General features: G+C 31.1%; 5 protein-coding genes across 7 annotated transcripts in view; 3 read left to right on the top strand and 2 right to left on the bottom strand.

Annotated features, from left to right (window-relative positions):
- The window catches only part of LOC123209422 (nuclear envelope-associated protein 2-like), a 6406-nt gene extending 5466 nt beyond the window's left edge, over positions 1 to 940 (top strand). The window contains exon 6 of the mRNA XM_044627484.1: positions 432 to 940. Coding sequence (XP_044483419.1) covers positions 432 to 596 — 165 coding nt within the window. The 3' untranslated portion in view covers positions 597 to 940. The remainder of the gene's footprint in view (positions 1 to 431) is intronic.
- Positions 941 to 4389: 3449 nt separating this feature from the next.
- On the bottom strand, positions 4390 to 7111 carry LOC123197380 (ESX-1 secretion-associated protein EspK). Its single transcript, XM_044611651.1, has 4 exons — positions 6844 to 7111; positions 5423 to 6766; positions 5158 to 5326; positions 4390 to 5035 (listed from the first exon to the last, which is right to left on the bottom strand). The coding sequence occupies exons 1-4, from the start codon at positions 6926 to 6928 to the stop codon at positions 4861 to 4863; spliced, it is 1773 nt and encodes a 590-aa protein (XP_044467586.1). The 5' UTR covers positions 6929 to 7111; the 3' UTR covers positions 4390 to 4860.
- A 7297-nt stretch (positions 7112 to 14408) lies between these two features.
- Positions 14409 to 19459, bottom strand: LOC123209434 (serine/threonine-protein kinase haspin homolog). The gene is made up of 15 exons (XM_044627497.1): positions 19335 to 19459; positions 19125 to 19245; positions 18822 to 18917; positions 17996 to 18086; positions 17209 to 17798; positions 16817 to 16940; positions 16361 to 16470; positions 15882 to 15993; positions 15686 to 15778; positions 15546 to 15607; positions 15334 to 15464; positions 15167 to 15237; positions 15020 to 15072; positions 14848 to 14914; positions 14409 to 14705 (listed from the first exon to the last, which is right to left on the bottom strand). Exons 1-15 carry the CDS (start codon positions 19348 to 19350, stop codon positions 14568 to 14570), a joined length of 1875 nt encoding a protein of 624 aa, XP_044483432.1. The 5' UTR covers positions 19351 to 19459; the 3' UTR covers positions 14409 to 14567.
- A 20061-nt stretch (positions 19460 to 39520) lies between these two features.
- Positions 39521 to 44533, top strand: LOC123197249 (probable receptor-like protein kinase At5g18500). The gene is made up of 8 exons (XM_044611454.1): positions 39521 to 40124; positions 40436 to 41125; positions 41215 to 41319; positions 41531 to 41653; positions 41722 to 41892; positions 42011 to 42140; positions 43597 to 43809; positions 44122 to 44533. The coding sequence occupies exons 2-8, from the start codon at positions 40467 to 40469 to the stop codon at positions 44236 to 44238; spliced, it is 1518 nt and encodes a 505-aa protein (XP_044467389.1). The 5' UTR covers positions 39521 to 40124; positions 40436 to 40466; the 3' UTR covers positions 44239 to 44533.
- Positions 44534 to 53995: 9462 nt separating this feature from the next.
- Positions 53996 to 61654, top strand: LOC123209368 (pleiotropic drug resistance protein 3-like). Of its 3 annotated transcripts, XM_044627375.1 has the most exons (24): positions 53996 to 54357; positions 55094 to 55217; positions 55297 to 55382; positions 55482 to 55566; positions 55747 to 55906; positions 55999 to 56075; positions 56159 to 56212; positions 56295 to 56385; positions 56482 to 56783; positions 56874 to 57155; positions 57246 to 57559; positions 57678 to 57838; positions 57921 to 58024; positions 58161 to 58314; positions 58404 to 58532; positions 58616 to 58689; positions 58789 to 59121; positions 59202 to 59492; positions 59570 to 59653; positions 59735 to 59868; positions 59942 to 60169; positions 60278 to 60449; positions 61009 to 61263; positions 61388 to 61654. In XM_044627375.1, the coding sequence occupies exons 1-24, from the start codon at positions 53996 to 53998 to the stop codon at positions 61652 to 61654; spliced, it is 4323 nt and encodes a 1440-aa protein (XP_044483310.1). The 3 variants fall into 3 exon arrangements, with proteins under 3 accessions (XP_044483310.1, XP_044483311.1, XP_044483312.1); XM_044627376.1 differs by lacking the exons at positions 53996 to 54357; positions 55094 to 55217; positions 55297 to 55382; positions 55482 to 55566 and having other exon boundaries at positions 55762 to 55906; positions 58404 to 58440; positions 58569 to 58689; XM_044627377.1 differs by lacking the exons at positions 53996 to 54357; positions 55094 to 55217; positions 55297 to 55382; ... (2 more) ...; positions 58404 to 58532; positions 58616 to 58689 and having other exon boundaries at positions 55762 to 55906; positions 58161 to 58318; positions 58857 to 59121.
- The last annotated feature ends 10435 nt before the right edge of the window (positions 61655 to 72089 follow it).

The following is a 72089-nucleotide window of genomic DNA, read 5'->3' as shown; positions in this document are numbered from 1 at the left end:
TGTCTATCTCTTTATCTTTTTCTATCCAAAACAGGATGGAACAATAGGTCCAGCAATATGATCGAATTTCTTGCTTTGGTTGATGCACTCAGTCTACTCACTAGAAGTGAGGGTGTAACTTAAATTTGTAATTTAAAATCACTCAAGCATATAATAACACATTATTTGAATACCTAATTGAGTATTTAAAAATAGTTGAGCTGCACTATCGACTGCAAATAGTTTTTCTTTATTCTACTAAGCCTATAAGCTGTCATCCTTTAATCGACTGAATGATCATATCAAGACATGGTTTCATGCTCTCAAAACTTGCATTACCTATGAAGATCTACGCCACGCTTTCATCCTTCAACCCTTTTATTGTCTGTACTGTGACTATATTTAACAGCTATTACATGTGTATCTTACATATATTTCATTCATTGCAACAGGTGGGTGAGCATAGGGACAAAGCATTGAAAGAACTAAGAGAGCAGTTAGCAACAAAACAAGGTGCGCCAGTGGGTATTGAAAAACAGAATTTCTGGGAGACTTCTTGTTTCAAGGTAGTAGTTTCAATGTCAATGTTGATCTTGGTGGTCTTCTCAAAGCGATGAAACATTGCATAATGTAGTTATCGATGTGCATATGGCATGATGTAGCACCTTAAGTCTACTTTGTGAAGAATTTAGGAAAAAGTAGTAGAGCAAGAAGCTGTAAGAACCATTTTTCTTGTAGAAATGCTGCTTGATTGTAGAGAGCAGAGCCATCTTTCTTGCTTAATGTCAATGGAGAACATTTTTATTATATTTTTTTTTAATTCTCAGGACTAGAAACATTTACACTTTCTCTGGTATGCTTATCATATGCATGGCAATGGAGTCTTTACTACCAGAGTCCAGAGCTGGAAGATTGTAATGGCACAATTTTGTAATGTGAAAGGTTACACTTGTAATTTAGGGTAGCTCAAGTTTTAGATAAGTCTGATGTGTAAAATCATTTTTATGTCTCTCATCCATTAAATTGTCTTATATATGTTTATATCAAAATTAATATGGTAGTTAAATGGAGAAAAAAGAAAATAAATGTGTACAAGAAGAAACTTGACTGACCATTTTCTTGGATTCTTTCCGGGTTATACTACAGAATGTATAAATATTGTCTGTTTTGGACATACCTATGGTTTTGCTTTTAAGAAGTTAGCCAATTTTTGAGATATTGTTTGTTTTGGACAGACTATTAAGATTTTGCATTTGGGTTTTGTAACCTAAACGTATTTTAACAATTTGGGAGTTTTATATATTTTTCTCATATTTTATTGATATATGGATTGTTAAAGATGGTAATTTGCCTTCTTTATAGGGCATGTCTAGCATTTTTGAAACTTTATTGATGTAAGATTTGCTTTTTAAATACAAAAACAGCAAAATCTTTGTGAAGCTTCAGCATCACAAGATCCCAAGGCCACTTCCTCTCTCGCTTTGTTCTTACATCTTCAATGTCAAATGTCAAACTCAATGCGTTGTCTTCAATTTTCATTAACAACCACAATATCATGTTTGTACCACAAGATTTTATTGCTAATGGGGTCTCTCACTTCAACTGTCAATAAATTATAAGCATGCTCAGTATCCCAAGTCATTATTCACATCAACATGTTTGTAAAATGGGCCCTTGTGTTAAATTGGATTATTTGTTTCAGCAAATGGCATCCAATGCATTACATTTCAACTCTGTCTCCAAATAATTGCATGGAGAATCTTACCGTCAAATTTTTCTCCAACCCTTTCCTAGTTTCTTCTGATTTTTAGGATGAATTTTTTGACCTTTCCACGTCTTCCTAGTCTAAAAATGACATGATCAGCACCTCTACCACTTTTTGTGACCAACGTAATGGTGTCCATAAATTTTTTCTTTTGTTGAGAGTAGTATATTTTATATAATTTTATATATAAATAATAATATATTATTATATAATTAAATAGTTAAAAATTAAAAATAAAATAATATCTATCACATAATAACATATCGTTATTTATGTACATACTTTTACTGTTTTATTAACGAGTAACTTGATGACACCCAACCACTAAAACAATAAAACCTAGCAAATCATTGTCAGGGCCTCTATTTTTTTTCTACCAATTAATTCTCATTGAGTTGGACTTTTTTTTTTTTTTTTGAGATTGTGTTAATCATATAAAAAAATTAAATCTGAAATTCAGTGATCGACCTTATAACCATTATATCAATTAAGTCAATATTTGATTTTAATATGAACTTACGGAATCTTGAATCCAAAATTTTCTTCTTAAGGATCTCAAACTAGCTAATACCACTCAAGTTACTATTGAGAGTCTAGGCATCTCGTTTTAATATAGATAATATAATAAAACACTAATATGTGTACTCAATTTTAAAGTATTGTGTCCAACTTAGGTTTTCTGACTTTATATTTGAGATTCTATATCTTGATCCTGTTACAAATAATAGGATTTTGTTTGCCATATATCACTGTATTAATATATCAAAAGTCGAACTATAAATTCAAAATAAAACTTGATAAAATAGAATCATATAATTCTATATTATACTCAATATACACGACAATGTTTTTGCTTTATATTCATAATAATGTTATAGACATCTATAATTAGTGTCAATTCGGATACCAATATTGATATGTTGTTTTGTGATTAAATATTATTTTATTTTTAATTAAAAAATTATTTAATTATATGATAATACATTAAATATGTATTTATTTGTATACGCAAAAATATGTAAATACAGTTTTATTATTACATCATTACATGTCATGATAATTGTTATTTTAAAATCAAATGAGTAATCTAAGAACATTATTTAGCAAATATCTTTTTTCATAGTTTTGTAAAAGGATAGATTCGAATGGAACTAATCCAAGCCAAGGATCAACTCAATTTGTTGAATAGTGAATAGTATTGTCCAAGTAGAAAAAGAATTAATAGAAAAGAAAAATATTCGTTCAAATATAAAAGAATCATCGTAAAAAAAGAAGAAGAGTTATCAACAAAACGAACTTCGATACAACAATGTCAACAAGATAACAACTTTAAGTCAATCTCTAACTTAAATTTCTTTCACTTAGACTCAATTTGAACTAAACTAAACAATGATTTGAAGTCGATCACGAACGGATCACACCACTCGAGTTTCATACAATATTATTAAGGTACACCACCGTGCCTTAATAAATATTTAATCAACTTAGTTTTCTAAGTGGGTTACAGTAAATTTCATGGTGGGGATTTGACAGAGTACAAGATGCCAAGAAACATGGGACTTTATTAGGCACATGCTCTGTCTTCCTCTTTCTTGGCTGTCTAATAATTCTCTTCCAAAGATGTGAATCTCAACTCTAAATTTTACTACTTACTGCTCTTTTTCTACTTCAGCAAGACTTATAACCATGGAGAGTCCTATAATATTATGATATGCAAAATAAACCCATTTTGATAACTTAATAAAAAGCATTATCCCATCCTATAAATTATCGATTCAAAATTTTGGGTTTTGTTTTCACTTAATATGATAATTCTGGGTTTAAATAAAAGAGACTTTTAATATTATTAAGTGAAGGTTATTGTTACATCTAAATTGAGTCCTAAATTCTAGACTTTTGAATTTATTGGAAACCAGAAATAAATTCCTAAAATTTAGAGTTAACAATTTAAATTGGGAATTAAAAAAATATTATTTTTCAACTTAAAGGGGAATGTTGAAAACCATATATAAATCCATAAAATGTAGGGACAACAATCCAAGCTAGGGAATAGAATGTTAGGTAGGAAACCAGATGTTGATACCATGAAACAGGAAGGAAGATTTGAAGAATTATTACTTAACTTTTTCCATAGAGAATAGACATATATAACCTTAAAATTGGAAAGAATCACATTAAACTAGAAATAAACAAAATACAAAATATATATCATAATAATTTTAAAATTATAACCCTGAACTTTAAAGGGGCATTTAGTTAAGAGTAGGTAAAGATTATTCAGTTACTCTATTTTTTATTACTTAAATTATTTTATTTGTAATTTTGAATTTATTATAATTATATTTTTATTTATAAATTTTTTACATAATAAGTAACATAAAAAGGATATTTTAAAATAACTATATCTAAGGGTATTTAAGTAAAATAATATATTAAAATTTTTTTATTATCCTCACTAAACACAATAATTATTTATACTTACTAAATTTTATCAAATATAACAATCATATATATATAATGATCTTCAAAGTAATATTTCAATTTTAGTAATAAAACGTTACCTAAACCAAATGCATCGTAGGGATTTAAATCTGGTTTTCAATTGTTTCATATAACGTTGATTTGAATCCTAGTAAAACCATGAATTGAAATGTAACTTTTAAATATTTTTATGCATTGGTAATTACATTTACATTGCTAACAATTACAATTCCAAATGCTACTTAAAATACAATGAATTGCAGCTGCATAATGCACCCATTGGACTGATTGACTGTGCATGCCATGCCATCCCTATCAGAGTATGGACCTCTCTATGAAACCACCACTAATCTTTAACTTCTAAAATCTATTTAATCACTCAATTATCACAAGCAATACTCAGCATTTTAACTACTAACTTTACATCAATTCAAAGCAAACAAATACAGTGGCATCAAAACTTCCTATTTTACAACCATATTAGCCTAATTTCAAGTACAGAACATGTTATGTTTCAAGTAGACGTTTGAGCCTCTTGGTAGTCACCTCACCTCTTGTTTCTTAACTTTCCTGAAGAGATGGATGGATCTGAGAGCTTCTGATTCATCAATGTACCTGCAACAATGATCTTTGTTCTATACCTGTAGAATGATGATTCCGGTAACAAGGGATATTACCAAAGTGAAGTAGCCCTTCAAGTGTTGTGCCTTAATTGATGTGGTTGTTGATGTGTTCACCACTGGAGGACTATCTGACCCAAAAACCGTGTTCGGACTGCTTGAATTTAACACTGTTGGTGGAGTAACAGATCTGCCAGTAACACAAATCAATGTAAATAGCACACAAGTAAAACGATACACTGACAATGAATATTAATTTGTATACTAATGATGACATGTCACTAAATGATTGGATGTTGATAAAAACTTTACCCTGGTACTCCTGGTAGTAATGGGGATGCAGTTGTGGTAGCAGGAGGAGCTGTTGCAATTGGTGTTGGTGTTGGTGTTGTTGTTGGAGTTGTTGGAGTTGTTGATGGTGGTGTCATTGATGATGTTGATGAAGATGATGCTGATGATGGATAAACACAAGAGCCACTACCTGTAAAAATTTCAGATGGGTGAAAATGAATCATGTTAAAAATTGCAACAAAAGCAAGAAAATAACATTAAAAAAAAAAGAAAATCAATTTCTCACTTGGATTGGTGCTGACAACAACAGCAGTCCCTCCAAAATCACAGCTTGTTGCCACAGGATTCTTCTGATAATAGCTATTGAATGCAAATGAGGCATGGCTTTGAAGAGTATCGGGATTATAGCAACTCCCTCCTTGCTGTATCAATGAACAATCTGCCCCTCCAATTCCACAGGCATAGTCCAAAGCTGACTGAAGTTGATTCTCCGGGGCTCCACTCCTGGCAACACACCAACTTTGCCCTGGAATGGCTGGAGCATTAATCTGTGCAGGAGGAGTTACAGGATTGGTAACTGGTGTTGTGACAGGCACATTTCCTGCAGGAGCTGGATATGTTGTTACAGGATTTGTGATAGGCTGTGCTCCAGGGACCATTATCGGTGCTGGAACCGTGGTGGGATTGGTGATTGGCCCTGGAGGATTTACAGGAGTTGCTGGAGGGATATTCACAGGAGTGGTGGAGGGAATTGGAAGAGGAGTTAAACTGGGATTTGCCGGTGTTACAGTGACAGGATTTGTAGCAGGGACAGTAACAATTGTTGGTGTAGGAAAATCAGGAGGATTACTTCCTGGAGGAGTGGTTTGAAAGATGGTTGTAGGGGGATTCAATATGTCATGTGAAGTTATTTTCAAGTTGTTTCGAAGTTCTCTTCGTGGCGAAGAGATAAGATTTTCCTGAAGAAAATCTTCCAGGGAAGACACTTCTGCATACAATTCAGTCTTGCTTTCTAAATATTTTGAAACTTTTGTGACTAATTCAGCTGCAACTCTAGCACCAGGAGCAACAAGGCTTTTCAATGTGAAAATTACAGGAACATCATTGCTTGGAAGATTAAATCTAGCTTCTCTGATCAACTGAACTAAATGATAGCCATAGCCTAATTCTCCATCAATACAAGCTTCAATGGTAACAAAAGATCTAATTTTCTCCACAAACCCAAAAATTCTCTGCAAATCTCTGGGTTGGGAAGTTTTAAGATTCTCTAATAAAGACAATGACAAAGCTACTGAGACCTTAACTTTTCTGCCAAGATGAACTTTGCTGAGGACTAAATGAAATGCTTTCAATCTTGCTAAAACATCTTTGCCTGAAAAATTTTCACTTCTGCTGGTTAATACTATGCTTCTTATACTAAAATGTGGGAGAAGAGTTTCAACATGAGTATGGAGCCATGAAACTGCAGACGATTCGGAATGCAACAAACTCTTAACAAGGCTTTCATTCAAGTAAAGATCAACTGAAACTCCAGGAGAGGCCTTGTTGAGGTTCAAGAAAGAAACCACTTCACCAGGAAATGAATATGCTGAGTTTCCTTTAACACTGTAGGACAGTCCCACTAAAGTTCCTGGAAAAAACAGAAGAAAAATAATATAAAAGCTTCAAAATTGGCAAGTTTGACACTCAGAAATGAAAGAGACTTACCAGAAGATGAAATGGAGAGGCTGAGGAATGATAGGAGGAACAAGAAGAGGCATGTAGAAGCTGTTTTGGGCTTTTTGGTAGCCATGATTGTTTGTTGAGGAGGAAACTGAGAAGGATATTTAATGAGATGCAAACAATGTCTTTAGTAGTTAAAAGACACAGGCAGGATTCAGCCTTTGAAAATGGAGAAGAATTGAAGGCTTTAGAGAAAGGGAAAGTAACAGAGAAGAGATAAAAAGTAATGAAGATAAAAGTGAATAAAAAAGAAAAAGGAAGATGACTAAGTTGCATGTGATGATATATATATATTGCTTTGTATTGAAGAATGGGGCTGGAAATGTTGTGTAAGCACAGGGGAAAGAAAGGAGGAGATTTTTTTACGCTGCTTTTGCTTTTGCCAATGGAATTTTAAGCTCAAAATGGAAAAGCAGAAGCAGGGCTGACTTGGAAAACTGAAGGGCATATGCTCTTATTGGCATGGTACACCTTACCAAGATTATGGCCATTGCTTGAAGTAGAGCCACTATTCTTAATCCATTTATACTTTGGCAGTTTTCGTAAATCTGAGTTTACAAAGTTGTTCACTATTGGATCAAGCTAAAATAATAAAAGCTAAGCCTTCTAAAGTAAATGGATTGAAATGACAAGTAGATTTGAACCAATTACTCAAAATGGTCATTAATTTTCATCACAAAAATGGAAGTTAGAGATAAGCTTAATGCACAGAGAGGATCTCAAAGATTTGATTATGTGTAAAGAAAGAGCTCATGACATGGTGGGTCAATTTGGCTTATCTCAGCAAAAACCATTACAAAAAAAATTAATCAGTGTAAGCAAAAGCAAATCAGAAAAGAAAGGCTTTGGAAAAATGCCTTTTTGGGTTGGGAGCTCAAGGTCTCATTTCAAAGATGAAACTTTCTTGCATTCCAGCCTCTTGAATTGATTTTTTTTTTTTAAATATGAGAGTCCTACTTGATTCGGACCATTTCTTTACAATTGAATAGATCTCATCAAACATATGAAAATTCTGGTCTATTGCATTAGATAAATTAAGAGATCAAACAAGTAAAATATTAAATCTAATAACTGATCTCACAATTAATACTCCTTAGTAAGTTTCAAACACAGACTTTTTTGCCACTATCTTTTGCCATTGATACTAACCTTTGGGGGCTACTGGAATTGAATCTTACACTATAAGTATTGATGACTCTATAGCCTTAGCTCTTCCATTTTCTTTCCAACATATATTGCATAGATGAACAGAAGAAAGATTAAAAAAGGTCTCAACATTTTCAGGAATTTGTTCCACGGGTCACTAGAGAATCAGGTCTTCTTGTTGCCTTTAAAGTGCTTACAGGCCACAAGAACCCATACAATATATTATTCATTAGATTGGCCATTTTTTACGGTACTTTGATTCTATGCAACATGATTGATAGAAGTTGAAATTCTTCAAAAAAAAAAAAATTGAATCTGATCAATTCAGAAACATATGACGAAAATACTTATCAATTCTTCAGGCAGGTTCTAGTTCTCAAATTTAAGGAATCGACACTGTGCAAGTAGCTTCTCGGTTCCATCACTTTATAGAATTAGAATCTATTCGAAAACCAGAACTAGAATAGGGAATAGGATACCTAGTTTGGAACCAGTTTCTTTTCTTTTCTTTTTTTTTTTTGCCTCGTTCAGTCTATCTCATATTTCTCCATTTAAGCATTTACTATCAAAAATTCAAAATCCCTAAACACTCTTGCTATCGTCGTCGTCATGCATCATCTTCCACCCCCTTGCTACCGCCCTCGTTGTCTTCATCTTCTGTTAGGGCCATTGTAATTTGTAGTTACAAGTTTGATGCTATGTTGTTTGTGTGATTCAAATTTATGAATTATCCATGTAAAAGACATAAGGTACCTGGAACTGAAACCAGACCTCACAAGATAGGTTCTGATTCTTAAATCTTTGGAACCGGTACTCTGTAAGCAGGTTTAAGGTTTCAAGTTCCTACTTTTAAAATAGCCAAAAGACTTTTTCCCACCCAAGGTATGGTGAAATTTCAAACACATACTAATTAACTTTAAAAAACTTAAACACCCATGCATTACCCAATTTCTATTAGAGTCAAAGTTAAAACCATTATTTGATTAGTAACATTAAAAAAACTATAATTTTATTCTCCCCTCCCCCCCCCCCCCCCAGATTTTGAAAACCAACAATTTCACCTATTTTCAAAACTTTTTTAGTTTAAAAAAGTAGCTTTTTCACCCCCACATCCCTAGGTTTCTTCTCTCTCTCTTTGACAACCATCTAGCTTGGCGACAAAAGTCTCTTCATCTTCGTTGATGAAGAGAGGTTTTTGTCAACGAGATGAAGCATCAACGAAGAGATGAAGAGACGTATATTCATCTCCGTCGACAACCCATCCAAGAAGAGGGAAAGAATCTTCATCTCTTCCTAGACAATGATGAAGAGACATCTCTTCATTGACGCTTCGTCTCCATCAACAAAGAGACGTCTTTGTTGACGTTTTGTCTCCATCAATGAAGATGTCAATGAAGAGACGTCTTTGTCGTAGTCCCTTCATCGACAAAAATGAAAAGATATCTATTGCCGTCTTCTCTCAACTATCGCCATGCTGAATGGTAGCGGGAGATGGAGGGAAGAAACCTAAGGATTTAGGGGTGAAAAAGCTACATTTTAAAACTAGAAAAGTTTTGAAAATAAGGGTAAAATTGTTGGTCTTAAAAAACCGAAGGAAAAATGATAAAGGTATAATTTTTTTAATATTACTATTAAAGTAACGATTTTATCTTTAACTCTAATAAAAAATTTTAATAAAAATTGGATGATGGGTGAGTGTTTAAATTTTTAAAAGTTTATGAATATAATTTTATTTTTAACTTTAATAAGAAATTTTAATAAAAATTAAATAATAGACCAATGTTTAAATTTTTAAAAGTTGATGGATACGTGATCGGGATTTCCCTATACCTTGTGGGAAGAAGTCTTCTGGCCTTTCAAAATATAATACTCGGACCTCTTCACCACCGTACAAAACTATAAATAAATAAACAATATTAAGAAGACAAATTCATGAAAGTTTGAAGCTCCATATTGATGATGTCATACAGTTTGGAGGTATTATAATAGAATAAGTGCTTTTACACAAAGCACTTTAAGCTGATGAATCAAAAGCACTTCTGCCTGACTCAGTCGCAGCCTAAAGCAAAGAATCTGACGAGGGAGCCACGTTTACACATTAGTGATAAGGTTGATACTTTTGCCGTCGTCAGTATGGATAATTTTTCCAAAAATTCATAGTAAAAATACATAATTATATGATTAATTATGATAAAAAATTAAAATATCACAAAAACCCTTAAAAAAAAGATTAAAAAATAAGAAAAACTCAAACGATACGAGTAATATATTAATTTAAAATGTAAGTTAATTTCATTCTTCAGATAAATAACGAAGTTTTAAGTTCTTACTTTATTTTAAAAAGATTGGATCAGATTTGGATTCAGATTAAACAAAACCTAATTCAATGTTGGCTATACTCATAAAGAGTCAGTTCAACATTAATAAGTTGAGGTTCAAATTCTACTCAAAAATTTTTTACTTTGAATTCTATTCAATCAAACTTAAACTTAATTCGTTCAATCTGAACTCAAATTTGAAATTGAGTTAGTTTAAATCGAATTCAACCCTAATTTTAGATATAGCAACAAGTTCTTTGTATAAGAGGATTGTTATGCATGAAGCTTTTAGAAGGTATAACAAAAATTTTAAAAGTTGCTTCAATAATTTTAGGGCATTTTATACGTTCTAAAAATTGTCATGACTAAAATACTTTATGCACTAACAAAATGTGTACTAACGTATAATAACAATTGATATGTCGTCATTTGGATTTTAATTAGAATTAAAATAAATAATTAAATCATATAATTATATGATGATACAGAAATATTAATATTTACTTTGTTAGTATATATACAGCACTACTCTTTGATAAATTTTTTGTTTTGTTAAAATTAATATCTTTAAGTTATTTAGATATTTTGAAATATGTGTATTTTCACTATAAATTTCTAAAATTGACCATGAATTTATAATATCCCATAATTTAATAATAAGAAAAGCATAAATTCTTGCATGAACCTAAGAAAGGTGAAGAGAGATAAAATGATGGAATAAAAACAAAGATATGGGCAGACAGCCAAAAGTTGGGTGAATTTGAATCTAGCCAATTTGGCTCAAAACAATCATTCAAATTGAATAAGTTAAACTTGAGTTAAAACTTGAACTTAACTGTTTGGCTCAAGTTCAATTGATTTGTCTTTCTAGTAAATATGTTCACCCCATCCCCTTTCACAATGTTATTCACTTTGTTAATAACAATATTTATCCCACTGACATCCTTATTAAACTCTGTATCAACTCAAATTTGAGATAGGTGTTATAAATACAAGTTGAGTTCAAGATAATTTGAACTTGGCTGGGATTCACACAACCCTAAAAAGGTAAAAGAGGGCTAATGATGTCATTTATCATTATCCATTGCATCTTTAAAAAACATGTCATGTGAACTTCTAATAAGAAGCTAGAAAGTAGTCGTTTCCATAGTTGTAATTTGGATTAATCAATATTTGAGGCCCTTGCATTGCTCAAGATTTATAAATTAGTGAGTTATCTAACACGAGAATATTTAAGTTTAACCCAACGACTATACTCATTTTCCAAAAACAAAGTTTGAGTCAATCTGAATATTTGAATTTGAATTAAATATAAAATTAAATTAATTTCAAGTTAAGTTCAAATCTCATGTTGTCAATCTCGAGAATATTCGATTCAAATCAAATTCAAGCCTAATTTCATCATGGATAAAAAGTAAATTGAATATTATGAAATTATGAAAAAGGGACAAGTAATTTTGTATAGTATAATGTTGCATGTGTTAAATAGGCCAAAGGACTATTTCCCACACAAGCTTTAATGCAAAAAAAAAAACACATCCACAGTATTTCAAAAACCCATCTATAAACTAACTGCTATTAAAATTTTCTATTAAAGTTAAAGGTAAAATTATCGTTTTTTTAATAATATTAAAAAATGTATAATTTTATAACATTCCCTAGGGATTTGAAAGAGAAAAAATTGTTTTTCAAAACTGAGACTAAGAGATAAAATGAGTTTTCAAAACTTGAGATAGAAAATAAGATAAAATTATATATTTTTGAATATTATTGATAAAATGATGATTTTACCTTTAACCCTAAAAAAAAAAAATTTAACAATAGTTTATTCATGGATGAATGTTTGGGTTTTTAAAATCTCATATATGTGTATTCAAAATATCACAAAAACTTTTAAAAAAATATATTTAAAAATAAGAAAAACTCAAACGATATGATTAATATATTAATTTAAAACGTAAGTTAATTTCATTCCTCAGAGAAATAACAAAGTTTTAAGTCCTTACTTTATTTTAGAAAGGTTGGATCAGATTTGGATTGAGATTAAACAAAACCTAATTTGATGTTGGCTATAATCTTGAAGAGTCAGTTCAAGATTGATTCAACATTAATAAGTTGAGGTTCAAATTCTACTCAAAAAATTTTTACTTTGAATTCTATTCAATCAAGCTTAAACTAAACTCATTCAATCTGAACTTAAATTTGAAATTGAGTTAGTTTAAATCGAATTCAACCCTAATTTTAGATATAGCAACAAGTTCTTTGTATAAGAGGATTGTTATGCATGAAGCTTTTAGAAGGTATTACAAAAATTTTTAAAGTTGCTTCGATAATTTTAGGGCATTTTATACTTTCTAAAAATTGCCATGACTAAAATACTTTATGCACTAACAAAATTCGTACTAACGTATAATAACAATTGATATATCGTCATCTAGACTTTCAGTAGAATTAAAATAAATAATTAAATCATCAAATTATATGATGATACAGAAATGTTAATATTCACTTTGTTAGTATATGTACAGTACTACTCTTTGATGAATTTTTTGTTTTGTTAAAATTAATATCTTTCAGTTCTTTAGATATTTTGAAATATGTGTATTTTCACTATAAATTTCTAAAATTGACCATGAATTTATAATATCCCATAATTTAATAATAAGAAAAGCATAAATTCTTGCATGAACCTAAGAAAGGTGAAGAGAGATAAAATAATGGAATAAAAACAAAGACAGGGGCAGACAGCCAAACTCAAGTTTATGAATTTTGTTTTCTAGGTAATATAAAAATGTAAAAGTTGTATAGATATTATGGACTGGTTGCTCCAAATTTAGTACAAAGGCCTGGGGATTTTTGGAAAAAAGTTGGGTGGATTTGAATCCAGCCAATTTGGCTCAAAACAATTATTCAAATTAAATAAGGCAAATCCAAATTAAAACTTTAGCTTAATTATTCGGCTCGAATTCAATTGATTTGTCTTTCTAGTAACTATGTTCACCCCATCTTCTTTCCACAATACTATTCATTCTGTTAATAACAACATTTATCCCATTGACATCCCGTTAAACTATATACTAACTCAAATAAACTCAAACTTGAGATAGGTGTTATAAATTCAAGCTGAGCTCAAGATGATTTGAACTTGGCTCAAATTCACCCAAACCAAAAAAAGTAAAAAAGGGCTAATGATGTCAGTTATCAGTATCCATTGCATCTTTAAAAAACATGTCATGTGAACTTCTGATAAGAAGCTAGAAAGTAGTCTTTTCCATAGTTGTAGTTTGGATTAATCAATATTTGAGGCCCTAGCATTGCTCAGGATTTATAAATTAGTGAGTTATCTAACATAAGAAAATATTTAAGTTTAAGCCAAAGACTATACTCATTTTCAAAAAACAAAGTTTGAGTCAATCTGAATATTTGAATTTGAATTAAATATAAAATTAAATTAGTTTCCAGTTAAGTCCAAATCTCATGTTGCTGATCTCGAACAGATTCGATTCAAATCAAATTCAACTATAATTTCATCATGGATAAAAAGTAGATTGAATATTATGAAATTCTAAAAAAGGGATAAGTAATTTTGCATAGTATAATGTTGCATGCGTTAAATAGGCCAAATGACTATTTCCCATCCATGTTTTAATGCAAAGAAAAATATAGACCTACGAGATTTCAAAAACTCATCTATAAACCAATTGCTATTAAAATTTTCTATCAAAGTTAAAAGTACAATTATCATTTTACCAATAATATTAAAAAATATATAATTTTATAACATTCCCTATAGATTTGAAAGGCAAAAAGTTATTTTTTAAAGTTGAAACTAAGAGATAAAATAAGAGTTTTCAAAACTCGAGAAAGAAAATGAGATAAAATTTATATTTTTAAATATTATTAATAAAATAACTATTTTACCTTTATTGCTAATAGAAAATTTTAACAATAGTTGATCTATGAATAGATGTTTAAGTTTTTGAAATCCCGTGACTCTGTATTTTTCTTTCCTTTAAAACTTGGGTGGAAAATAGTCCTTTGGCCGGTTAAATAAAAAAAATGCAATACACTAGAAACATACAAATATTACATGTAACATGGGACTATTGAGGTCAATAATGAGACTAATTGGCAATGCAAAAACCAGCTCATTGCATTGTTTTGTTACTTCCAAGTTAATATTTACAAGTGAGAACTGCAAGTTTTCTACTATATGTTATTACTTACCATCTCTGTACATTCTCTTCATTCTAACTCCACAACTGCAACATCTTCTAACAAGTCACTGAAGAATGGATCGAAAATCGCTTCCTTGGCAGACTGATACTTGTCTAAACGCTTCTTCAATGAACGCATATCTCTCTCATTCTTCGAAGAACGTTCCTGTTACATAATTGACCAATCAAAGATTACACAAACATCTGCATTTTTTTTCTAAAATCTGGATCCCTATTTATTTGCATCCAGCATCTTTATAAAAGACAAACTAAGGAAGCGAAAGCGACAAATAGGAAAAGAGACTTACAAATGATTTTTTCAGTAGCAATATATCTATCAAGTATAGCAACCATAACACATTTGTTCTGGGGAAACTGCAAATATGGAACAACTTCATTTGTAACATCTCAATGAATGTGTAGTAAACCAATCAAAGATTGCACATTTGATAACTTGAGTATAAAGGAAAAAAATAATACCTTCCTTCCCAGCAATCTTCTGTAACATCCTTCATCTTTCGATATGTTTCTGACTGCATACGATATCAAGAATCATATTCGTGCAGGATACAACAGAATTGCTGAAGGGTAAGGCAACTATAATGTTAAATAATTACTATTTCTTACTTGTCTATCGCCTTTAGGACCTTTAAAGAGATAAGGGTCTGAGGACAGGTCCAAAAAGAGTATATCTTCACCTGAGAGCATAGTATGTTTGTTAGCTTATCACAATCAACAAAATTTGCTAAACCTCAAATTTAATTGAAATGTAAAAGATAAGTGAAAACTTTCACCAGTATTCATTCTGGAAAGAGTAAAATCAATTATTGATATCGACAATCCGAAGGTTCTAATAATCATATGCTTCCCCTCAAGAATAAAAGGCAGAGATGTTGAATCATTTCGACATAAGAGTACATTTCCCCTGTGACACACAATCTTTTAAATAAGCGATTAGACAAAAGAAAGCAGTATTACAATCAAAGAAATGTGTTAGTTACTGGACCAGTGCAGGTCACGATGCTCAAATTCATATGCAGCTTCAGCCACTGCTAGGGCTGCCGTAACCTATAAAGCATAACAAGAAAAACAGACCAATGATTCATGGATGAAATAAAAATACCAATAAAATGAATCTCTACTTACCTGAACCAATAGACTACGTGCTTCATCAAAATTCAGGAGCACAAAGCTTTCTAGATCTTTACCCCCATGTTGTAAAACAAAAACAACATAGCACTGAATGCAAAATGATGAAATAGAGTTAATAAAATAAAGGGCTTAAAATGTAAACTTCATAGGAAAAATAATCTCTCTTTTGGTCAATGATATAGAAACCAACCTGATTGTCTGGAAATGCTCTCGGATGATCATTTTCAGAAACATGTTGATCATCCCAACATTCCCAGGCTTCAATCAGAACTGGATCATATAGACCTTGACATACTTTTAAACTGCGGTACAAAGAGATAAAAGGAGATAAGCATGACAAAAAACTTCCATTAGTTATGAAAGCAGAATTTAGTTACAGACATTAACACTCTGTAAAAATGCACTTCATCTACATTTCGGAGATTGAACTTGGCTGAAACAATGCACAGACAACTTGACCGTAGATTTAAGTGGGGCAAAATTAAGATGTGGGAAGACTGAATTAGACAGCCGAATTTATAAAATGCCTAACCAATTATACCTCATCGTTAAGTCCATCTACATGTTTTATATCAAGAGTCCAGTAAACATGGTGAATAGAAAATGGTCTTTTTGCAGCATGTTAATTGCAATATGTATAACTTAAAACATTTGAGGTAGAATACTTACTCTATGGTTTCTATAAATAATGTGCACGCATTATAAGCATCCCCATCTTCGCGTCTTAAAAGGTTAAGAGTTCGGGAGAGTACAACCTCCTCAAGCAATTCTTCTGATTTCTGGCACACAAAAAAACAAATGGGTCAACAATAAAACATATATAACAGCCGACCATTACTTTGAGAATGTTTAATCCAATAAAGGACAGTAACCAATTTCCAAAAGAATTTCTTTTTCAAGCAACTGGTTTAAATACTGGGAACATAATATTTCAAACTCAATTGTCTTAGAAGTTACAAAATCAAGCCAGACAAGATAACATTTAATATCAAAGCAACTTAGAGAATCCCCTGATCTTGCTGTTCAACAGAAGTATTCCTTTCAACCTAAATCCCTTGGTGATAAAGAGTTTTATCTCTCGTTATAACATTCACTGAAAAAGATAGGTGGAATTGCAAGAATTACCTTTTGCACTTCCCCATTCACTTTCAAGTCTCCATCAATTGGTACTATCTTGCAAACAGTATTGCCAATCTTAAAAGCCTCTCCATAAGTACCTTCACCGATTTTGGAAATGCTTTTCAGGTCACTTCAGTCAAGAAAATTTCATTTTGATCAGCTCAAGGAAGCAGGAAGAACAATCAAATCAAACCTTGTGCAAAAAAAGTAGAAAAGAAAATTCAACAACCTAAAACATAAAAAAAGATGAGATTTTGAAAATGTGATCATACCTAAACTAACAAATTCACTAAGAACAAAGAATGGAGAAAATGCATTCTTAAAACACTTATGTAAAATATGTATGATTTCTTATCAGGTAGAAGAATACAAAAGCATATTGGGAATAGGAAACAAACCAATAGTTGGACAATACGTCTAGTAGCTTTGAAGGAGTTGATAGTCCACAAACTGCTAAAAGTGTATCAAATGGATCCACATGATGAAGACTAGATGAAGCTGACGTGGATGCTAAAGAGAGTTTCTTTACTGCATTTTCTATGACTTCACAGTCCTCGTCTTTCACACACACTGAGGTTGTACATCCCTTTTGTGAATTACCATCTTTTTCAAGTACATCTCCCTCCACTAAAATTTTCTCAAATCTACTTTGGGTAGAATTTATAGCTGGTGTGCTTAGGAGAGCAAATTCTTCTGGGGTTCTTAAACCTGAAAAATCAAAGGTTCTTATAGGCTGCAAGGTCATGTTTGGAGTTTTCAATAACTTGAACAATGAACTAGAAGGCCCACAGCCACGGTTTAACTTCAGGGATATTAAAATTTTCTCTAATCTTGAGCACAAATGTGGCATAAGCACATCCTCATTTTGGCCCCTTGTCCATGTACTAGCATGTTTGGGAGAGGGGCTCTCCTCAAGCAAGTCAAAGGCATCAACTTCTTGAAAGTATTTTCGCTCCTTGTCAAAGTTTGCAGGTTGTACAACTTTTCCCTGTAAAAACCATAAAAAATTATAGCGTGAGTTCAGTGGCATTTTAGCATGTAATAGCGAGGAACCTATATATCTTAAATCACACAAAAGACACACAATAATTGCAAAGAAGATTCAGCAAACTTAAGGATAGTTTATGACATCCAGGAAAGGTAAATTGTAAAAAACTAATTAAAAGACAAATGATAGAGTCATACCTTCGGAAGAGCTGGTTTTCCTTTTCTTCTTGCCTGATTTTGCTGAGGCCGAATATCCATACAAGCACCAATAGCTATACTAGTCCTCCCTCTATATCAAGAATGAAATTAAAAAAACATAAAGAGCCACCAAGAAATGGAAAAAGATGTTGAAAATGTCTCTCTTCAGAATTGGAGTTTGATTAATGATTATGCCATAACTACACAGGAAAAATTGCACTCCACAATTTATAACTCTGCTAGCATCAGGGTGCTTTTGCTGGAGATTCAGTAAGTAGAAACTTGTTCTATTGCATTTGCAAAAAGCTCAATCAATAATACTTCTTGAAAAAGTACTGATCATATGTTCCACTGATGTGTTTCTATAATCACTAAAAGCACTTTTGTCTATTTCAGTATCAGCTAACTCAAAAGCCAGCAAGAGCCAGGACACAACAACAAAACTCAAAAAGGCACTCCTAAATTTGAAGCTTAATTTATGATTTTTAAACTCTGCCATATCTACATTAGTAAACAAAGTGAACTCAAAAAGGCACTCCTAAATTGAAGCTTAATATATGATTTTTAAACTCTGCCATATCTACATTAGTAAACAAAGTGAACTCCACTGGTTATAACTCTCCTAGCACCAAGATGCTTTTACCATAGCTTATGCAGAAGTGCTTTTGTTGCATAGTACTTTCGAACAAAATGTCTAATAAGGCTTCCTGAAAAAGCACTTATCCCCAAAAGCCTAATCACTTAACTCATAAAACTCATTATCAAGCAACCAATCAAGAACCAAAACAAAAACAATAAATGAAAGACTAGAGAGAAGATGTAGAACCTGGTGGAAAGTGATCGGTTCCAACTGACCCGATTCTTCTCATTCTTAGCAGCAACCAAACTCAACCGATTCGCCTCACTCGAACGAACCCGATTCCTTTAAAAAAAAAACGCAAGGAACAAAGTTAACCCATGAATTCAAAAGCACAAAAACAAGCAAAAATCAAAGCTTTCGAAACAAAACCCATGTTTTAAAAACACTAAACAAACAAAAATCAATGGTTTTATAAAAAAAAAAAAAAACCCTTATTTTCAACAAAATGAAAACAAATAAAATTTGAAGCTTTTGAAACAAAATATCTACAAGATCACATCTTTATTAGTCTGTTGAGGCTTTCTCCTTCGATAAACTACTTCAGCGTTGTTCTTCTGCTGCTCTTCTTCTTCTTCTGCAGATGCTATAATTTCATTCCACAAATCAAAACCTGAAACGCCAATTTCACCCTACAATTATTAAGCTTAAACTTGTAACTTCTTGAAGTGAATACCAATGTAGAGATGTACGCGAAAGTACCCATTTTCGAACTCATAATGTGACACTAATGGAGGGAGAGAGAAAGAGAGAGAGAGAGAGAGAGAGAGTAAGAGAGTAAGAGAGATGGAGTTGATTGACAAGACGGCAGAGACACGGTAGAGTTTTCAAACGGGGAAGTATAGGCGGGATTTGGATTACAAATACGACATGTCGTTTTTGCTTAGTAAGGTTTGGTGTTTGTATGTGAAATTGTGAATTGCAATTCTAAAGGTTGGGTTTAAAAAGTAGTCATATATTCATTTTTAGGGCTTATATTTAAAATAATTCCATCATATTTTTATGCAAGTAGATCTAAATAAAGAATGCTTGGTGACATAATTTGTGCATACATTGAGTATGTCAATTGATGCAAAAACTTGCAGTTTTGAAAAATAATGAAAACCTAATGTGTGATTTATGTAAAAAGTAAAAATGATTGGAATTGACGGTGTGATTGTATGTACACAATAAAGAAAATGAAGACCCTTATTGTTATACAGTCTATCTCTATTGTTATGTTATCAAGTAAAATAGTAAATGATACAAAAGAGTTCTCCAAAGAGTTCTTAAAGTCTTTTTTTTCTTTTATATAGTCTCTTATACATAGTTATTTAAAGGCCAAAAGATTTATTCTCACCCAAAGTATAGTGAAAATTCAAACTCTTATCTTTTAACTTTTAAAAATTTAAACACTCACCTATAAATAAATTTCTGTTAAAAACTTAGTTAAAATTAAAAGAAAAATCATTATTTACTCAAAAATTTAAAAAATTAAAATTTTATTGCATTTTCCTTCTCAAGTTTAAAAATCTCACAATTTTTCTTCTAACCCAAAGTTTGAAAAGTGACAAATCCCCCCATAGGGTTTATTCCTCTTCTCTTCGATAACAATTTGTCATCTCTGACTGTCGGCCATCCTCTCTCCTGCTTTATCTCTCTCTCTCTCATCTCTGTCCCTTTCCTTTCCGATCATTTCAACCAAGACGAAGATGACTAGAAAGGGAAGAAATAGATAAGGCGGGAGAGAGGACGACTAATAGCTAAAGAAGATGAATCGATGTCTCAAAGAAGTGGAAAAAATCGTATGGGGTATTTGTCACTTTTCAAACTTTGGATTAAGAGAAAATTGTGAGTTTTTTAAACCTAAGAAGAAAAATATAATAAAACTTTAGTTTTTTAAATTTTTTTAATAAATAATAGTTTTACTTCTAATTATAATTGAAATTTTTAACAAAAATTTATTTATAAATGAGTATTTGAAATTAAGTTTGACATATTAAAAAGATTAAGGATACCATTATATTACACATTTTTTAAAATTTTTATTATGTTATTTGATATATCGTTCATATTCTATGTCATTAAGTATTTTGAACAAGATGAATAAATTACCGTCGTTTGCATCCTTTTATCATAATAAGTGAAAATTTAACTAATCACATAAAAAAAAGTAATATTTAATATGTTGCGTTTTTCAAAAAGGAAAAAATTTCTCGATATTATGGTTGTTTATTCTTTTTAAAAAAGAAATGTTATTATGATAAATTGTAATTATTAATAAGGGAAATTAATTAAATTGCCCCAAAGATGAGGGGGTAAAACGAAATTGCCCCTGAATTTAAATATTAAATGAAAATGCCCTAAATTTGTGCAGAGACGAAAATGCCCCTTGTATCGAAATTGCTGAAAACCATGCGTATCTCTGCTAGACACACGAACAGAAAATTCAAATACAAGTTTTCCTGCACTTGACACCGTCGATTTTCTCTGACAATTTTCGCAACGTTTCCGACGACGAAAATGGACAAAAAGGTTATTAAAAAAATCATTATCATCTTTTTTATGCATTTCGGTTCAAGATTTGAGTAATTTGATGTGAAATTTAGGTGTTTAGCGTTAGGGTTTCGATTTGAAATTTTTGATGAAAATGTTTGATTTATTGGTGATTTTGATAAATCTTCTTAGGACTTTTGTGTTAGATTAAGTGTAGAGTTGATTATTGTTGAAATGAAGTTTGGAAGATGAAATGTAACCACACAAATTCGTGTGGTGAGATTTGGTAAAGACAAGAAGGTTTTGTGCATTTTCAAACTTCATGGACCATGCGATATTGTGTGGTTGGGGGTGAAAGTGCAAGTTATAATCGTGTAGTGGGGCAAAATATAAATTGGAAAAGTTTATTGACATGCGAAGTTATGGTCAACCATACGAATTAGTGCAATTGACAAGCGAATTCATGTGGTTGACATGCGAATTCGCGTGATGGGGGTAAAATGTGCTTTTGTAAAGTTATGCGCTAAGCAAATTCGCACGGTTGGAATTAGGGGGTAAAATAAGATAATGTAAAACTTTAGGGTTTTTTTGATATTTTTCATCTGAGGGACAAATTGAAATTTGTTCATCTTAAAGTTTTTTGACATGTAAAATTCGAATTTGATATCTGTTTTTTAAAATAAGGCCTCTTTGTATAGAATTGAATAATTTATAATATAAAATTGATATAAATTTAATATAATTGTAATTTAATTTTGATGTAGGGAGTTGGACAAAAGAGGAAAAGGGATGAAGTCAATGATGAAATGTGATTTCCTTTTGAAGAACACTTTAAGGCTCAAGTTACTACACGTGGAAATAGAGATGTGAGAGTCGTGATCAAAAAATTATTAACAGAGAGACAATTACAAATTTTTCAATGTATCTGTTTCGAACACTTCCTAGACTTGAAGGATAGTCGATTTAGTGAGGTTCTAATACACTCCTTCATCCTTCGAGTAGTAAATAAGGTGACCTCGAGAAAAGAGTTATGGTTTCGAGTTAACGATATAGATGTAAGATTCAGTCCGTATGAGTTTGTCATTATGACAGGCCTTCGATTCAGTCATATGATAGATATTGATATCTATATTTCATCGAATGCCACAAATCTGATCCTCTAGATATATTTTCACAGGTGTAAATTAGTTATATATGCTAATCTAAGCCGTATTTTCTAACAGAGGCCGTGGGGGGAGGACGACACTAATGCAGTAAATTTAGCCTTGTTGTTTTACCTTCACATGGGGTTATTAGGAAGTGATTTGAGAAAAATAATTCCCCAAAAGATATTACAATTAGTTGATCATTTTGATAGGTTCAATGCATACTCAAACTCAACCTCAAACTTCTATTTTTTAACTTTTAAAAATTTAAACATTCACCTATAAATAAATTTTTATTTAAAACTCAGTTAGAGTTAAGAGTAAAATCATTATTTACTCAAAAATTTTAAAAAATTAAAATTTTTTTACATTTTCCTTCGCAAGTTTAAAAATCTCACAATTTTTTCTCAAATCTAAAGTTTGAAAAGTGGCAAATCCCCCCATAAGGTCTATTCCTCTTCTCTTCAGTGACAATTCATCATCTCCAACTGTCGATCATCCTCTCTCTCGTTTTATCTCTCTCTCTTTTCTTTCCGATCATTTTGACCAAGACAAACGAAAATGACTAAAAAGAGAAGGAAGAGATAAGGCGGAAGGGAAGACGACTAACAGTTAAAGACAATGAATCGACATATGAGAGAAGTGGAAAAAATCGTATAGGGTATTTGTCATTTTTCAAACTTTTGATTGAGAGAAAATTATGAGTTTTTTAAAACTAAAGAGAGAAATATAATAAAACTTTAATTTTTTAAATTTTTTTAATAAATAATAGTTTTACTCCTAACTATAATTAAAATTTTTAATAAAAATTTATTTATAAATGAGTATTTAAAATTAAGTTTGGCATATTAAAAAGATTAAGGATACCGTTATATTGCACATTTTTTAAATTTTTTATTATGTTATTTGATATATCGTCCATATTCTATATCATTGAGTATTTTGAATAAGAAGAAAAAATTACCGTCGTATACAGCCTTTTATCATAATATGTGGAAATTTAACTAATCACATAAACAAAAAGTAATATTTAATATGTTGCGTTTTTCAAAAAGGAAAAATTTCTCCATATTCTGGTTGTTTATCCTTTTTAAAAAAGAAATGTTATTATGATAAATTGTAATTATTAATAACTCGTATATTCAAATAAGTTTGTAAAAAATAATAATAATTCATATTAATACTCTCAAAATTATAATATCTTATTAATTTTGTTAACATTTAATGTCATCATATTTCTTATTATTTAAACCTAATTTATATTTTTCCCCTACTTCTTTGTATGTTTGTTAGAAATAAAGCTAAAAGACTATTTTTCAATCCAGGTTTAATGCAAGGATAAATACATAATTGTAAAGTTTTAAAAATCTAAATATCCACCATGAGCCAATTTTCATAAAAAAAATTTATTATAGTTAAAGATAAAACTGTTATTTTAACAATAATATTAAAAAATATATAATTTTATCTCATTTTCTTCTCTCCTAATATTTAAAAATTAACAATTTTACTCATCCTAAACATTTTCAATTTTGAAAAGTGCCTATTTCCCCCCACCACTATTTTGCTCTCCCCTCTCTAGCCATAACCCATCTTCGACAACTCCTCATTTTTCCTCCATTCGGCCGACCATCTTTCATTGTCAAAATGGTTTGGTCGACGATAAAGAGACATGGGTGGAGATCTCTTCGTCCAACAAAGAGATGAGGAGATCTTTGGGACATTGTGTCGTGTTAGCATTAGAGGGTCATTAGAGTAATCTGAAGTTGAAGACAGGAGTTAAATTGAAGTTTTCAAAAGTTTAAGAGACAGTTGAAATGGAAAAAAGATGAAAACCCTAGGCTTGAGGGGGGAAATGTAATTTTTCAAAGTTATAAATTTTAGACATAAATAAAGTTGTTAGTTTTTAAAACCTAGACAGAAAATATATTGAATTATATATATATATATATATATACTTTATTATTAAAATAATAATTTTACCTTTCATCTTAACTAAAAATTTTAATTAAAATTGATTCATAAGTGGATATTTAAATTTTTGAAACTCCACAAATATATATTTACTTTTATATTAAAACTTGGGTAAATAATAATCCTTTGGCTAGAAATAATTAACTACTTTCATTTGTGTTGTTACTAAAATATTTTTTTAAGAGACAGTTGATTTTTTGGGCTAACAAATCAACCCATTTGAGCCCATTAGTTTGTGGGCTTAGAGGGTAGCTTCTTTTGATCCTTTTGGCCCATCATTTGTCCTCTAACTTAAGAAACTTCAAATTTTTACCCCAAAAAAAAAAAAAAAACCTTTATTCCTATAAATAAATAATGCCATGAATTTCTAATTTCCATGGTAATTTTTTTCCTTTTTACTTATAATATAAAACAACATACTTATTGCCAATTAGGGATGAATTTGTTTTGAGTTGAATCAAGTTTGGGACTTACTCAAACTTGAATTGAAATTATAACATTCAATTCGAATTTAAGTTTGTACATAGTATCATTAAAGGATTGTCACCTAAATGATCAATCTCATTAAAAAGTAAATAATATCATTGATAAGATCAATAATATTACTTGATAAGTAAGTCAAATTTTAAACATTGTTAAATTGAACAATTAAGTTAAAATTTCAATTTTAAATTGATTATAAATTCAATCGATCTAATCTAACTCCTATCAGATTCACCTCTATTATCATGATGTCTATAGATCTTGGGGTTGGTGTTTTGTGGTAAAAAAATTATGTATTTTTCATGTATTTGTTGTCTGGAATTGCTATAATAGGAATCATCAAACCCTTTAGCACCAAAGTCAGTTTATAAAATATTAACTTTAAACCCGAAACCATTAACCTTTTTTTAGACTGAAAAATGTTGGTATGAAACTCAAAACAAAATTGTATAAAGTCATCGATTAATTAGATGTGGTTCATGAATATCAAGAACAAGCTTGAAAAAGGTAAGATCATGTAAAATAATTAGTCATATCCATTCTTAAGGTAACAAAATCTGAGATGTTAAGCTGAAAGATGGCAGAACCGAGGAGGAGAATGCGACCATGGTTACATTTATCTTTGTATTATTAAAATGATAATTTTACCTTTCACCCTAACTAAAAATTATAATTGAAATTAGTTCATGGATAAATATTTGGGTTTTTAAAACTTTACAAATATATATTTATCTTTACATTAAAACTTAAGTAGAAATAGTCGGTTGAGCTTGAAAGAATTAACTACTTTCATTTGTGGATGCTACTAAAACATTTTTTTTAAGAGATATTTAATATTTTAGGGTAACAAATCAAACCCATTTGAGCCCATTAGTTTGTTGGCTTAGAGGGTAGCTTCTTTTGATCGTTTTGGCCCATCATTTGTCCACTAACTTAAGAAACTTCAATTTTTTACGCTTTATGCCTACCAAAAAAAAAAAAATTTGCCTTTTATTCCTATCAATAAATAATACCATGAATTTTGAATCTCAATGGTAATTTTTTTCTTTTTAACTTAGAATATAAAACATCACACTTATTATCAATTAAGGATGAATTTGTTTTGAGCCAAATGGGATTTGGGGCTTACTCAAACTTGAATTGAAATTATAATAGTTAATTTAAATTTAAGTTTATATATAATGTCTTTGGAAGGTTGTCACCTAAATGAATAATTTTGTTAAAAAAATAAATAGAATTATTGATAAGATAAACAATATCATTTAAGTTACATTTTAAACATTGATAAACTGAATAGTTAAGTTAGAATTTCAATCTTAAATTGACTATAAATTCAATCAATCTACTTTAACGCATATCAGATTCACCTCTAACATTATAACGTCTATAAATCTTGGGGTTGGTATTTTGTGGCAAAAAAATTTGTATTTTTCATGCATTCCTTGTCTAGAATTGCTATAATAGGAATCACCAAACCCTAAGCACCCTAATTAGTTTACAAAATATTAACCTTAAAGTCTAAACCGTCAACTTTTTTCAGACTGAAAAATGTTTGTATGAAACTCAAAACAAAATTGTATAAAGCCATCAATTGAAGGAACTGTCAGTCGCAACAATTGGGTGTGGTTCATAAATATCAAGAACAAGCTTGAAAAAAGGTAAGATCATGTAAAATAATTGGTCATATCCAATCTTAAGGTAATAAAATCTGAGATGTTAAGCTGAAAGATGGCAGAATCGGAGAAGGAGAAGGCGACCATGGTTGCATTGACCAAGGTGAGCTAGGGTTTGAGAAAATAAAGAAAGCGGTTTTGAGGTGAAAAAGAGCATGATACCATGTAAAAATACCGTTAGTAAGATTTGTTTATATATATATTTTATCCATACAAAATATTATATACAAGTTATCATAGTTAACGATAATAGATTTCTAACACATGATATACATGGACAAGATATATGATTGATATACAAATATCACATTGATCTGACAATATGAAACTCAAAAACAAAATTATCTAAAATACACTCAAAACTAGTGGTGGATACAAACCAACTAAAGTCTGAACACCCTTTAGCTTGATTTCAGTTAAAATAAAAAATGGTTTGACTCAAATTTATTGAACTAAAATTAAGGATAACTTGAGTTTAACTTGAATAAAGATAATAAAATTATGTGTATTCGTTTTAAAGACGTATATAAATAAGTACATAATTGATATGTGTTATTATGTGATTAAGTATTTTTTATTTAAGGATAAAATAATACACAATCACATGATGACATATATATGTATGTACCCATTTGTGTACTCAAATTGGGTATGCATAATATTTTCGAATAAAAAATGGTTTTGCTTGAATTTAACTAGAGTTTATGACTCGAATCCATAACACAAGTTCACAACGTATTAACCAAACAATGTCGTTTTAACAATTGTTTGATATAATTTGAATTGAGTTAAAAGTCAAGTTCGAATTGAATTGAGCCATTTGCCCATCTCACGAGCCTAAACTAGCTAAACTCTTTTTAGCTCAAGTTTGGCTCAAATTCGACTCAATTTAAAAAATGAGTTGATCCTTCTAGCTTGATGTAAGCGTAAGTTTAATATAAATAAATTTAAATTGAATCAAACTAAATCGAATTAGATTTCAAGACTAGACTAACTAGATTCAAGTCTAGCCCAATTCGAAAAATTCTGATTTGGAGTTTGTGTGGTCGCATTCACATAAATAATCTTAAATAATGACAACAAATTTACATTTTTTAAAAATTGGAAATGAAACATTACAACATTGACTTCATCTTTGATTACATGATTATAAACCAAAAAAAAAAAAAAAGAACTTGCAAAAGAAATTAAGAGGGGAATGAACGTTAATGTCATCCAAAAGCCCAAAAATAAACAACATTGATTTGTCAAGCCTACCATTACCAATTTTGTAAAGGACAAAAACCCTTAAAAGAGTGTTTGGTTCAAAGTAAGCAAGTATAAGACTAGTTATTTATTTTTTATTATTAACATTATCTTATTTTATTTATCAGATAATAAAAAATTTTAATAATTTTTTAATATAAATGATAATGTGACAAATAATATAAAAGATAATTATATTAACACATCTACCTTAAGTATTTATATATTACTAAATTAATCGTAATTTGTTATAACTTTATCCTTAATTATTATTTTTTAATGACAAAAATATATTTATTTTTAATTAATATACTAAGTAATATAAAGAATATTTTAAAATAATTGTACCTAATTTTAGAATGTTTTAGAATATTTAACTAAAATAATTGTTAGTAATCTTTATTGCATTAAATAAAAAATAATAATTATTCATACATATCAATTTTTATCAAATATAATAATAATTTATAATAAATAATGTTCTAAATCATCTATCATTGTAAGAATTTTTTATTTTTTATAATAAAAAATTACTTAAATAAAAGGCATCCTAACAAGTTTTTCATGACCCACAATCTTAATTAATATATTAAGTAAAATTATTTATATTAATAATAAGTATTAATTTATATACTAACAATATTAACATTATATAATTCAATAAAACTATATGTATATACTTTAAATACATAAATATGTACATACCTATATATGTCATCACATGATTCAATAATTTTGAATTAAAAATAAAATAATATAAATATTATTTTATTTTTAATTTAAAACTATTTAATAATATATTTATAAACCATAATTAGAATATAAATTAATATTTATTATTAAATATTAATGTAAATAGTTGTATAGATTAATTTAATTACAATTAATGATTTTTTATTAGAAAATAATACGATACAATTATGATTTTGGATTATTAACTATTCTATAATCTTATGGATTTGACAATTAATTTGCAACTTCACCAACCCAATATATTGCATGGATTTTGGAGATTGCAATCTTACCCACTATTGCTTTTGTTTAATCAAGGGCACATAAGGATCCATTGGATAGTGATATATTTTTTGTTTTTTAATAGAAGTAATTAAATAATTAATACACTAAATTAGAATATTAATTATATAATAAATGCTTTTTAAATTAGATATTAATATTAATTCATTTGTTTTTAATTGTGTGGTAATTCTTTATTAAAAGATAAGGTGCTTTTTTGCATAATTGCTTTATTAATTATTTTATTATATTAAAAAAAGAAAAAAAGCAATTATTCTTTTTTGCATAAAAAGCCCTTTTCTTCAGAAAAATAAAAAAGAGCACTCAAAAATGAAAAATACACCCCAAAAGGACTTTCAAATATTTCACACTTTTTAGTGCTTTTGTGAAAAAAGTACTTAAAAAGCATTTTACATAAAAATACTCCCAAACACATTCCTAAGTCTGAGTTGTTCGCAGCTCAGCTCGTGTTACAATCTTATAATTAACATTTATATCATTTGTCAATTATCAATTGATTTTTTTTGTCAAACATAAAACACTTGTAGAGTTGTAAATAGGATTAGATTATAATCGAGTCTGTTTAAGTTCAAGTTCGTGTTTGGTTTGAACGAGTTAAAAACAAGTCAGCCCTATACGAGCTTAGTCAAGCTCGAGCTACTCGTCAAATTTTTCAATTAAAAATTTTGATACAAAACGACATCGTTTTGACCAATATATATTAAAACGACGTCGTTTTAATAACAAAAAACAAACCAAACAGAATTCAAGCCGAATTCAAGCTATTGTTTGTGAGTTATTAATAGTTCAACTTGTTTTAAGTCAGGCTGAAGCTCATAGTTATTTGGTTCAGCGAATTCACGGTTCGATTTAAGTATAATATGGATTAACCTTTGAAATTTTAAAATCTTATACTTATCTCCCTAGATTTTACTCCATAAATTTGTGTATAAAGATAATTAATTAATAAATAAGTTACGAGTTTTAATTATGATTTTTAGAGTCAATTATTTTTATTTTGAGCTTAAGATAGAGTTAGGGCTGGATTCGAGCTGAGCCCGAGCTCAGGCTCGACTCGGTTTTTTTATGGCCGGCTCGAGCTCGACTCAAGCTGAACTCGGCTTGGCTCGAGTTCGGCTCGTTTTCAGCTCGACTCATTTACGATTCGGTTCGACTCGTTTTTCATATCAAAACGGCACCGTTTTGTATATATATGGATCAAAACGACGTCGTTTTGTATAAAAAATTAAAAAAAAAAATCTACCGAATCAACCCGAGCCAATTCGAGCTCGAGCTGGCTCAGCTCGAGTCCAGCCCTAGTTAGAGTATGCAACTTTCGAGCTCAAGCTTTGTATAAATACAATCAAACTGAACTCAAGGCAATCAATGCTCGATTTTGTTAGGCTCAATCGGAGACCATTTTGTCATGAACCTAGGTGTTACTTTCAAACTCTACTAGAGCTAATGGAGTTAGACTAAAGCTCAAGGCGCAAAATGTGGTTACATAATTCATGAAAATGAGTACAAATTGAATGTGACTTAAAGCATTTTATTTTCTCAATATGATTGAATTGATTGATGTAATTAAAGTTTTAGATAATTAAGACTTGAGGTTGAGAGAGAATTGCAAGCTAGCTAACCCTAAAGCCCCACTACTCAAATCATTAATTTCATAAATCTTAAATGTGGATTCTTTTGTGCCATGTATGCATGATTAATACCCACTTAAGAATATTAATTAATTAATTAATTACTTAATTAGACACATATTCTTTGGTTTTTTATGATCGGTTCAAGTGTAAATCAATACTCTTCATATTAGTTAGAGTTTCGTTTTCATATTTTTAGAGCTTCAATAGACTAATTACCAACCCACTACATACATATTTTCCATTTAATCAAAAAAATAATAATTAGATCACATTTAACATGATGGATTATAATATATGCTTCCATACTATATATTATAGAATAATATTATATGTATATATTTTTTTATCATAATTTAGGTACATAGATAATGTGATATAATATGATTAAGTATTAATTTATCTTTAATTCAAAATTATCCAATCACATAATAATATATTATCTGTGTACTTACGTTATGTATTAAAAGTGTATATGCATAATTTTAATATATAGTATATTGGATATTGAGTCACAATAAAGTCATATATATTTATAATGCATACCAATTTAAGCACTAATAATAATATATTATTATACATTTAGCTGATTTTGAAATAAAATTAATTAATATTCAGTCATATAAAAATACATCATCGATGACACACAAATTGATATTTATTATAATTGCCTCACTCATATTTTAATGGAAAAAAAATTTGTTGACAAAAGAAATAATTGATACGCTGTAAACCCAATTTTTTAATTTCAAGATTTTGTTATAATTAATTAAATAATCAATAATAATTAAGAGAATAACTTAATGTTTTCATACTTAGACCGAATATTGACACAATGAAAGAGTCAATCTGAATCAATTGAGCATTGTTCCGATGAATAGGTGTGTTCGAGTAAGTTAAGCATCGAACAAATGAAGGCATTTGTTTGGGTCAATCAATAGTTAAACCAGTGTATTATTTAATTATATGATAAAAATAATATGCAAAACAATTTTTTCCATTTAATCGTAAAATTATTAAATCTAAATTATATTTAATCAAATTTGAATTTAATTTGGCAGTCAAGTATGTCCATCTTCACTCACACGAGGTAGGGTTTGAATCCCTGTAACATATCAATTAACATACTTCAGTAACGAAACCTAAGTGGCAAGGCAAACTTTTTAAACTTAGAGACTCAAAAAGTACGGTTAAGGCAAACTATGAACGAGAAATAATCGAATAAATATTATATATACACATTTTTAATATATAATTTATATATACAGAAAATATGTCATTATGAGATTAGATATACTGAATATGTGTTATTATATGATTGAATTTTATTTTATTTTTAATTTAAATTTATTCAATTATATGATGATACATCATCTATGTATCTAAATTATATAAATATAAATATATATAATTTTATTGAAATATTCGTTCTATGTAAATTTAATTATGTGGCTTTATTCTTAAGGCTAAGTTCAATGGCCTAAGTTTTACAACTCACACCACAGCCCTAGAAATCTTGTCCTTGTAAAGGGGCCCGTGGCCACTCCCTAATTTTAAGGCTTAAAATTAGCTCTATATCAACAATCACCGTTTACTGCTCTAATCAACCACACTTTATCATTGCAGCTAAATTCTTGTAACCATTGAGGCCCTAATCAAAGGAATCACATGCAAATTTGAAATATGTCACGGATTGTTTCGTATACAATATTATTTTCATTCGAATCAAATTTTTTGTTTAGAACAAATCATAAACTAAAATCAAACTGATTTAGATATTAACCAGTTTTGAGCTAAACCAAAAATACTAACTATCTAAATTAAATATTTTATTAATCGGTTTTGAACAAAATTTGAAAGGGTCACCTTTAGAAAATTAGTTTGGTACTTAATTTTTTCGATTAATTTTTTTAAAAACAATTTAATTTAGTTAATCAGTTTTCAAAAATAGATAAACTAGTATTTGAACAGAAAATCAATTTTGTTATATTATTGAACTGGTAGTTGAATCAATCTTTCCAATAACTTTTTTATTATTTGGTTTTTGATTCGGATATCGATTCAATTCGATCACTAGATAATTCTGAGCACATTTAAAAACATGTATAAATATTAATATATTATTATGTAAACAATTTTAAATGAGCAATATTATTTATGTATATTTTTTATATATAATTTAAGTATAAAGATGATATATTATTGTATGATTGGATATTATTTTATATTGAATTCAAAATTATCTAATCATATTATAATATATCATCTATGTATTTAAATTATATATAAAAAATATATAAATATAGTTTTATTGTTTTGATATTTTTGACGGGGATAATTAAAAGTGATTGGTAAAAGAGAAAATGAAACAACCTTTTTCTATCAAAATCAACATAAAGTTTGATTCTAAATGACTTTTGAGATTTAATTTATGTTGCCTTAAATTTTGGTTGATTTATTGGTTGCTTTAAAAGGCCAAGTTCAGGTCTTACTTTTGGTTAGTTGGGTTTCAAATTTTGATTGAGAAAGTAACAAAGAGACAAATATTTTAATGGAGAAAGGAGAAGTTACTTTTGTTTTATCATCTCAATTAAATGACTAAAATCAATGCCATTTTAATTTATTTTCTAATTCACATGCTCTTACTGTACTAATTGATCTATACAAACATGAGTGGATTTGAATAAATGTTAGTTTAAATTCAATTTAAATCTAAAATTATTAGTTTGAGTTCAAACTTGACTCAGTCAATTGATAAATGATGATATAGAAGGAGAAAATGGCAAATTATAAAAAAAAATAAAACAAAAATCACCCAAAAAAAATGTCTAATGTGACCACGATGAAAAGCCCAATAAATTTTCAACTTTTTATTTATTAATTATCAAAAAACCAAATATTTACTTATCTGTTAAATTTTATAATTATTGTTGGGGCAAATTTGTTATTTAAAAAAATATTTTAAAAAATTAAAAATTTATCACATTCCCTCTCCTTAAATTTATAAATCTAACAAATTTTCTTCTACCCCTAAAATTTTAAAAATCAATATTTTCCCATAGGGTTTTTGTTCTCCTTCTTCGACGATAACTCTGCCAACTGACAATGACATCACTCAGGAGCTCAATGAAGTGTTGTCACTTGGGAGCACGACAGAGCGTTGTCACTCGGGAGTGCGACGAAGACTTGTCTATGGACAAAGAATACTATTCCGAATATCTCCTGATCTTCATCTAGCTTCTCTTGATTTTCGTTTGATGTCTCTAGATTTTCATCGTCATAGTGCTTCATGGGTCATTGTTGTCGCACTTTGGTTCATCTGGAATAGTCAACTATTGACCAGAGAAGAGAATGGGTGGGAAGCTCAACGGTTGGCTAATGGAGTTGTCACTTGAGAAGGGAACAAAGATTTTGGAGAAAAATATTAATTTTTTAAACTTTGGGCAGAGAAAAATTTATTCGTTTTTTAATTTAAGGAAGAAATATGATAAATTTTTTGTTTTTTAAATATTTTAATAAATAATAATTTTATCTCTGATAATAATACTAAAATTTAATTGATAGAAAAGTACTTAAATTTTGAATAATTAATGAGTAAAAATTAACTTTGGATTAATCCTTGGGTGGGAAATGGTGATTTGGGCCTAAATTTTCTTTAGAAATCCAAAATATCTTTAGGTAAGGGAGCAGAAAATGTCAAAGAAATAAGTCCAAACGATAATAATTAATTATTAATTTAAAGGCCCGTACATATATTTTTCTACAGATTTAGGGCATAATATCCCTTAAAAGGAAGGGAGACAGAGACATAAGGGGCATCCTCATAAATATTATAATTGATTTTGTCTTTTTTTATTTGTTTTGTTTCTCTGTCTATTATCGCAAGCTAGAGATAGATGGGTCTGAACCCACATTTTTATGTGTAGGACCGAATGAGGTAAATTCAAAGGGAGAAGGACTATTTCCCACCCAACTTTTGATGCGTTCTCAAATTGACACCCACGGCAGATGAAAATCCAATTTTCTCACCCGTGACTAAACTGCTGTCCAATTTTTCAGTTAGGGACAGGGGCAAAATCGTCATTTGCTATTTAAAACTTTAAAACTTTTAAATTTTACCGTTTCCACCCTCCAGGTTTTAAAAACTAATAACTAACCCATCCTCAAAGTTTGAAAAGTTTAGATTTCACCCCTGGGGTTTGCTCCTTCTCCAGCCACCATCGACGGCCGACGCATTCGACCGATCTCCTATCTCCGACTACAAAGGACGACGAAGGACGACCTTTCGTCGCCCAGATCTAGATGACGAAGCGTCGTCTAGATCTGGAAGAACAGACGAAAGACGACGCTTCATCGTCACGTCTTCCAGATGCAACGAGCAATGAAGAGAGAAGAAGAGAGACCTTCGTCGAGCGATCTCCCAGATCTGGACGACGAGCGAAGTTTGAAACCGATCTCCCAGATCTAGACGATGAGCGACGAAGAGAGGTCTCTTCGTCGCATCGTGTGACGAAGAGATCTCCGTCTCTTCGTCGCACCATGTGACGAGGAGATGAAGATCTCTTCGTCGCACCACCGCCGTCGCACCAGGAGAAGGAGGAGGCCGGTGACGACGCCAGAGAAGACGTCGGGAGATGAAGTTGAAGAATGAGGGTGAAATGCTAGTTTTGAAAGTCATGGGGGGGGCTGTATTTTGAAAAATATGGAAACCCTAGGTTTGGGGGTGAAAATGTTAGTTTTTAAAGTTTAAAAACTTTAGGTAAGGTGAAAATGTTAGTTTTTAAAACCTAAGGAGGGTGAATGACAAAACCCTCACATCAATTTTGGGAAATTAAATTGAGGGGTATTTTTGTCATTTCATCTAACAAGGGTAAAATAGACATTTTACCCTTATGCAAACAGATATCATCTATTTTAACAGCTCATGAGTGGGAAAAGTGGATTTTCATCTGTCGTGGGTGACATTTTGAAAATGCATCAAAAGTTGGGTGGGAAATAATCCTTCTCCCAAATTCAAATTAAATAAGTCAAATTAAAATTAAAGATCTAATTCGAGAGTTATAAATGTATCGGTTTGTTCATTAGGTTTGAATTTGAGTAAAATTTAGTTTAAATTTAAATTAATTTAATTTTGATTTGATTTGAAAAAATCAAACTTAAACTTAGATTAAAGCTTGATGAATTTTCTTTTAAACCAGTTTAAGTTTAATTCAATTTAGGAAAAAGTTAAACTCAATTTTGATTGACTTTGGTTGCAATGTTATAATTAAGTTAAAATTAATTAAAATAATAACGTTTTAAATTTATAAAATAATAAAAATGGTGAAAATTAATTTCTCTTAATACTGGCTCCACATGAAAGGCACCCAAGTATTTGTTTAATAATCTATAGTTATTTTTTATTCAAGATATTAATAAATTAGTCCTACAATAAACCACTCATTGACTCATGGGTAACATAGGATAAATTTTTTTCTAATTTAAGATTGACTTTATTTAAAGAATAAATAAATTTTTTCGATATGTGCTCAGGTTAAATTTAAAATAAATAAATTTAAACAAAATTAAACGAATTGAATTGAATTTTAAGGTTGAGTTAATTAGGTTTGAGTTTAACCTTAATCATAATAAAACCATTAACTATGACAAACTATAGGTCAAAAAACTATTTCCCACCCTTTGATAAAATGATAAATATATATTCGTAATAGATTAAAAATTCAAATACCCATCTAAGTTCTACTCTGTTAGGACACAAGTGCAAAGTTTTTGTCAAGGTTAAAGGATAAAATCGTTATTTTATTAATAATATTAAAATAATTAAAATTATATCTCATTTTTTCTCTTTTATTTTAGAAAACGAGTAATTTTTAGATCTCTTCTCTTCAATAATGAGACAAAGAGATTCTATATCTCTTCGTTGATTCCTCATGTAGGCTACCAATTTAGGGTGAAGAGAAGAAGTCATCAATGCTAGAGATGGTGCGTGACGGGGAGAAAAAAAAATCTTAAGTTTTGAAAGAAAAAAATGACTTTTCAAAATTAAAAAACTTTAGGTAGTAGTGAAATTATTAGTTTTTAAAACTTAATAAAGAAAAATAATAAATTTTATATTTTTTAATATTATTAATAAAATAATAATTTTATGAATAAAAAATTTAATTTTAATTAATTTATAAATAAAATTTTAAATTTTTAAAATTTTATAAATACAACTTAAAAAACCCACCAAAACTTGAGTGAAAAATAATCGTATTGGCATAATTATGAAGTAGAAGATGTGTCGACCAGAGTTTACAAAGACTAAAATCTTAACTACAATCTCTTGGACATTGAGCATGGCTTTATCAAGATGGAGATGGGCCTTCTAATATTTTTAGTATAAATTACTTATTCTCAATGTTGAATGCAGCTAAGTCTAGTAACACTAGGGGCCCTCCCTAGGCCATATGAAAGTGATATTATTTCCCATTTTCAATGCTCACTTTTTAGCTTACATCTTCTTTCTTTCCTTGCCGAGAATTGGGTTAAAAAGTTTGAAGATCGATAGGTCGATTTTGTGGGGGCGGTTTTGGCTACAAAAAGAGAAAGCCTAAAAAGTAAATACAATATTGTATTAATTCTCTGCAATGGATGTAGGTGTTTACGTGTATTAAGAAAATTATATATAATTATTTTGAATATATAATAAATATATATTATTAAATAATTTTAAATAAAAAATAAAATAGTATTCAATCACATTAAATCTAACATAAAATTTATTTTATATATAAAAAAATAACAAATTAAGTATGTAAAAATCATCTATACAACTTTAATAATTTCGAACAAAAAAGAAAAAAATCATATAAATGAATGCTCATATTTATTTGAAGAGTAGTTTATGATTGTTTTTAAGATTGGTATAACTTTTAAATATCGTATGAATGGGCATTCAAAATTACTTAGAATGAGTATTCCTTTCTGAAAATCCAAAACAAAATTGGTTTTAATATTGGTAGAAAGAGGAATAGACAATGGAATGATATGTAGTTCCTCTCTAAAACAACCACAAAGCTTAAGTACAAATATTTTATATTATTGAAACAAGTATTTCATCTTTCGTTGTTCATTTTTGTCTCAAACTTGGTAAATCTATGAACAACTTGAAAAAAAAAAGTCATTCAATATTGAACTTTGTTGGGGAAGATGAAGTTCTTCATCTCCTAAGACATCTCCGACGTCGATCGGTCCTCCAAATGGGAGAAAAGAGATCACCGAAAGGAGAGGATGCTTCGGAAGGGAGAGACCGTCGACAATAGAGCCAGAAATTTCAAAACGAAACCCTAAGGTGAAACTGCCATTTTTTAAAACTTAGGCTGGGGGAAAATTTTAGTTTTTAAAGTTTAAGGGGGCAAAAATAGATTATATTTTAGTTTATTTTTTAATATTATAGAGAAAATGATGATATTACCCTTACCACCGTTAATTTTAACTGTTCATAGGTGGGTGTTTGGTGTTTCCATAGTAAAAGGAGAGATATTTGAAAAAACATCAAACCTTGGGTGGGAAATAGTCGTTTGGCCTTATTAGAATTTGATAATAGGTTGAATCAGTTGAACTATGAACTAGTGAGAAAATCGATACAATCACCAGTCCGATTTTAAAAACATTGCTATACATAGATGATGTATAAAATGTTACAAGCTATAATAATCAATGCAATCAAATAAAATTCAATAGCAATTAAACTATTTGTACTCATTTTTAATACCCAATTTGTATATACAGATAATATATTCTCATATATTCAAATATTAATTTATTTTATGATGATACATAATTTAAAATGATCTAATTACATAATAATATATCATCTATATATATAAATTATATAAAAAATTAGATACATGTATAGAACTTTCCATGATTTCATCCAAGGAGTTAGTGGTTAGACTTGAAAACGTTTTTAATATTTAAAGCCCTATACAACACAATATACATGTTCTAAAATTTTATACTTTCTAATAAACTTATAGAAATTGAAAAGACAGCTATTTGCTATTTAAATTATTGGGGTAATATCTTAATTTTCAGAAAAAAAAATTGCAATGCCTGAACAGTTAAATTTTATTTTATTAAAGAAATTAAACTTTCGCTATTTAGAATAATAAACCAATCACTTTATTTTTAAAATAAAATAAAATAAAAAACCCTAATTTTGTTTGTCCAGTAATTTTAACCAAAAAAAAAAACTAAAAGCTCTATTAATTTTATAAAAATAATAAAATTATGTGTACATTGTTTATATATATATATATATATATATATATATATAATAATGTAATTGAGTTATTTAAAATTAAAATTAAAAAACTTGTATCCATCTAAGGTACAGTGAAATCCTAAACTTTTATCCTTCACTTTTCAAAAACCCAAATACTCACCCATAAATCAATTTCTATTAAAAATTTCAGTTATGGTTAGAGGTAAAACTTTTATTTATTAAAAAACTTTAAAAAATTAAAATTTTATTATTTTTTTCTCTCAAGTTTAAAAATCTCACTATTTTTCTTCATCTAAAGTTTCTAAATTTTGAAAAGTGATGATTTCACCTCTAACTCTCTAGGTTTTATTTCTCCCCTCTCCTGTAATAATTTAAAGACACGCAGAGAGTTGATGATTATGTTTGGTAAACAAATTTTTGTCTCTATTGATGAAAAGATAAAACTTTGGATAAGAGAAAATTGTGAGATTTTTAAACTTGAGAAGAAAAATATGATAAAATTTTAATTTTTAAAATTTTTGTAGTAAATAACTATTTTACCCTTAATCATAACTGAAATTTTTAACAAAAATTAACTCATGAGCGGGTGTTTGAGTTTTTAAAAGTTGAAAGATGAGAGTTGAGGATTTCACTATACCTTGGATGAAATGTTTTTTTGTCTTAAATTAATAATAAAATAATACTGAATCATACAATTATATATTTATATGTATAAAAAAAAGGTATATATATAATATTACTCTTATAAAAAATATAAAAATTTAGTTATTTTAATAGAAATTCGATGAAACAGACTCAGCCAAAATGGATTAAAAAAAAAAAATTTAATATAATACTAAATATGATGAGAAATTTTTATTCTTGTTGAACAGTTGAAGTGAAAAATCCAACCCTACAAATCTGTGAATAGCTTGTGCCTGGTTTTCTATTTATCTTGGTTAAAATATGTTTCACCTCCCCCTCACATGAGTGAGAGCGAGTGAAGTCTGAAGGCAAATCTTAAGAAGAGGGAGAGCTTTAACATTTCCAAACTTCAATCCAAAATCAGAAGCTTCAGTTTTACTGTAATTGAATGTAATGAAATGTAATGTAAAATACAAAACTCTGCAATGTAATGTTGTTTTGCAAGGCATCTAAGCTCATCACCTACCACTGATAACTCCATCTCTTCTTCTTCTCCTAGTCCTCCTTTTATTATACCCACCACTTCGCCCTTCTCAATAAACTCATCAACATTTTCCTCATTTCTTTGGATTTTCATTCTCTCTTTTTTTATACCTTGAAAACCCATTTTCTGGTTTTTAGTTTTTGTTTTATTTTAGGGTGGTCAAGGCTGGAGCGGGAAGGTTCTTTCTCGGCTTAGATTTCCCCCCACATTTGCTTATTGACCCTTTTCCCCACTTGTAGAAATAATCTCTTTTGGGTATTTAACTGCCTTTTTTTGTCAATTGGGTTGAATTATTTTTTCATTTTCCTAAATGGGTTTTTTTGTTGTGAGATCTGGGGTAAAGGTTTTAAAGATCTGAACTTTGAAGGGTTCTGGTTGTGAATTCTATCCCAGGAAGGTAAGACTCTGAACAAGTTGCTTTCTTTTTCCTTCTATATTTATTGCTCTTTTAAAGCTTACTTTTTATTTTTATTTTTTGCTTTATTTGTTTCTGATTTTAAGTTCTATTATGTTACAAGATCTGTTTATTTGGCAATTGAGATGATGCTTAAGTTCAGGTTTTCATCTTGATGCTTGTGCCCTCTAGTTCTGTTAGCTTTTGTGTAGAAAAGGTGGAATGTTTAGGAGGACTTTAGCGTGAATCTTAGTCTGAGATTCTGTATTAATGAAATTGCATTTTTTTTTTAATCATTTTTGTGTACTGTATAGGTTGTTTGTAGACATCTGAAATAGAACCAGAATGGCCAGTGATCTTAATGCTGAATTGTCCAAGAAAGCTGGTGTTTTTGGTCTTCAGGTTTGGGAAGTAATTGGGATTTCTGTTGCATTATTCATTATAATTATCCTCTCTGTGTTGTCGTTTTGTTTAACGTCACGGAAGAAATCAAGAAGAGCTAGAAACAACCTTCCTATTAGCCAGATACCAGCTGTTTCCAAGGAAATTAAGGAGGTTAGGGTGGATCAAGTTTCTGAGAGTGATTTTGTCCCTCGTGATGGCATTCTTCTTACAATTCATGACAAATCTAGCGACAAAGAGTCGGATAAGGTTTTGGTTCATTTGGGATTGGGGAAAGGTAAGAATGGAGATAATAGTAGTCAATCAGGTTCATTTCATCACTTAGATAAAGATGGGGGGTCTCAATCAGGTGACGATTCAGGCAATTACAGTGTGTACAAGCCTTCTTCTTCATATCCCATTACTGCTCCTTCTCCACTAGTTGGCCTACCGGAGTTTTCTCATTTGGGTTGGGGTCACTGGTTTACGTTGAGGGATCTTGAGCTTGCAACTAATCGATTTTCAAAGGATAATGTCCTTGGTGAGGGTGGATATGGAGTTGTTTATCGAGGGAGTTTGATTAATGGCACTCCAGTGGCAGTGAAGAAGATTCTGAACAACTTGTGAGTTTCGGTGCTTTTACCATCAATTCACAACTTCTTTTCTTTCCAATAAATATCCTTAATTGAACTTGTTAAATTCTTTACTCCAGAGGCCAGGCAGAGAAAGAATTTAGAGTGGAAGTTGAGGCAATAGGCCATGTGCGCCATAAAAATTTGGTTCGTCTTCTGGGGTACTGCATCGAAGGAACACACAGGTATGTTTTACTTTTAATTGTAGGTTGTTGTCTGCCTTAATTTGCATTTTTTTTAAATGATCTGTTTCTAATTACTAATAGCCAAATTCTAAACAGGAAAATGTGAAAGAATATATTATATTATATTTTATGTTGTTTTGTTTTGTCAAATCATTATCTACTGAGCAAGCATAAAAGCTGATGCTTTCATTTTTTGTAACATTAAACACAGGATTTTGGTTTATGAGTATGTCAACAATGGAAACTTAGAACAATGGCTTCATGGAGCTATGCGTCAACATGGATATCTTACTTGGGAGGCCCGTATGAAGGTTCTTCTTGGCACTGCTAAAGCGTAAGTCATTTCACTAACACCAGTTTTCCTTATCTTAGTTCTCACTTGACATGATAAACTTGTTGCAGTCTTGCCTATCTACATGAGGCCATTGAGCCAAAAGTGGTGCACCGAGACATTAAATCAAGCAATATATTGATTGATGATGACTTTAATGCAAAGGTTTCTGATTTTGGCCTGGCTAAGTTGCTGGGTGCTGGGAAAAGCCATGTCACAACTCGAGTTATGGGGACTTTTGGGTAAGCATTTTCCCAAATACAGAATTCCTATGTCAATAACTTTTTGTTTCTCTTACCTGTTTTTGTTCTGTTTCTTTCTCACAAGCTCCTGTACTTTTCCTCTCATGCAACACTACAGATATGTGGCTCCAGAGTATGCAAATACTGGCCTATTGAATGAAAAAAGTGATGTTTATAGCTTTGGGGTTGTGCTCTTGGAAGCAATTACTGGAAGAGATCCAGTGGACTATGGTCGCCCAGCACAAGAGGTGTGTAATTGCACATATTTGCATAATCTATTGTTGCTTTCAAGTTCTAGTAATCTATCATTAATATCGTCATGTAACTTAAATTAACTGATGGTTTTGATATAATTCTGCATGACGGTTTGTTGATGTCATATGGATGGTATCTTTTAGACCCATGCAAAATCTTCTTTCACATTTTTCAACAATCATACTATTAGTTGAACTAGAGATAGTTCTAACTTGGAATAGTTGCTGGCATATGTGCTATGTGCAAAGTTTTATCATATTTTATCCCCTGCAGTCTCTCCAAGGTCACTGGAAGGTATCCAGAATTTATACCTTCTTCATAGGCAATTCATTTTCTGGATTTCTAGAGCATCCCAACTCAATGGAATAGCAATCCGGACAAAACCTGTTCATTAACTTCTACTCTTTTGCCTTTTGCTTGAGCCTTGCCACTGTTTTTTATACCTCTTCTAATTGATGCATTTTAATCTTTTGTTTATAGAAAGTTTGATTTTAGATGAAACAGTCTTTCAACAAATTAAATGAGTCAAATTATTTAACCTCAGCATTTCATGCCATTTTATATCTCCAAGTTCCTTCAATCTTAGAGAAAGAATCATATAATTCCTTGGCCAATATTGATCCTGTTTAAAGAGAATAAACTGATTTAAGCTGGCTTAACATTGGTATTTATTAAAGTTGCTCCATAGAGTTCATTGAGAACAATTTTGCAATTTCCTGTCATCTTTCCTCTAGTCGAACATGTACATGTACATTTCTGTCATTTCTGCCATTACCATGAAACAGTCTGTTCTGCCTTTCAGTGTTATGTAGGGCCGGTTTCACTTTTCTCTGAATTTCATTTCAGCTTCGTATGGCATTATTATGCTTCTGTACATATTAAAGCTAATGACTTCCAAGTTTCTTTTTGGTTCATTCATGTGCTTCAAGAGAAACTAATGTTTATGATTATTTTCAATTTTCTTTATGGTGCAGTCATGTGCTTCATGAAAAACTAATTTATATTATTTATTAATTAGAATAGTACTAGCAGGACACTAATTTTGCAACAATCGATGCACAAAAGTTTAAATATAGTACCTAGATTGCATTTCATTACAGCTTTTTTTTTTTATAAAAATTATACTTAAATTTCTCTGTGTTAATACTAAAAAAGAAAACATTAAATGATTAACGAGTAAATAAAAGGACAAACTGTCACAGAAGTTTGTATATAACATTACTCAAACAATAACTATTACTGTGTTGCATCATTTTGTCTCCAAGATAAATTTGAAAAATCTTAATATCTTTATAATTTGAAAAACTAATTGTTGGGAGTTTAAACATACTTTTGGATTCTTGCTTATTAGCTTGTGATTTTGAGTATGTTTCCTTAATGGTATTTATATGGAGTTGCTTGCATTAGGAAACAATGTTTTGATTAGACATGTAAATATCATGCTTGCAGGTAAATCTAGTTGATTGGCTGAAAATGATGGTCGGAAGCAGGCGGTCCGAAGAAGTTGTAGACCCTAACATTGAGGTTAGGCCATCAACAAGAGCTCTAAAGCGTGCCCTTTTGACTGCATTGCGGTGTGTCGATCCAGATTCAGAAAAAAGACCCAAAATGAGCCAAGTTGTACGCATGCTCGAGTCCGAGGAATATCCTATAGTGAGAGAGGTTAGTTTCTTATTGATCTTCATGGTTGTATTATAGGCTAAGACATTTCAAATGCTTGGGGCTATATCTAAATTCTTTCACTATTAAAATCTTTACTATGGTGCTAAATTAAAAGATTGAATATCACATATCCTAAGTATTGCCATGCAAATGAACTTTATCAAATTGGCTATTTACTTCTAGCTGTCTTTTGTGACGATCCATTTGCCAGTTCTTTTTCTCTGCTGTTCTTAATTACGCATAGTTTTTCATTTTGCTATATCTTCAAGAACCAGTGTGGCTAAACTCGGAAGAGAACTTTTGGACTTTCAGGACCGAAGACACCGCCGAAGAAGTCAAGGAAGCATGGATATGGAGTCTCAAAAAGAAGCTTCCGACACCGAACATAGTGATAATCCAGGTTCAAGGTCCCAGAGCAGGCAGACATAATCTCATCATACAATTCATTTCCAGTATGAGAGGGGTTTATAATGCGTTGGGGTGGCAGGGATTAATTCTTACATTTTTCGATGCAGCATCAGCTGTTGATATCTAGGCCATGGCATGGAGATGCAGAATGGAGAGGGAGACGATCTTTGATTCTTTTCTTTTCTTTGATTTTTTGCCATTAAATTTGTAGATGAAGAAAACGGTATGTTTTGTGTATGAAAGTGGTGTTGTGCAAAACCCAAAACCTTTGGGATGTGTACAGAATTCAGTAGGACTTCAAAATTGTTTGATGAAATGCTCTTCTTCCCCTCTTTCCAAGATAAAAAAGGGATAACAACAACTAAAATGAATGCCTTCGTTATTTAAAAAAAAAAAATTAAAAAAAAAAAACGGAAGAACAAAATCAATTAAACAAGACCATAAGGCATTCATGATTGCATGGAGAAGATTAGCTGGCTTGAGAGAATCTATAAGTTTGTTGGGGCCCTTTCCTTTAAAGTTTCCAGACGGTAAATGGCTGTCATGTAAATTTATAAAAAGGGAGCGTATAAATGGAGAGTTGCAAGTTTGGTAGCTTGTGTCAATCACTTTCAACCTCAACATATTTTAATGGCAAACCTATATAAGTCAAATCCTGTATTGTAACGTTTATAGAAAATTTAAACTTTTATATCATGTATTAAATATCATGTTATATGGTATAATTTTAAAAAATAAAATAATAAAATATTAATAAAAATAAATAATTATAATTGATATGTTATTATTTTAGAAAATATTATAAATATTTTAAAAATTTAAAATTTCTCATATATATCCTTGCTATATCATTATTTTGTTTAAAAAAATGTATCAATTTATATTAGTAAAATATATCATATCGTATGATACGCCTATTATATCGTATTAATTAGATACGTTTCACAATATGTATTGTTTTTCTTTTGTATTATATGATACATATCATGTTTCGTAAGATACTGATAACTATCAACAAAACTATGTTTACTTAAGAAGTTCTCTTCATTAGGGATAAACTAAGTTAAGTTTGAGTTTGAGTTTGTGGGTTGGTTTAATGAGTTTGTGAGCTTACAATTTAACCCAAGTGAATATCAATAAACCATTAAATGTTTTAAATCTTGCAATCAAACCCTTAAAAATCTTATTTCTTATATTGAATATGAGAAATAATTGATAAATATATAAATTATGAGGTTTAAAATTTTTTTGAAAATTAAGGGCATTAAATATAAATTTTTTAGCAAAACTTGAGTCGGTCTTATCTCAAGCTTGAATTCAAGCTCCGCCTTTATCTTATCAAGCTGAGTTTGAGCCAAGTATTACTTAGCTTGGTTTGACTTAGCTCGATTACACCCTTATTCTTCACAGCGTAAATAGATTTGGGATATTAAAAAAATACCATAATTTGGGACCGCTTACACAATTTTATTACACTTTTTACGCACATAACAAATATGCCACAAAAAGTATATAGTTTCAAAAATAGCCCTATTATGACTAAAGTTTGATAGCTATACGATTATATTGTTCACACATGAAAAGAAGTTCATAGGCGATTCCCTCCTACAAAGCAAAAAAGGAAGTTCACGTGAGTTTTGAATATAAAACTCTAAGGCTAGTCACTTTCCCCAAATTAATTAAAAAAGTCTTCTCCCTTTCAAAGCCTCCATCATGAAGAAGAAAAAGCCACAATATGAAGAAGAAAAAGTAGTCGACGCCGATGAGAAAGACAACTAACACTACTGATGAACGCTCCATCCACTATTATAGACGAGATCTAATGCTCCATCCATCGATGCTATCATCTGAATCTAACCTTTTTGGGAAGAATGACATGTTGAGTTTTGCGAGTGAGTGATTTTTACTTAGATTTGTTTGTTTAAATTTTGTTGATGTATTTTATAAATATTGGTGTTTGGTGTTGGTATGTGAATAAATCTATTAAAAAATGGATTTGGTTGTGTTGATGTATTTTAGGTGTGTGACAATTGATTATTTGATTTGGTTTTCACTCATTTGAGTACACAAAATCGATTGTGATTTGATTGACTGATATGAGAACTTTGAAGAACAATAGACGACACTACCTAGTAGGCGATGTCAGTCATCTTGCCTATCCTCCTACCAAACGATCGACTATGATCCTGTAATGTAACTGTTTATAATATCTTGTTTTTTTTCTTTCATTGGTTTTTCATTTCTATTATAGGAACACCAAATCAATATCCAAGAAGGAATATATAGATTTCATGAAACATATAAATTTAATGTGCAAATGACCACCTCAATGAAGATGGATATTATTACTGTCATAAACCAAAAATTGATGCTGATGCAGTGAGAGATATTCTAGGCGACCTGTTTTTGCTGATTCTTGGGTTTGAAGGAGACTCGCTTTAGTGTCATTCTTATGCATGTGGTGCTTTTTTGTCTAATTAACTGAGGGCAACATAAAAGAGAACTATGGTTCCAAATAAACGGTATAGAAGTATGTTTTGGCTCAATAGAGTTTGCACTTGTCATTGGTCTCTGATTTGGAGATGACACAAATATGTCATACTACTTAAACTGTTTAGAAACCCTTAAATTGATGCTATAATACTTCCTAGGACTTGTTAGATCATTATGGTATCAAGACATCAAAGGGGCAGTTCATAACCAGATTTGGGGTGACAATGATAAGGATGTTGTAAAGTTTGTAGTTTTGTATTGGCCAAAGGACTTATTCCCACTCAAAGTATACTGTTTTATCAAGTTTTCCCTTATTAATTTTGGAAATCTTATTCACCCACCCATAATCGTTTAAATCTATTAGTTTTAAGGGTAAAATTGTTATTTTATATTTAATATTAAAAGTAAACTTAAATTTGATTTTATTTTTCTCCCCTAAACCCTAAAAACTAACAATTTCTCTTAAACCCAAGTTTTCAAAAATTGCATCTTGCCCCTAGGATTTCCAAACTTTCAGATCCAATTTTTTTAACGATGATCGATGATCTCTAGGCATCATCTCTTCCTCTCTAACGCGTCCTCCTTCTAGTCATGCTTTTTCCAATGAAGACGAGTCGTCTTCGTCAATGATGATGCCTCACGACATCAAAAAGAGTACTGCTAGAAGAAGGACATATTGAAGAGGAAGAAATGGTGCCTGAAGATCATCAACCGTCATAAAAAAAATTAGATCTAAAAGTTTGAAAATCCTAGGGGGAAAATGCAGTCTTTGAAAACTTGGGTTTGGAGGAAATTATTTGCTTTTAAGGTTTAGGAGGAGAAAATGATATAACTAAACGATTCAGTTAATTTTAACCGTCTATGGGTAAATAAATGAGATCTTCAAAGTTAACAAGGGAAAATTTGAGAAATCAACATACTTTGGGGGGGGGGGGGGGGGGGGGGGGGGGGAATAAGTCCTTTGGCCTTTTGTATTTAGCGCATTACTTCTTTTTGCGGGTAGGCAATATAAACATGGTATCTAATCAAATGTTGCGTCTTGTCGATGATCTAAATGCATTTAATCGGTATCCATAGGGTGTGCTGTCATGGAATAAGATAGTAGACTCTATTTAATAGGGTATACATAGAAGATATAAGTATTGCCTCTAGGAGTATAATGCACACATGAGATCACCCCCTGTTGTCAAATGCCTAGTTATAGGTTTTCCTATTGCATTTCAGATAAGTAGCGTATTATCAATCTAACAAATAATCCAATTACATGTTATCATTAATACTAACCAATTTATTATCCTTTTTAAATGTAGTTTTAGATTTATGAGATTGTGAGCAACCTATCACCATATTTGCTGCTCATCACAGATGATCATGTCCCGCAAATGCTTAAATGGAGGACCCTTTTCCTTTTGATGCGGGATGAGGCTAAAACAATTATAGGCATACCTTCGGTAAGTGGAAGTTACCAATTTTTATAGTATATAATAGAATATAATGATATGTTTTGTTAACTTGCAACAAAGTTTTATTTTGTTTGTTTCAAAATCTCATTACAATTGTATTGCATCTAAAGTTGCTTGATCAAGAGTGGTATATTAGGGCGTTAGACTTCATGGGAGAAAAGCCACTTGACATGTCATCTGATGAGGAGTCTATAAAATCGATTGACAATTTGCATGTTACTTCGAGACATCATGCTTTTTATCGATTATCTTCTCGTGGTGCTTAGATCCCATATATGTCCATGCCATCCCTTCACTCTTTGTTCAGGTCTCCCCTACATCCATATCATAGGGATCTTATCCAATATTCCAAGCCAATCCCCACATATATGGATGTCCCTGTTATGCTGCCAACCTCTTGGGTGTCACACCCCCAAGAGTCTCATAGTTCAAGCCTCGCTAGACATTCATTTCACTGTGCCACATATAACAGTGTATCAAAGGATTGTCTCTAGCAGCTCTTATCCCAGCAAGCTTCCATGATTAGCCTTCTAATGCAACAATAACTTAACCAATATGCCACGATGATGTAAAGGGAGATGTAACAATTGCGTGGTGACATGCAAGATTTTCAAGCATCCATGTTATATTGCATGAAAACATTTGAAGAGTCATTGTTTAGAGGTCGCCATCAGTGCAGGTTTGTGGTTGTTGTCTCTGATAAGATGTGTTCTTTTCTATATGTGTTCTTTTCTATATGTGTTAATATGCAATGACACATATGTGTTAATTTTTTTAGGTTGATGTGAATGAGGAGGTGGAGGTCTTGCTAGAGCCATTGTCTTAAACAAAGGTTATCACCCAAGAGCCTATTATGCCATATGATGATAAATCCTTATAAAGAAACATAGGCAAGGTTCCAACACCCTTGAAGTAATCAACATTTGGTCGTGTTCTTAGAAAAGGTAGACAATGGATAAGTCTTTTCATGGACCCAACCAAAACATGAAGAAATGTGCCCATGGAAGAGCCTCACCCTTTTGAACCAGAAATTGGTCCAAACGTATAGAGCATTCAATAATTGGTATCTTACGACACCTGATGATTCTCGAAAATGTGTCCTGTTTGTGAGCCTTGGCAGTGTAACTGGCTTTGTCTTCAAAGGCAAATGTAGACTTCATTGATGATAGATGGGCATTGGCTTGAAGACATGTTAGGGAGAGTTTTCATTTATTATTATTTTGTTGATTATTTCTCCAATTGTTTAACTAACTATTTTCATTTATTTATTTAATTATTTCTCTAATTATTTAACTAAATATTTTCTACTATAGCATAACATATTGAAGCTTTCCTTAGTGTTCTTTGTAAAACATATCTAGATAACAATTAGACAACATTGCCAACCCAATTTGTGGCAATTCTACCAACATAGGCAAAAGAGTTCTACTGAATGGGATTGGCTATGGAGTGGCCATCGTATATGCTCCCATATTTATAGAGCCACGATGTCCCGTGCTAGACTCAACCCTTTTATTGATTTGACTTCTCATAATGTCTTTGCTCGGTACGTAATCTGTGTTATTATCATTATATAATCTTGGAAATTTGTCATCATCATTGTCATTATTCTTAGGATTATAATCTTCATTCATATCGTCATCATTATCTCCATCACCATGATTCACACCATATTCTTGGAAAATTTGTGGTTCTATCCAATCGTATGTGCGATGATCCTCTCTTTCTATCACATAGACCTCTTCATCTAATTGATTCTCTCTTCCTTTAATAAGAGTCTAGGTAACATAGAGTTTTATCGATCCTCGTAAACTTTTTGCTTCCATTATCGCATACTCAAGATCATCATCGTCTTCGATTTCAATAGGATCCATTGATGCATCATCCACGATAAATATGTGGACATTTGCCTGTCTCCAATGAAATCTGAGGTGATTGCATATTTTGCCCACAAATTCTTTGAAATTAAAATTTGTGTAAATATAGATCGATCTCTCCTTCGCATGGACATATTTCACTGTATTATCATCACTTGTAATCCAATTCCCTCCGAAACAAACAATAAATTTGACTTTTTCCATTTTTTACTTATAAACCTGCATTGTCAAGCAAAATTGGATACATTCAAAGTTTTTATCGAAAAAGGAATAGCCAATATCGCCTACACCTGGTTGGCAAGGCGATACATGCATGCAATCTCACCAATAGTAAGTGATCTCATCATTTTACTTCTTTTCTTTCCAAAATACAGAAAGCATTTATACAAACATCTTTTTAGTGAATATCTATGCCCCATTTGATCTATCAATGAGTATTTTAACTCTTTTAACGTACACATATAACAATATTCAACAAACAAAATATGGAATAAATGTTACCGTTTTTACAAATTACTAAATTTTATCATAAATCAACTACTTTAGTAGACAATCTTTGGTTTGCAACTATTACACAAAGAAGTACAGAAGAAAGAGGTATAGATCAACACTAACGTTGATTAGGATGAGTTATCTGCAAGATCTCTGAAAATATATTTTGCTTCTTTAGTATTGAAAAGAATATTTGTTGCTTGTGTTTATAAAGATGAAGATAAGGGTAGTTTTGGTATTTAACTAACAAAGTGGTATAATTGTTTAACGAAAAAAATGTAAGGTAAAAATGTATAGACGAGCCCAAAAAGTGGTATCTTTTTTAATATTCAGATTTAAATTTTTACTTGGACATATTTTTTAACCATAAAAGCATGATAAAGCTAGGGATCATATCAAGGTTTATTTTTCGCATGGTGGATTAGTTGAGCTGTTTGTAGATTGCTTTCAAAAAGTTTACAAATTCACCTAATTTAATATTTATGTTAGGGTGGATATAATTAATGTTAGAGGTAAGGTTGCCATCGAATTGAGTTGAGTTTGAGTTTGAGTTTGAGTGGCACAAGTATTTACTTGGGTTAAGTTTGATAAGACTGTTACTCGACTTGGTGATTTTAACCTAGGCTCCTCGAACTTTTCTCAAACTATATAGTCTTTAAAATGTTGTATTTTATTTAGTTATTTGAGGATGTAAGAATCATTTTTTAAACTATCAAAAGTTATATTAAAGTTTAAAAATTTGATATACACTCTAATTTTTTTCAAATTTTCAAAACCCTTTAATTTTTTTTTTTAACCATTCTATCATTTTAAAAAATTGCATTATCCCCTAATTTTTTAAAAGAGAAAATAAAAGAAATAAGGAAAAAAAGAAAAATAAAAAGAATAAAGGGAAAAGAGAAAATAGAAAGAATAAGAGGAAAAAGAGAAAGAAAAATCTATACAAAATGATATTCTTGCCTCTGAATAAGAGGAAAAAGAGAAAGAAAAATCTATACAAAATGATATTCTTGCCTCTTCACTTAATGAAATTCACTAACGGAAGTGAATGAAGAGTGGGAATCTGGCTTTTCAAAACTTAAAGGGTGGACTTTGTCATTTCAGCAAACATTAGGTGGGAAATAGCCTTTTATTTTAATTTTATTGATTATTCTTGATCATGGTTGATTTGAATATATACCCAACAATGTATAAATAAATATTGCAAGATTCAATAACTTCCAACAAATCCTTGTTTTTCATCACTCAAAAAAAAAAAAAAAAAAAAACCTTGTCCTGTTTTATATTTTTTATTAAAAAATCTATCCAATCAAAATCAATAAAGATAATATTAGCTTTGGAGTCTAACATAATGTTTTAAAACCATAATTGGATTGTCTAATCGAACTAGTTCAATTAAGAATCAATGATCAATTTAATTCGGATTAAAACTGAATTTAACTATTAAATTAGATGAACTTGGGATTAATTTGAATGAATCGCATGGTGTCATGTTAGCTCGACCAATGATGCTTACATGATAAAAAGACTTTAAACCAAGACCGGGGTATACACCATATAGTAGAGAACCATTATTGTTTAACATAATTTAATAAATATATTTAATAAACTTATTTAATTTTTTTTTATCTTTATATTATTAATTATTATTTGTGGCTATGAGTTTATTTCTTTTCAGCTGAATTTTGTGATAGCCTAGGTATTATTTTGGTTAATAATATTTTAACGTTAGGTTATTAAATTTGCTAATTTAGATAAATTTTGTAAGATATTCTTAACTTGAAACTTTAATTTCTTTTTGTTGCTTAAGAAGAATGTTGTTTTTTTCAACCACAGGGGTTAGTAAAATTAGTGAAATATTAAAATAAATAGCAGATTTGAATTTGAGTTTCTATTACGCTTATGAAATTTTGATTTACCTGATGCAGTAGTTGTAAGTCAGATTATTATATCCTAAGTTTACCTGTCTAATAATATAGGCAGAATTTTTTATTACCAATAAAAAATATATATTGCTTTTTCCGACAATCAAGCAAAATACAGATGACGTTATTTGAAATAAGGCTTTTATTTCAATTTGGAATGATTTTATTTATCATTTGATCTTTGAACTAGGTTGTAGCATTTATTTTATTTATGTGACACTACCATTTAAATTTGGATGAATTTATTTTATAAATTTATTAGAAATTTAAAATTTGAATTATGTCATTGGTGTGTAATATCACTGGTTTGACCAGTTAATACCTGAACCAACTCAATGTTTTGTCTAAAAACATTGATATAACATAAATTTGTCAAAAGGGTCGGTCTGGTATATAGCACAACCCACAAGGGCACGACCTGCAATTTCTGTGGGTCGTGCTAGACCTATTGCTTCTGCAGGCCGTGCTGAGGACTTTAAGGTTTGGCTTACAAAAAATATAAAAATTAAATAATAATTTAAAAAATGACCTGTAGGCATGACAGACCACACTGAATGTGGCATGATATGATTTGCTGTCATGTCTAGCCTATCATAATACATTATGATATATTGGTTTATGATTTGGAAAGAATATTTGAAACTAAAATAATATAAAATTAGAATTATATTTCAATATTTTTAATATCTAAGAATACACAGAACCCAAATATAAAAATATGTAAAAAGCTAGGGCTTAAATTTGACTCCAGGACTTTTTCAATATCACAAGCAGCTTGTCACGTTTCATATAATTTATAAAAGAATAAATCCAATCTAAATAAATCAATAATGAAAATACTTATCATGTTTCACACAATTGATTTAAAAAATTAATTTAATCTAAATCAATCAACAATGAATAACACTGGATTGGCTTCTGATTTGAAATTAAATTTTAACAACCAAACAATATTTAGAAATAGTTGACATATATAAGGTTGGATTCGAACTTAATTGAGCTTTAAACAAGAGTCAATTTGAGTCAGAATATCGGGCTTGAATTAGCCAAAATAGTGAATAATGATGCTAAGAAGAAGAAGAGTTGTTAAAAAAACAAAAGAATTGTCAAAGAAGAAGAGTCATTTACGAAGAAAAAAATCGTTAGAAATAAAAGTTTAGGTGTGACAACACCAACGAACCCTCAAACTTAAGTTGAATTATCGAGTTAGAGTTTTAGTTTGAGTTTAGATCATTTGAGCTTAACATAAATTCGTCTCTCAATTGGCTCGACTCGAATCCACCCTTAGAGATGTATAATAACTCATGTTAACCAGCTCCATGATTTTCATCACTCAAATAAACAACTTACACATTTCACATGCTGTATTAAAAAATTAATCCAATCAAAATTAATCAAGAATGAAAGATGTTACTAGATTAATGGCTTTATGCACATGAGAATTTTCCGCATACACATGTATATATACATTATGGTTTGTTCCTATTTTAAAGGATGCCAAGTTTGGTAGCTTGTAAAGCTAAGCAAAATGGCTCAGATTGTGGGTTCAGATGGAATAGAGTCACTGAGAATTGAGTTAGCAGAGATTGGAAGGAGCCTGAGGTCTTCATTCAGGCGCCATGCATCAAGTTTCAGAACTAGCTCTGCTGTAAGCTTTGGGAGAGATGATCTTGATGTTGAGTATGCTTTGCAGTGGGCTGCCATTGAGAGATTGCCAACTTTTGAAAGGCTGAAGTCGTCTTTGTTTGAGACTGATGGTGAAGGAAAAAGGGTTGTTGATGTCACCAAGCTTGGCTCTCTTCAAAAGCATATATTCATTGAGAAGCTTATCAAGCACACTGAGCATGATAACCTCCAGTTGTTGAAAAAAATAAGGAAAAGAATTGATGAGTAAGTCTCTTTTTCTGGTTTGCGAAATGATAACTTATTTGATATGTTTGGAAGCTTAATTTGATACTCTACTAATGATTTTGTTTTTAGAATAAAATTATGCTTACAAACAAATATTACAAACTTATCTATATTAACTAAAGTGATAACTTGTGATTGGATGATATGATTGTTTACATTTTTTTTTCACTTAAAAATGACCTAATCAGATATTACTACCTCAATTTGTACCTATAATAGTACTTTTGTTTTTAAATTTCACCATATGCCATTCATTGTTGGGTCGTCTAACCTAGGTTGGGAAAATGGGTTAGATGTTAGTGTGTAAGTGTGAGGAAAAAACTCATTCATGATTGCAACAATTTTACCGAAAAGTTCACCACAGTGATTGGTTGACATGAAGGTCCAACTAGTAACCTAGTACTCCCTTTAAGATGGCTCATTGTCAAAAGTGTTGAACAGTTAGTCCAAACTATGAGGGATTTAAAAGGGCAAGGTGTCACCATATGAATGTGAAGAAAAACTTCATTCTTTGAACCGTCTTTTGGGGGTGAGAGAGGCCCAATAACATGTGACACTACCCTTATAATTTTGTTGATGTTTGCATGAACTTCTAACTTAACTAGTATGTTTGGAAGCTCAATTTTTTATTAGTTTATGGTGATCTTCTTTTCAAACTTTACTCAAATATGCACCTACTAAGTAACGGATAATGTTGTGATTTTAACTTTTGCAGAGTTGGTCTTGAATTGCCCTCTGTGGAGGTAAGATTTAAGAATTTGAGGGTGGAAGCTGAGTGTGAGATCGTTCAGGGAAAGCCACTTCCAACTTTATGGAATTCTCTTATATCTTCATTATCTGTAAGTATCTTCATCTTCTGAGAACTGATTACAAGCAAATTGAAACAACTTACATGCTAATTAGACCTTTCTTTAACAGGTCTTATCATGGCTTCCAGGGTCCAAGTCAGTACAAGAGAAGATAAACATCATTAATGGTGTTAGTGGCATCATTAAGCCTCGAAGGTAAATTTGACAGATTTTTATGGCCAAATTGTATTTATAATCGCTTTATTTGCTTGGCAATTTACTTGTAAATCCATGTCCAATTGGTGGGTTCTGCAGGATAACTCTTCTGCTTGGCCCTCCGGGTTGTGGGAAGACTACCCTCTTGAAGACTCTCTCAGGAAATCTTCAGAAATCTCTAAAGGTTTGAGACTTCTTAATACTTTCATCAATTTCATTTCTGTTGGACTGTCATTGTATCGAATATTCAAAGCATACATTTGATTTTGCAGAGAATCTACTCGCACTTCCAATATTGAATGTTGAATTTCTGAAAACTGATATGATATTGAATGTATATACTTGTTTTCCTTTGCTTCAACAGGTGACAGGGGAAATCTCGTATAACGGTTACATGCTAGACGAGTTTGTTCCTCAGAAAACTTCAGCTTATATAAGCCAAGAAGACCTGCATATAGCAGAAATGACTGTGAGGGAAATACTTGACTTTTCAGCCCAATGTCAGGGTGTTGGAAGCCGAGCTGGTACGTTTCCTTGAGTTCAATTCAATGATTTCTTAGTTGCAACTACCTTATCAATTCTTACTCATAGAACTATCTTTTTTTTGACTGCTCAGATGTCATGATGGAAATCAGTAAAAGAGAGAAAGAGGCAGGAATTGTACCAGATCCAGACATAGACACTTACATGAAGGTGCCGTTAGCATTCTTGTCTAGTTTCATTCTACATTATTAAACAATTGATATAACAACGTTCATGTCGGTTTTATTCAACAGGCAACATCTGTTGAAGGACTAAATCGAACCCTTCAAACTGATTATGTCTTGAAGGTAATTCTCTTTAATTTAGTTGTAACTTGTAATTTTGCTTTTAAGTTCATTTTTTTAAAATTTTTTTTCCTTGGCTCGCCAGATTCTTGGACTTGATGTCTGTGCTGACACGATGGTGGGAGATGTCATGAGAAGGGGTATCTCCGGAGGTCAAAAGAAGAGACTGACTACAGGTAATTTTGGCATCAGGTTTAAAGGTTCATCAGATAACTTCAAAGGGTTGTACTTTCAAGGGTCAATTTTTCATTGACTTATGCTGGCTTACGCAGCGGAGATGATAGTTGGTCCCACAAATGTTCTTCTGATGGATGAAATATCAAATGGCTTGGACAGTTCAACTACATATCAGATTGTTGCCTGTCTCCAGCAGATGGTGCATATCATAGATGCTACTGCACTGATTTCACTTCTTCAGCCTGCACCAGAAACCTTCGAACTCTTCGATGACATTATTTTGATGGCAGAAGGAAAGATTGTGTATCAAGGACCACGCAATCAAATTGTAAAGTTTTTTGAGGATTGTGGTTTCAGGTGTCCTGAAAGAAAAGGAGTAGCTGACTTTCTCCAGGAGGTAAGCACATTACAGGAGCTTACAATCATTTCTTTTCCAAGGTTAAATTTATGTTCTTCACCCTTTTATCTTTGATTTCTTCATTGGCAGGTGATATCGAGGAAGGATCAAGCGCAATACTGGTACCGTACTGAAGTTCCATACAATTATGTTGCAGTTGATATGTTCTGCAGGAAATTCAAGAAATCTTCTCTAGGTAAGAAGCTTCGTGAGGATCTCTCAGTGCCATTCGATAAGTTGAAAAACCACAAGGATGCTCTTTCCTTCGACATGTATTCTGTTTCCAATTGGAAGCTGTTTAAAGCTTGCATGTCAAGGGAATTTCTTCTCATGAAGAGAAATTCTTTTATCTATGCATTCAAAACTATCCAGGTTATATTTATGCTTCATAGCCTTTAATAATTTATCTTTCTGTGTAATGGCCGGAAAAATTTATAACTTGTAAGCACTTTCCTGTTACAGATTATCGTCATTGCAACTATTGCGATGACTGTCTTTATAAGGACTCGGATGGGCATTGATGTTATTCATGCCAGTTACTACATGGGAGCCCTGTTCTTTGGACTACTAATACTTCTTGTCGATGGCGTTCCGGAGTTGACTCTGACTACTGCAAGACTTCCAGTCTTCTTTAAACAGAAAGAACTTCGCTTCTACCCCGCTTGGGCATATGCAATTCCAACTGCTATTTTGAAAGTCCCTCTTTCAGTAATTGAATCTGTGGTGTGGACATGTCTTACCTACTATGTCATCGGATACACCCCTGAGGCCTCAAGGTAACTTTCACCTGAGAACGCTATGTTTTTAGTGCCTTTACGGATTAATTCTGTATATAGTTGATTTTGTTGATCAAATGATAGATTTCTGGCATATAAATGTCTCTGTTGATTTCAGGTTCTTTCGCCACCTTATTATACTTTTTGCTGTGCACTTGGCATCAGTCTCCTTGTTCCGATGTTTGGCATCCATCTGCCAAACCGTAACTGCAGCTATGACAGCCGGTGGTTTTGGAGTATTATTTGTCCTGATATTTGGTGGCTTCATTATCAAGCATCGTAAGGATTATGCAATTTTCTCAATTCTGATAGCAGAATTTTTGCCTGGAAGAACTAACCTATGCTGTGTTTTTGGTTACAGCCTCTATGCCATTGTGGTTGAAGTGGGGTTTTTGGGTTTCCCCCCTTACATATGGAGAGATAGGCCTTTCTGGAAATGAATTTCTTGCACCTCGATGGCAAAAGGTGAGTCTCGCATAGCTGAAGTTATGGCATTTTCTGATTAGGACAACACTCTGCATTGTTCTTGACTGAAACTTAAAAGTAAATCAAAATCTGGAGGAAGAAACTCACTGCATTGTGCTTCGTTATGTTAATGTAGATGCTGTCTACAAATGTTACAATAGGGACAGAAATACTCAACAGCCGTGGACTAAACTACGAAGGATATTACTTCTGGATATCACTCGGTTCCTTGTTTGGATTCACTTTATTTTTCAATACCATCTTTGTCGTGGCCTTAAGTTTCTTGAAGCGTAAGTTACTCGGTCGAGCTTTCATATTTTAACCAAAGAAAAATCATACTGGCATAAGTTTCTTAAATCAATTTTTATTGCAAATGCAGCTCCTGGATCATCTCGTGCCATGATTTCGCAGGAAAATTTTGCCAAGATACAAGGAATTCAAAGTTCCATTGACGGTGAACATTTAGAAAACACTGGAAAAAATCCTCCTAATCAAGGATCTATAAAAGGTTGATTCCATTTCTCATATTGAAGCCTGTTCTTTCATATTTGTTTCCACTTACAATGTCTGACTTTTCTTCGATATTTTCAGGCAAGATGGTCTTACCTTTTCAACCACTAACACTAACATTTGAGAACATGAGCTACTTTGTCGACACTCCTTTGGTACTCCTCATTAACCGCTCTGTGTCGCCTTCGTTGTCATTGCAGGATACTTGTTTGTAGGAATTAGTTCTAATTATATAATTTGTACATTGGTTTTAGGAAATGAGAGAACATGGATTTGCTGACAACAAAGTTCAATTACTTTCCGATGTTACGGGCGCATTGAGGCCTGGTGTTCTTACAGCATTAATGGGGGTTAGTGGAGCTGGAAAAACAACTCTTCTTGATGTTCTTGCAGGAAGAAAAACTACTGGCTATATTGAAGGGGAAATTAAAATTGGCGGGTATCCAAAGGTTCAAGAAACATTTGCTAGAATTTCAGGTTACTGTGAGCAAACTGACATTCATTCTCCTCAAATCACAGTAGGAGAATCTCTGATGTTTTCTACGTGGTTACGGTTGTCTCCTCAGATTGACTCTAAAACTAAAACTGTAAGAACAACATTATCTTCTCAAATAGTACTGATACAATTTATGCTCATGTTCAAGTTGCCATTGGCATATTCTGACAGGCATTTGTAAATGAAGTCCTAGAGATCATTGAGCTTGATGAAATTAAGGATTCTTTAGTTGGTCTCCCAGGTAACAGTGGTCTATCAACTGAGCAACGCAAGCGCCTCACAATAGCCGTTGAGCTTGTTGCCAATCCATCTATAATCTTTATGGATGAACCAACAACCGGGTTAGATGCACGAGCAGCAGCAATTGTCATGCGTGTTGTGAAAAATGTAGTTGAGACTGGAAGGACAATTGTTTGCACTATCCACCAACCAAGTATTGACATATTCGAAGCATTTGATGAGGTAAAATCCGAATTTAGTTGTGAAATTCTGATCTTTCTTGAAATCAGTTTACTGATGCAACAACCTTTCAAATTCAGTTGATCCTTTTGAAAAGGGGTGGGCACGTGGTCTACTCAGGAGAATTGGGAAAGCATTCAAGCAAGCTTATAGACTATTTCCAGGCTAGTTTTCTATAAATGTACTAGTTCTAAAATATGCATTTCCTCCTAAATTTTCTGGCTGCTAACAAGTTTTAATGACAGAGTATCAGTGGAGTACCGAAGATTAAGGACAATTACAATCCAGCAACATGGATATTAGAACTCACTTCTGCATCTGCAGAAGCTGAACTTGGCGTAGATTTCACTAAAATATACAAAGATTCTGTTCTAAATGAGTAAGCTCAGCTCCAAAGATCATAAAATGTGAATGTAAGATGAAGATTTTTCTCATGCATTAACATTTTGTAGGAAAAACAAAGAGCTTGTAAGGGAGTCAAGTACTCCGCTTCCTGATTCAAGAGATCTGCATTTCCCAACACGCTTCACGCAAGACTTCTGGGGGCAGTTCAAGAATTGCCTATGGAAACAATATTGGTCTTACTGGAGAAGTCCTTCATACAACTTGCGTCGAATCATGCATGTTGTGATAGCAGCTTTTCTTTTCGGCGCACTCTTTTGGAACCGAGGAAGGAATATGTAAGTTCAAATGTTGTTTCTGATATGCATTTCTCATACTAATGGGATAACTGTTTGCATTGCCAGTATCTAACTTTCATGTTGTTGGTTTTTCCTTTCCATCTGCAGGGATGATCAGCAGAGTTTATTCAATATATTTGGTGCATTTTATGTTGCAGTGATATTTTTAGGCATAAATAATTGTTCAACAGTCATTCCTTATGTTTCGATAGAACGAACTGTTATGTATCGAGAAAAATTTGCAGGGATGTACTCACCATGGGCTTATGCATTTGCACAGGTATAATAATCTTCACAACTTATATAATTGTTGATACAAAAAATCTCACATCGAATAGAAGTCTAGGGTCTTGAGTCAATATAAATTCATTGTCTCCTTTATCATAAGACACCTTTTATGTGCAAAACCGTGAGACTAACAAAGTCCAAAATAGACAATATCTTAGCAACTTTAAATGACCTATTATGTGTGGATCAAGACAACATCAACAATGGCTTTTTATGTGGGAATGATGCTAGGTGCTCTCCCCAAGCCCCTAGGCCCCATCTATGAAGATAATGTCAGGTGCGCTCCCTAGGTTTCTAGGTTTGTGGGGAGGATACCATAAGCTCTCCCCAAACTCAACTGGGAGTTGTGCTGATGTAAAAAAATCCCAAATTTAACAAAAGCCAAGGGCCCTGGATCTCCCTCTACGTCATGATGCACTTTTTAAAAGAAAAACCATGAGGTCAACGAAGTCCATAGTGGACAATACCTTGACGCTTTAACTGGTCCAACATACTCGGATTGAGGCTACATTAGCAATAATAATATTTATATGCATTAATTTGTTTTGTAGGTGGCAGTTGAAATTCCTTACATATTTGTCGAAGCATTTGTGTTTATAATAATCACCTATCCAATGATGGGATTTTATTGGTCGGCATATAAGATTTTCTGGTATTTGTATGCCTTTTTCATGACAATGTTGTACTTCAATTATCTGGGCATGCTCCTTGTGGCATTGACACCAAATGAACTGGTTGCCGCAATTCTAACCTCAGTCTTCTACACCTTATTCAATTTGTTTTCCGGATACATCATGCCTCAACCGGTAAGCTATAAACTATCAACAAAACTATGAGCACTCAGTTTTACGTATTTAATTGGGTATTCAGATAATTTATCACTGTATGATTGGATAATTTTGAACAAAAACTATATACATTTTTTTGCAGCACATTCCCAAATGGTGGGTCTGGTTGTATTATTTAATCCCCAGTTCCTGGACACTGAACGCTTTGATCACTTCACAGTATGGAGATATCAGTCAGGAAATTAATGCCTTTGGAAAAACAACAAGTCTATCTAGCTTTATCAAAGATTATTTCGGTTTTCATCATGATCGCTTGGCCGCTACTGGTGTTGTTCTTCTTTTATACCCTGTAATATTTGCTTCTCTTTTTGCATATTTGATTGGAAGGTTGAACTTCCTCAGAAGGTGAAACATTTGCAGAGATGAACATGTTGCACATTGCCTTAAATGCCTTTTTTCTCTTATGTGAATTTCTTTACATTGTTAACAATATTGTTGTCGTCAATGGTTATATTGTAACTTTTCTAAATTCCTCCAACATATTATAAATCAGAAATTTGTAACTCTAAAATTTTCATGTTGTTGGTTTTTCTCTCTATGCCATTTGTCGTAGGCCAATTGCTCCCTAAAGTTACTGTGAAACACCTGGTACACATCTAATAATAGCACACAAAGAAAACACTATAGAGAATGCTGAAAATGAGAGTTTTATTGCTTCTTGTTCTTCTTTCAACTTGATACAACTGTTAAACAATTGACCCTTTATAAGCATAAACTTAAGAAATATCTAGCTAAGAAATTGTATAACTGACCATAAGAAAAGTCGAGATACTAGTTGTATAAGAAATTATCGTTAAGTCTTAAAATTCTCTAGACAGAACTTCCCAACAAAATCTACCAGCACATTCTGGCACTTGGGTTGGTTGTGTTGCTTCACATGTGGGTTGGACAAACCCAAAATGAGGCTGGATACTGGAAACTAAGTTGTTGTCCATGGACTGCTTTTGTTATGTGCGTGTGGGCTGTGCAGGGACAACGAACCGCCACAGTCACAACTGGCGGCTCGTGACAAATTGCTTTTAGGTAGTTAATTCAGTAGGAGAGTAGTCGATTTTATATGTCCATGTAATTGCTCTAGGTAGTTAATCAAGTAAACGAAGTGGTTCATAACTCCACTGTCCACTTTCCCTGCAGTTACATTCTTGATGGGAAGAATGCATATAAAGAGCCATGTGTAGGTTCCTAAACTATTGATTTCTAAAGTTATATATACACAATCTTGATTGATTATTGTCTTTGCTTGTATCACTATTAGTAATATCCTCTGGGAGGTCATTTAAATTAAAGTTATTATCTTTTAAATCAACATAAAGAGAAAATGGTGAAAAACAAATATGTAAATCATATTTAAAACTATAATAATAATAATAATTCAGTAGTCATGTTACCAATTTGACCAAAGAAACAATGTCAAGTGCAAATAAATGTTTCAACTACATTAGGTTGGCTTCGAGCACCAATTTTCAGTAGTAGTGTTACTAATTTTTGGATTAGTTTGGGTCATTCGGGTTGGTTTTGTTTCAACCTGAACACTACCTAATTTTTTTGGGTCAACCCAAATCTGACTGAAACTATTTTTGGTTTCAAAAATTATAACCCTAACCTTATTTTTTTTTATCATGTCACATTGGATTAACAGGTTTTGTCAAATTTTGCTAAGCCAACATGCAAGCTCAAGGTGGTAATTAGATATAACAATTCAATCTGTCAAATCGGATCTCTGGGTTGTACCTCAACAAACAAGGAGGAGATTCATGATAGGATCGACAATGAAGATTGGAATAGTGATGGTTAAAATCCACGTAATCAAAGACAATATAGGAATATATATATTTTTAATTCGTTCCCTTCTTGACAAGCCCCTTCCCAAGTTTATGTCGTTTTTTACATATATCAAAATTCCTTGAATATCAAAATACTCTTAAATTATTCAAATACGCCTTAGTACATATTAAATATTTCATTATTTTTTTAATAGAAAATGAGAGGGGAAGTGGGGAGAAATTATTATTATTTTTTTCTGCACGAAATGAGAGGGGAAGCGGAGAGAAATTTTCAGTCATAAGGAGATGCGGATTTTCCATCACTTTCATATCAAGGAAAGGGAAAGGCTTTCGTTCTAAAAACAGAGATAGAAACTAGGGTATTCAGCTTCTCTTCACCACATTGCCATCCCTAAAGGTAATGCATATTCCAATTTAACGTACAATCCATCTTGAGATTAAAAAGTAAATCCTTGAAACGTCTTTGGTGGTAAGCTTTTGTGAAGACATCAACAATTAATCGTGGGAGCAGACAAATAGTAAGTCAACAGTGACTGGAGCAATGTCTTATAGCAAACGAAAGTGTACAAAAAAAAAAATTTTGTGGAACGTCTGGCAAATCTGTAAGATTGGATTAAGTCAAAAGCGTATTAAAATGTTGTATCACAATCCTATCGAATCAAGTCATGTCGGTATTGCACTTCCAAGTTTTATAATTTATTAATAAAAAAATATTATGTTGAACGCCTGGAATAATGGCGATGGCATTAGTTGCTTATCTGCAGAGAGCCAGCCAATTGATTATTTTTTTTATACCAAGTAAATCAGGAGAAGAAATGCGCCCCTTGAATTTCGCATAACTGAAATCATCGATTCTGTTGCATTTAATTTTTTATCATAAATATATATTTTTTAGTGGAGTAAGATTGGAGTTGTCAGTTCCTATTATCACGGTTTCAGGTGCAATTATCTTGACATGGCCACCAAAGAAAAGCGGTGGAGAGATGCTTCAGGATTGAAGTTATGTGCCGTATTAAAGAGGAGATTTAGGTCATTTTAATATGGCCAAAGGACTTATTCCATCCAAAAATTACTCTTTTCCCAAATTCTTATATATTATTTTTTAAAAACTTAAATACCTATTCATAAACTATTAAAATTAACCAAATCCATTAATTTTAAAAATTTGTCTTTTTTCTCCCTTTAAACCTTAAAAATTAATAATTTCCTCTTAAACCAAGTTTTGAAAAGTATCCTTTCCCACCTAGGGTTTTTTATTCTTCAGTGCCATTTCTGACGACCACTCTCTCCCCACCTCTTCTTCCAGTCAACCATCCAAAAGTTGGGAAGACAAAGTGTCCAAAAGCTTCATCAGGGAAGATGATGCTACAACTTTGTCTTCCCAACTTTTGGATGACCAATCAGAGGGAGAGATGGGGAGAGAGTGGCCATTGGAGGAATAGAAAAGAGAGGTTGCTAGAGATGACATCGAAGAATGAAAAAAACTTAGAGAGAAAAATATTATTTTTAAAACTTGCCTAGGGGGGAATTATTTGTTTTTAGTGTTTATGGGGGAAAAAGATACAATTTTAGTTTATTTTCAATATTATTAGTAAAATGATGATTTTACCTTTAAAACTAATAAACATAACAGTCCATGGGTGGATATTTAGGTTTTTGAAAGATAATGAGTGGGAATTTGCGAAAAGAGGAATATTTGGGTGGGAATAAGTCCTTTGGCCTTTATATATATATATATATATATTTAGTGAAGAATCTCATTCAAATCGAACTATTCTTTCAAAACTGAACCAATTACATTAAATAGGTCAAATCTCGAGTATAATAACCAACCTTATAACGATGATATCAGATCATTTCTACATAAATTAGTCTGGATCTAAAACTGTTTTCCATATAAGCTATAGGATTAGGGACTAATAGCTCCTTATGCATGTATAAGTTCCTTGACTAAAGTAACAACCTTTCATATTACTTTTTACCGTTGTTTTGCGTCTATATGAAAAAATAAAAATGAGCAAATCTACCAAATCAAAATCAATTAGTTTTTCTTCAATTACATTATCTCTAGTAAAATGGAGTAGAAAGTCAATTTTTGAAATTAAATTTTTTTGGTAAAGAATAAGGTTGTAACTCTCACTCTTAGTTGTATGAATAAAGATACTTATAGATAGGTGAAACATGGAAAAACTTCCAAGAGATATTTACTCTATCTTATCATAATGTGCAGGTTCTTAAACAAGAAGTTAAACCATATTAATAAATTTCTTATGTTTGAATTATCTGTCATTCTCATATACTGGATACATGATAGAACTAATTTTAAAGGCCAAAAGACTTATTCCCACCCAAGGTTTGGTCTATGCCAAAACTCCTACCAACAAAGTTTCAAAACCCTAAATACCCACCTTTCCATTAAAATTCTCTGTTAGGATTAAGGGTAAAACTGTCATTTAGCAAAAAGTAAAAAAATAATATTTTATTTTATTTTCCACATTAATTTAAAAAAACTAACAATTTTATTCCACTCTAAGTTTTGAAAAAGTTACATTTTTCCCCTAGGGTTTTTTTTTTCCAACATTTCTGGCTAGCTTCTCCATCACAGGTGACTTCTTCAACCCATCCATCTTCATCTTCAATGCTCTCTCTCCCTCTGAGTGCTCTCCCTAAAGAATGGTGGCCAAAGCTTAGTTCGACACAAACCAAATCGATGATATTTATCGGCCAAACGAAGACTCCATAACTGATAATCTTTGTTCAATTTGGTTTGAAATCGACCTATCGTGAATGGGAGGGAGGCAAGATGCGCCAATTTTGTTTAGTTTAGTCTTCATTCAATTTGACAAAATCAATGATCAGATGCACTCAGAGGGAGAGAGAGCACTGGAGATAAAGATGGGTGGGTTGAAGATTAAGCAGTCGACGAAAGAGAAGTTGGTCGGAAATGTTGGAAAAGAAATAAAAACCCTAGGGGGGAAATGTAACTTTTCAAAACTTAGGTTGGAGGAAATTGTTATTTTTTAGAGTAAGAGAAAATGAGATAAAATTTTAATTCTTTTTAGATGATGGTCTTATCTTTAAGCCCATCAAAGAATTTTAACAAAAGGATGAGTATTTGAATTTTTAAAATTTTACGAGTGGGAGTTTGGAAATTGACCAAACCTTGGTGGGAATAAGTCTTTTGGCCTAATTTTAAACCTCATTATCTTAGTCTATCATGCACCAAGGGCGAAATTGCATTTCTAAGATGATGAAAAATCTCATCACATATTGCTATAATAACAAACATATTGTATACTAAATCTCTACACATAAGATAGTATATTAGTTGATAGATTTTTGTAAGATACTAGATTTGAATCAAGCCAGCTCAATTTTTACAAATAGTTAGGTTTGATTTTGTTTAATTTAAATTTGAGTTGTATTCAAGTTAGAAGATTCAACTCATTTTCAAAATCAAACCAAACTCAAACTAAAAGGTGCTCAACTCAAATTTATGACTCGAACCATCCTTAATTTTGATTTGACAAACTTAAGTTAAGTTTAAGTCAAATTATTTTTTATTTGAGCTAAACTCAAGTTAGGAGGTGTTTAAACTTGATTTGATTTGTATGTATTCCTACAAAATTTAAAGTCTTTCCTTAAACAAAAAATTGAGGTGGAATATTAAATGGACGAACAGCCTAAATAAGAAAAAGTTTCTAACCACGAAGAAGATATTTATGAGGATAACATCGGACTAAAATATATATTTTTTAATAATTATTTAGACAATTTCAGAAGAAAAACTCATCTTCTATTTCAATATGTTGATTTTTATGGTGGGTCTGGTTGTATTATTTAATCCCCAGTTCCTGGACACTGAACGCTTTGATCACTTCACAGTATGGAGATATCAGTCAGGAAATTATTACCTTCGGAAAAACAAGTCTAACTAGCTTTATCAAAGATTATTTCGGTTTTCACCATGATCGCTTGGCCGCTACTGGTGTTGTGCTTCCTTTATATCCCGTATTATTTGCTTCTCTTTTTGCATATTTGATTGGAAGGTTGAACTTCCTCAGAAGGTGAAACATTTGCATATGATGAAAATGTTGCACATTGCCTTAAATGCCTTTTTTTGTCTTTTATGAATTTCTTTATATTGTAAACAATCTTGTTGTTGTCAATGGTTATATTGTAACTTTTGTATCTTCCTCCAACATATTTTAAATCAGAAATCTGCAACTCTAAAATTTCCATATTGTTGGTTTTTTTTCTCTCCAAACGATTTGATCACTCCCTAAAGTTACTGTGCAACACCCGGTACACATCTAACAATAGCACACAAAGAAAACACTAGAGAGAATGCTGAAAATGAGAGTTTTGTTGCTTCTTGTTCTTATTCCAACTTGATAGAATTGTTAGACAATTGACCCTTCACATAAGCATAAACTTAAGAAACATCTAGTATGAAATTACATAATTGACCCTAAGAAAAGCTAGATACTAGTGGTACAGGATAAATATCATGAGTCCTAAAATTCTCTAGACACAACTTTCCCATAAAATCTACTAGCACATTCTGGCACTTGGGTTGGTTGTGTTGTTTGACATGTGCGTTGGACAAACCCAAAATGAGGCTGGACAGTGGAAACAAGTTGTTGTCCATGGACTGCTTTTTTGATGTGCGCGCGGGCTGTGCTGGGACAACGCCCTGCCACACTCACAACTGGCGACTCATGACAAATTGCTTTTAGGTGGTTAATTCAGTAGGAGAGTGGTCGATTTTACACGTCCATGTAATTGCTCTAAGTAAACGAAGTGGTTCATAACTCCACTCTCTACTTTCCCTGTCACATTCTTGATGTGGAGAATGCATATAAGGAGCCATATATAAGTTCCTAAACTACTGATTTCTAAATTATATATACACAATCTTTATGAGAATCAAAGTCTAAAAGAGCTGTGCATCTAGAAGGATTTGACTGTTCTTCATATTTTAATGTTGTTTCTGCTTGTGTAGAATCTTGATTTTATGCTTAAACTACAAATGGTTTTTTAAAAGTATGTTAGAAAGAATTATATAATTAGAATAACCGTCTTTAGTATAAAATGATAAATTTCTATCAAAAAGCCTAAGATTAGCTCCTCCAAGTAATATCCAACTAACTTGAACAATGTTGGAAGGAGCAAAATCATTTGAGTGTTAATTTAAAGTAACTATCATAATTGAACTAATGAAAAACTAAATTCAAGTTTTTAGTAGAAAAATCCTAGTATAAAAAAATGTTAAAACATTGTTTTTATTAATCATCTTCTTTGCTTGTATCACTATTAGTAATATCCTCTGAGAGCTCATTTAAATTAAAGTAATTATCTTCTAAATCAACATAAAAAAAAAGGTGAAAAATAAATATATAAATCATATTTAAAATTATAATAATAATAAAAATAATAATTCAATAGTTGTGTTACTAATTTGACCAAAGAACCAATCATTAGTGCAAATAAGTGTTTCAACTACATTAGATTGGCTTTGGATACCAATTTTCAGTTGTAGTATTAGTGATTTTCGGCTTAGTTAGTTTGGGTTATTTGGGTTGGCTTTGTGTTAACCCAAATACAATTTGATTTTTTAAGGGTCAACTTAAACTCGATTTGAATTATTTTTCATATCAAAAATCATAACCTTAGCTTTAATTTTTTATTTGTCATGTTATATCAGGTTAACAGGTTGTGTCAACTTTTGCTAAGTCTACTTGCAAGCTTAAGGTAGTATTCAGATATGACAATTTGATTCATCAAACTGGATCTTTGGTCGTCCCTCTGCAAACGAGAAGGAGATTCTTTGATAGGAACGATTACGAAGATAGGAATACTGATGGTTAAAATCCTCGTAATAAGGGATAAAACTAGAATAGATATATCTTTAATTTGTTCTCTCCTCAACACGTCCCCTCCTCTATTTGTCTCATTTCTTACGTGTCTTCAAAATTCTTAAATATTAAAATACTCTTCAATTATTCAAATATGTCCTAACCCATACTAAATATTTCATTATATTTCTGTCAGAAATGAGAGAGAAAGTGGAGGGAAATTTCCTGCTAGAAGGGAACGTAGATTTTATATTATCTTCGTATCAAGAACGGAGAAAGGTTTTTGTTGTAAGAACGGAGACTGGAATTAAAATATTCAGTTCCTCTCCACTCCATTGCCATCCATAATGTTATTATATTTAACTCGTCTGGCAAATCTGTAAGAATGGATTAAGTCAAAAATCGTATTAAAATTTTGTACCATAATCCTATCGAATCAAGTCATGTTCGTATTGCTCTTCCAGTTTTATAATTTATCAATAAAAAAATATTAAGTTGAACGCCTGGAATAATGGCGATGGCATTAGTTGCTTATCTGCAGAGAGCCAGCCAATTGATAATTATTTTAATATCCTGTAAATCAGGAGAGGAAATGCGGCCCTTGAATTTCGTATATCTGAAGATTCTGAACTCATCGTTTCTGTTGCATTTAATTATGAATCATAATTTTTTTTTTTAGTGGAGTAAGATTGGAGTTGTCAGTTCCTTTTATCAGGGTGCCAGGTGCAATTATCTTGACATGGCCAACAAGCTAATAAAAGCTGTGGAGGGTTGCTTTAGGATAGAAGTTATGTTAGATATTGAAAAATAGATTAAGTCATTCTTACACAAATTGGTTTGAATCTGAAATTGTTTTCACGATAAGCTATACGATTAGGGACCAATAGCCCGTCACGCAAATATAAGTTCCTTGACTAAGGCGGCAATCTTTGGTTACCTTTTATTAGAATTAAATTCAAACTAAGCTTATTCGAGCTCAAACAAATTCAAGTTTGAATTTGAATTTGAGAGTTTACAATATTTTAGAATTCAAACTCAAATTCGAATTTTAAGATTATTAGACTAGTAAAACTCGTGAATCTGAAAAATTCGATATAAGAAGTTGAACCACATTAATAAGTGTCTTGTGTTTCAATCATTTGTCATTCTTATATAATGGATACATGATTATTTAGCTAATTTTAACCGGTATATCTTAGTCTATTATGCACAAAGCCCAAAATTCCATACTTTCCCGGTTGATGACAAAAAATCTCATCAACATATTGCCATAATAACAAACATACGTATACTAAATTTGTACATATAAGATAGTATATTATTTGATAGATTTACATATGTTACAAAATTTTAAGACTAGATTTGAATCAAGTTGGCTTGTTCTCGAAAGTTGATTCAATTTGAATTTGTTTAATTTAAATTTGAGTTTAATTTGAATTGAAAGATTTCACTTATTTTTAAAATTGAGTTAAACTTAAGTTATGAGGTATTCAGTTCAAATTTATAACTTTAACTGTTCTTAATTTTAACTTGATAAACTCGAACTAAACTTGAATTAAATTATTTTTTATTTGATTTAAATTTGATCTGGAGGGTGTTCGAATTTGATTCGGCCTTACCACTCCTACAAAATTTAGAGTTTTTCTAACGTAAAAAGGAAAATTTGAGGTGGAATATTAAATGGACGAACAGCCTAAAGAAGAAAAAGTTTCTAACTACGAAGAAGATATAAAAAGGATAACATTGTACTAAAATATATTTTTAATAATTCTTTAGACAATTTCAGAGAAAAAAAATCATCTTATATTTCAATCTGTTGATTTTTTATCTACTAGCATTTTGTTATATTATATTCTTTTTTAACCTTAGCTAATAGAACTCAAATAACAATTTACATTGAGTGGCTCAAGTTTGTATCAAGAATTGAATTTGTCTTTTATAAACACACTAAGTTCAAATCGATCCAATGTTTGAGTTTGAGTTTAACTTAACCTGAGTTAGACTCTCAACTTGTTTATTTTAAGTTGATTTTGAGCTTGACCTTTTGGATTCAAATCAATTTTAGATTGATTTTTGTTCAAGTTCAACCCAAATCAATCAAAACCTAACTTTAAATCCTAAACCTTAAAGATTTTAATTAAAACCAATTCGGTTTCACTTGTGAGCGGGTTAGATAACTAGATTTTGATGAAGTTTAATTCACAGCTCAATTCAAGTTGTGTCAAACAATTATCACAACAATGTTATTTTGCTTATTATTAGATAAAACGACATTCTTTTATTAATAAACCATAAATCCGAATCATAAATAAGAAATGAGTTTTACTCTTCAAACTTAGAAATCAAATTGAACTCAAACAATTTTTAATTTTGACTTAACGAATTTAAACGGAATTAATTTTTGTTCAAATCAAATTTGAAACAAGATATATTCAGACTCGGTTCTTTTTATATCCACTCGGACAAACAAATACAATATATATTTGTTTTGTTAGTTGGCGCTCTGTCCTTATTTGTGATCGGACTTATAACTACTATACTAAGTAAGTTAAAGATTAATAAATACGATAAATTTAAATCCAAATCTTTATTTTGAAAGTTTTATTATTTTACTAATTTTACTGTCCAAATAAATACAATATTTGACGTATATACACACGTTAAAAGAAGATTCGGAGGATAATGTTATCACAAGCACACGGAAAGTACAATGCAAGCCACTACCTAACATGGTTGAGCGTATTGATTTAGAATGTTTATCTGGAATTTGCGCTTATTTCATGGATGATTTGACATTTCCTGGGCCAATTTTTTGTTCATTAAAATAGAAAATCAACATGCTAAACTCTCAAACTGTGGATTTTGTCGCTGTAATGAACGTGGAAATCAAATCCAAATGAATCTTTTCATTGATTATGGCGTTTGACTTTGAGAATACTCGTATTGTATATCATATCATGTATTAAAAATCTAATTTTTTATATTGTGTATTAAATATTATATTATATCGTATGATATATTTTTAAATAATAAAATAATAAAAAATCTAATTGATACTTCATTATTTTTTAGAAAATATCACAAATACTATTACAAATTTAAGATTTCTCATATACACCCTTAGTATATCATTATTTTCTTT

Source organism: Mangifera indica, chromosome 2, assembly GCF_011075055.1.
Source record: "Mangifera indica cultivar Alphonso chromosome 2, CATAS_Mindica_2.1, whole genome shotgun sequence".
NCBI lineage: Eukaryota > Viridiplantae > Streptophyta > Magnoliopsida > Sapindales > Anacardiaceae > Mangifera > Mangifera indica.
This window is presented reverse-complemented; position numbering and strand designations above follow the sequence as displayed.

What these genes read in the sequence shown, in the direction of transcription:
- LOC123197380 (XM_044611651.1), bottom strand. Translation starts at nt 6,928, where the DNA reads ATGGCTACCAAAAAGCCCAAAACAGCTTCTACATGCCTCTTCTTGTTC. An exon ending in TGTTGTCAGCACCAATCCAA is followed by an intron (nt 5,327 to 5,422) that starts GTGAGAAATTGA and finishes AAATTTTTACAG; the next exon opens with GTAGTGGCTCTTGTGTTTAT. An exon ending in TTACTACCAGGAGTACCAGG is followed by an intron (nt 5,036 to 5,157) that starts GTAAAGTTTTTA and finishes TGTTACTGGCAG; the next exon opens with ATCTGTTACTCCACCAACAG.
- LOC123209434 (XM_044627497.1), bottom strand. An exon ending in GAAAACCAGCTCTTCCGAAG is followed by an intron (nt 17,799 to 17,995) that starts GTATGACTCTAT and finishes TGGTTTTTACAG; the next exon opens with GGAAAAGTTGTACAACCTGC. An exon ending in TTATTTATAGAAACCATAGA is followed by an intron (nt 15,994 to 16,360) that starts GTAAGTATTCTA and finishes TTTGTACCGCAG; the next exon opens with TTTAAAAGTATGTCAAGGTC.
- LOC123197249 (XM_044611454.1), top strand. Translation starts at nt 40,467, where the DNA reads ATGGCCAGTGATCTTAATGCTGAATTGTCCAAGAAAGCTGGTGTTTTT. An exon ending in AAGAAGATTCTGAACAACTT is followed by an intron (nt 41,126 to 41,214) that starts GTGAGTTTCGGT and finishes TCTTTACTCCAG; the next exon opens with AGGCCAGGCAGAGAAAGAAT. An exon ending in AATATCCTATAGTGAGAGAG is followed by an intron (nt 43,810 to 44,121) that starts GTTAGTTTCTTA and finishes TTGGACTTTCAG; the next exon opens with GACCGAAGACACCGCCGAAG.
- LOC123209368 (XM_044627375.1), top strand. Translation starts at nt 53,996, where the DNA reads ATGGCTCAGATTGTGGGTTCAGATGGAATAGAGTCACTGAGAATTGAG. An exon ending in CTCTTATATCTTCATTATCT is followed by an intron (nt 55,218 to 55,296) that starts GTAAGTATCTTC and finishes TTTCTTTAACAG; the next exon opens with GTCTTATCATGGCTTCCAGG. An exon ending in ACTTTGTCGACACTCCTTTG is followed by an intron (nt 58,690 to 58,788) that starts GTACTCCTCATT and finishes CATTGGTTTTAG; the next exon opens with GAAATGAGAGAACATGGATT.